Source organism: Fundulus heteroclitus, unplaced genomic scaffold (assembly GCF_011125445.2).
Source record: "Fundulus heteroclitus isolate FHET01 unplaced genomic scaffold, MU-UCD_Fhet_4.1 scaffold_58, whole genome shotgun sequence".
Classification (NCBI taxonomy): domain Eukaryota; kingdom Metazoa; phylum Chordata; class Actinopteri; order Cyprinodontiformes; family Fundulidae; genus Fundulus; species Fundulus heteroclitus.
In genome coordinates this window covers 909699-981787 of record NW_023397011.1, presented here as the reverse complement: position 1 = coordinate 981787, position 72089 = coordinate 909699, and the positions used below count along the sequence as shown (strand labels likewise).

The window sequence follows — 72089 nt, the reverse complement described above, 5'->3', positions numbered from 1 at the left end:
TACACTGTGTCACTACCTGATTGGCCCCCTGAGCTGTCTACAAGACTGCCTGACTGTCATGACTAAACTAGACATTACAAGGCAGCCCGCGCCCAGAGTACGTGCTAGCAACAATAAACCAAGTAAGTTAATTCAATATGAAGGTACCATTTATTTTTGGCCTTATGTTAGAAACAGGGCAGTGTAGTCCAACTACTCTGTCCTAGAGACGGATAGGTCTCCCTCTCAGCAAAGAGTGGTGTTAAAGAGGAAACACACTAGATGCATTGTGTAAGTTCAGCAAAGCAGCATACGTGCGTTCAATGTTTAGGTTAGCTTTTCATTTTAACCAGTCAAATATACACCAGAAGCATAGTATGAGTGTATTTATGCTATGTAATGCCTAAATAAGATTGAAGTTCTAATTTCAGATGTATATATGCTTCTATTTGGCAGGGAATAAATGGAAAACAACACCCTGTGTCGAAGTTTACTTCCCGAAGTATCCCAAAATAAGAGTAATCCAAAATAAAGCACCATGGATGATGTAGATTTGACAAGCTAACAAACTAAAATATGCAATTTCTAATCAGATATGGTCAGAACATGGATTTTCAGGTGACCAAAACATTGAATATATTGCTTTAATATCTTACCCATATATTTCTGGTAACTTGTCTTTTTTTAATTACTTCCCCATGACAAAAGTTCTTCTCTCATCAGAATCACGCAGCTGTGGAGCGTACTTTGCAGCGTCTGTTGTGAATTTACGCTTATAAAAATACACCCATAAGCTGCACCGCTTACAGTGTATTTCCTCCTTTAGGTAACCAGATTTGGTTTCTCTAATGAAAACTGGGGAGGTCTCTGATTTTGTTAAGCACAGAATCTCTGCCTGGGGGTTGGTTTGTTTTGTTTAAACTGCAACGCCAACAGGGTGGGGAAAGTGCATTCGGCAAAGCTCTTTATGTGTTGCTTTTCTAATATTCTTTTTTGAACTGATTCTATGTATTGGGGCTATTTTGGGTTTTATTGTTGCCTTCAGTGCTGTTTGTTTACAGGGATGGCATCTTCATGTACGCTGCCCCTCTCTTTGAGGAATGGGATTCTGATTAAGCCTGACCCGTCAATCCAAGTTGAGACAGTTCTCCTGGCTGTTGGAGACATTGTGGGTCACATCAATTTAGGTTACACAGTTGTGGTGTTTTTGAAAGAGGAGCATTTTGTTACCTAGATGATTGTCAGTGGAGTGACATTAGGTGGAGAGTATTAACAGGTGTTCCCAGGCCAGCAGAGAGACATAGTCCCTCCAGAGTGTCATGGGTCTCCCTCTGGGACGTGCCTGGAACACCTCACCAGGGAGGCATCCTGGAGGCATCCTAACCAGATGCCCGAGCTATCTCAACTGGCTCCTCTCCATATGGAGGAGCAGCGGCTGTGCTCTGAGTCCTCCCTGGATGACTGATCTCCTCACCCTATCTTTAAGGGAGAGCCCAGACACACTACGGAGAAAACTAATTTCAGCCACTTGTATCCGGGATCTCGTTCTTTCGGTCATATGTTATTGCTGAGGCAGTGTTGCTGCCCGCATGTTAGTGTGCAGCGGCCCAGCAGCTGTGAAGCTGCATAGGATATGGAGTATGATCCCCAAACATCCAGTGGTGACTGTAATGATCGGAGCAGGAGACCCAGAATACAACCAGACCAGCAGAGGTTCAGTTTAGAATCTTCTTTTATTAACAAAAAGTGAAACAGGGAAAAAACCAAAAGGGACCGTCAACCCAAAAGACTGCACAGAAACAGACGGACTCACGGGGCAGGCCAGGCAGGAACAGACAGAATGGAACGGCACAGGTTTCTGGAAACAAGGTGGTCGAAATTCAAAACGCAAAACATAACAGAACTTGCAGGAGGAGACTCACCTACACTCAACAAGACGACCTGGCACTGATGTCTGGTCTCGACTGTCTATATGGAAGAGGAAGCAGGTGAAACCGGTCCAAGATGATTGCAACAGGGGTGGAGTAAGGCAGGTGTGCAGAGTGGGTAATTAGACCAGACATCAGTGCAGAGGATCAAAACAAGAAATAAATCAGAAACCAAAGCTAAAAAGCTGACAGGACAAGTGGACAGAAACTACACCAAACTTACTAAGAAACAAAATCACTCTAAAGTACAAATCTAAAACAGAAGATAAAGCTAAGACTAAAACTGATGACAAAACAGGATAACCTAACAGTAAATAAAAACCCAGACAAAACAAAAACTCAAAGTAACCAGGGAACCTAAAGCAGGCAGCTCTAAAGCAGGCAGCTCTAAAGCAGAACCATGGCAGCTGAAAAAGCACACTGGCAGAACATCTTAGAAAGGCTGCCTCCAAACAAACCACTGGATGTCTGACATGGTGCACTTTTTTTTTTTTAGATTGAATATCAGAATGTATTTTAGGTAAAATATCTGCCCAGATCAAAGCCTCTATTGTACTTTTCAGTGGAACTGGACTGCACACCTGTAATTTCAAAGCAAGAGCAGGCCTCAGTCATCTTTCGATATATTGATACAGATGAGAAGAAAAAAGTCAGTATTGCAGAGTCTTTTGTGGGTTTCACTGCTTTCACTGCTGTGAAGGAAACAACTAGGAAAGGCCTCACACATACACTAACAGGGGTACAGGAGAATCTGGTGTTGGATTTGGCTAATTGTAGAGGGCAAAGGTACGCCAATGGCTCTAATATGAAGGGAATAAACAAGGGTGTTCAAGCTTTAATACAACAGAGATGTCCAGAGACTTTATTTGCTCAAGTATAGAGAAGAGGGCTTTCAGAAGTCACTTGACATTGCAGGCAAGATAGTCGTCGAAATGGATGCTTCTCCCGAATTCAAAGAGAAATGACATAGGAAGCAAAAGAAGTTCCCAGATGATAATTCATGCACTGGTCATCGTGAAAAGGAACCTACAAGGCACCTCAGGTGCATGGTTATCAATGTTATTGTTGACACACTCCTGCAACAGCTGTCTGAGAGGTCCAATTTTCAACTTGTGTCTGAGAAATTTAAATTCATCACTAAAATGGAGCACATGACAAAAGCTAATGTAACACTTTTGTGTGGTAATTACAGAATAATAACGAAAACAGCACTTAAATATATCCCATGGACCAGAATTATTCAACCAAGTTCGTCTACTGGAGCAAAAGATGCATTACAGTATGTTAGGAAAGTAAAAAGACCACAGACCAGGGAATAAGTTTAAACTGCCGGCCTATTATTGAAACAACTTACACAAAAGACACTGGAAAACACTTAACACAATTTCAAATTACCTTAACCCCCTTTTTTAAGTAATTAGGTTTTAACCTTTCGAATTAACCTCTGACTTTTGACCTCATATCAGATCTCAGTATCAGATTTTATTATCAGGCTCTAGTCATGTCTTGACTGCAGTCATGTCTTGATGACATCAAAAGCTGGATGACTTTAAATTTCCTGCATCTAAATTCTGACAAGACCGAAGTTGTAATCTTTGGGCCAGAGTCCTCAAAAAATAAACTTCTTAACCAATCACTTAATCTGGGTGGCATTAACCTGGCCTCTAGTAATAAAGTAAAAAATCTTGGTGTTATTTTTGACCAAGACATGTCATTTAAATCCCATATTAAACAGGTTTCCAGAGTTTCCTTTTTTCACCTCCGGAATATCGCCAAAATTAGAAACATTCTGTCCAGGAGTGATGCCGAAAAACTGGTCCATGCATTTGTTACTTCAAGGCTGGACTATTGTAATTCTTACTATTAGGAAGTCCACAAAATGCAGTTCAAAGTCTTCAGTTGATCCAAAATGCTGCAGCAAGAGTTCTGATGAAAATCAACAAGAGGGATCATATTTCTCCAATTTTAGCTTCCCTTCATTGGCTTCCTGTTAAATCAAGAATAGAATTTAAAATTCTTCTTCTAACGTATAAAGCCCTTAATAATCAAACTCCATCATATATCAGAGCTCTGATTACCCCGTATGTTCCTAACAGAGCACTTCGCTCTCAGACTGCAAGTCTGCTGGTGGTTCCTAGAGTCTCTAAAAGTAGAATGGGAGGCAGATCCTTTAGCTATCAGGCTCCTCTCCTGTGGAACCAACTCCCAGTTTTGGTCCGTGAGGCAGACACCCTGTCTACTTTTAAGACTAGGCTTAAAACTTTTCTTTTTGACAAAAATTATAACTAGTGGCTCATGTTACTCTCAGCTACCTTTATAGTTTTACTGCTATAAGCTTAGGCTACTGGAGTATATCAGGATCTAATTTTCTCACTCTATTGAGTTCTACTGTTCTTCAATTATGCATTATGTGTTGTCATTTCTGCTTTAACTTTCTGTTCTCTCTCTTTTCTCTTCATAGTAGGTACACCTGGTCTGGCGTTCTGTTAACTGTGACATCATCCAGAGAAGACGGCTCACCCGCTACTACCATCTAACGTAGAACAGATTACTAGATCAATGTGTGCTTCTGTGCTTTTTGTTTCTCTTGTTGTGTCTCTGTTCTGTCTTCTGTAACCCCAGTCGGTCGAGGCAGATGACCGTTCATACTGAGCCCGGTTCTGCCGGAGGTTTTTCCTTCCCGCTAATGGGTGGTTTTTCTTCCCACTGTCGCTTCATGCTTGCTCAGTATGAGGGATTGCAGCAAAGCCATGTACGATGCAGACAACTCTCCCTGTGGCTCTACGGTTCCCCAGGATTGAATGCTGCTTGTCGGGACTTTGATGCAATCAACTGGTTTCCTTATATAGGACATTTTTGACCAATCTGTATAATCTGACCCAATCTGTATAATATGATTGAACTTGATTTTGTAAAGTGCCTTGAGATGACATGTTTCATGATTTGGCGCTATATAAATAAAATTGAATTGAATTGAATTGAATAGTATCAGTTTGCAACCTTTCTAGTTTGGTTTAGTTCAAATTAGTTCTTAGTTCTGTTCAGTTAAGATTTTGATCTATTAATTAACTCAGGCTGATCTAATTCACATCAGTGAAGTTTATCTTTCGAGTTTGAGGATTCATGTAGTAAATGTACCCATTTACATTTGTGCAAAAAGTAATTAGCATAACAAACAAATACCATTTACAATTTGTTTCACAAAAAAAATACAAAGGTTATCAAACTAAATTGATTCAGCAAAAGACTGAATAAATTGGTACAAGACCAAAAGAAAAGAGAGTCCTCTTCTCTATCTGCTTTTCTTTTTGCAATAAGCAACTCAGGGTTCACCAAGAGTCCGCTGCAGCTTTGCAGAAAGTGGATGAATCCTACCAGTTCAGAAGCAATCTGCACCGTCCAATAGAGGCGCTATTACTCTGGTAGTTGCACAAGACAGTTCAGAAGATCACAGTGTGGCTCGCCATCTTGCTTCAACCTCGTGGTTTCCAAGTCGTATCAGTTGAATAATTCTCCAACCCACTCTAAATGGCCAAGTCCCGTTTTCCAACGTACGAATCATCTCCACACAGGTACAGATCGAGTACGGAAAATATCTTCTCCACAAAATCCACCAAAATTGGCTTCTAACCACTTAAGGTTCTTCACCTTCCTCTCTCAACGTTTTTTCTTCACCTTCCTCTCTCAAAGATTTTCTTTTAGCCTGCTCTGCAAAAACCACAAGCTTCCAGCCAAGAAAAAAAACCTTTGAACAATCCGATTGGTGGTTGTTGGTCACCTGGGTCACGCAGCAATGTGCCCTTCAAAATAAAGATCCAAATGCATTTTAAACACAAAATAACTCATGAAATAACATACTGAATAAAATAAAATATTACAGATGTTTTTAATGAATTGTTGACCACATTAACATATTTATTGATTGATTTTCTTTTAACTAATTTATTGATTTTGATAACTAAGTAAACCTGGGTTACACCCACCCCTCTTAACTCTATGCAAGTCCCTTTGCATAATGCATCATTTAGACTATTTTTACTTCATGAAGTTCAGAACCTGTGACTGCTTCACTTAGTCTTTGGAAGAGTGACTGAACAATACTAACAAGAGGGTTACCCAACTGGGGGTAGGTTAACTGTTTGGGGGCCATTCTTTTTTCTGAGAGATTTTCTGACACTTTGCTCTGTATCAGGATATTTTGTTTCTTCATCATTTTCCATAGCAACATCTTGGGTTACTGCGGGTTCCACTGTCTCATTTGTATTTGTTTCCTCATTTATCTCTTTTCCTCTTATCCCTTCCTTTTCAAGAGCAAGTAAGTGTTCCATTTGAGGTAAGCTTTCCATTTCTGATTCAACTCATTTCCCAGTCTCCTTTTCAGCTTCATTTTCATGTCCCATTCCATGGTCAGGTGTTTTGTCATTTTCGGGTTTAGTGTCATAATCAGGCAAATTTTCGGCATTTTCAACATCCTCTAGAGCATTTTCAGGAATTACCACAAAAACTTCTGAGTTTGGTTGCTTTACAGAAGGATTTTGGTAAATTTTTGAGGGATGTACTACACTGTATTCCTCAACTGTCCTCATGATTTCTTTGAGAGGACCTGGTGAGTAATACTGAAGGTAACTATGGTCCTCCTCTGACTCACTTTCAACCTCAGGTTCTGACTCAGTTGTGGGGTTTTGATGTGTGCTAGGCCTGGAGGGCATTTCTTTTGCTTTAGGGACAGGTTCAGACAAAACTGTCAGAAACCCGCATGCTAACAGCAGGTCTCTGTGAAGAGTTCGAGTGGGACCATTTTGGTGTTCTGGCTTAACTGTATAAACAGGTAAGTTATCTTTTTGACTTACAACAATGTAAACAGTGGATTCCCACTTGTCCGCTAACTTGTTTTTTCCTCTGAGCCTGACATTTTTAACAAGCACACGGTCACCAACATCAAGGACTGATTCAGTAACGTGTTTGTCATATCGGACTTTGTTTCTTTCAGCAAGTTTGGCAGCACTTTTTGTAGCCAACTGATAGCTTTCTTGAAGATGAGTTTTGAGTGCTTTGACATACTGTGAATGTGATTGTTGCTGACGCCGGTTCAAGGGAACATTAAAGGCGAGGTCTATAGGTAGTTTGGGCTGCCTACCAAACATTAACTCGTACGGGGTATAGCCTGTGCTTTCGTGTTTGGTGCAGATATACGCGTGCACAAGTGGTCTGACATAGTCATGCCAATGTCTCTTATCTTCATCCTTGAGCGTGCCAAGCATGTTCAGAAGTGTCCTATTAAGGACTTCCGGTGACGCCATGTTGTAATAGGTAGGAGAAAGGGCTGCTCTGAGAAACACGATCAAAACTAGCGTTAAAACAAGGTAAAAACAGTAGAACACAAAGAAAATCTGCTCTTAAAGTAATATAGAACGCCCATGGAAAATATGGTCAAAAAAGGAAAGAATACGGAAATGAAAGGCGCAAAAGAAGAGAGTACCGGAGCGGGGAAAGCACAGAGCCAAGAAGCGGAACACTCCGACCCCCTGAAGGAGGACCGTGATACGGCCATACTTCTCGAGCTACGGGGACTGCGAAAAGAACATGCGGAAGCGGTCTCAGACAACAAGAAAGCTCTGGCTAGACTTGAAACAAGCATTGGGGAGCTCATGGTCAGGACTACATCCCTGGAGCAAAAGGTAACCCACGCGGAGGAAAGACTGGGAAATAATGAAGATAAGATGACGCGAATGGAGCGGGCGGCGTCATTTCTGCTCCGGGAAACGACCAAACTTTCAGAGAAATGCAATGACTTGGAATCGAGGATGAGGCGCAACAATATAAGAATACATGGCATTCCTGAAGGTGCAGAAAAAAACGACACCGTTAGCTTTATTACACAATTTATTAAAGCCCAGATTCAAATCCCAGACGGGATGGACTTGTGTATTGAAAGAGCACACCGCTCACTGGTGAATAAACCAAAGGACAGCACGGTCCCCCCGAGAGCGATCATCGTACGCTTCTTGGATTATAAGATAAAGGAGCAAGTGATGAAACAGGCCTGGAAACAAAAGATCTGCTATGAAGGACAAACCGTTTATTTCAACCAAGATTACACAACGGAGGTCCAAAAGAAAAGAAAGCAGGTGAGGGAAGTCATCAAACAACTGAAGGAGAGGAAAGTGAAGGCGCAGTCCCCCTATCCAGCCCAACTCAAAGTGTTTCTGGACACGGGAACTAAGATATTCAGCACAGTGGAAGAAGCGGCGCCTATGCTGAAAGAGATGGGTATCAAGGTGAAGGAGGACAGACTAGAGAGAATTCACCACGTGATGGCGCAGACGGCAAAGGGGGGCAAGCAGAGGCAGACCGACATCACGGAGGCGGATCTGAGGGCATTCCTGGAGTGATGACGTCATCTACAGTGGCATCGGGACAATGGGTAACATATGGATGTTTACATACATGCATGTTTCTGCAGAGAGATTAACGGTCACGAACTGCATAAAAGGAATGTAACACATGTTCTACTGAAAAAAGGGAAGAAAAAAAAAAACGCTAGTTGTAAAATAAATTACTAAATTAAAAGATAAACGTGTTCACTAGAGAGTGGTATTGAGGAGTTTGAGTCTTTAGGGCTTTAGACAACTACTAGGAAGTTGTCAATGCACATAGTGCTTGTTCATCAGAGAGAAGGTCAGAGCTCTCTGATGTTGGGACTCTTGGAAGACTTTTGTTCATGTTCAAGTCATTGTTTTTGGGTTCTTGTTCCAATAAGTGTGTTTATATTTCGTTTTTATTTATTCTTTTCATTTGAGGTTATGTTACATGTAAGATATTTTTCTTTTCAAAGAGGTGTCAGGTACAGCACAGCTTCAGAAAAGGTAGTAATATGAGTGGACTAAATGTAGTTTCTTACAATGTTCATGGTCTGAACCACCCTATTAAAAGAAAGAAGATTTTGACTCAACTAAAACATCTACAATGCTCAATAGCTTTATTACAGGAGACACACCTAAGAGAGAATGAACACAAAAAACTGAAAAGGGAGTGGGTAAGTCAGGCATTTTATGCCTCATTTGGAAAAAGGAGGGGGGTAGCAATCTTAATCAAAAAAGGGATATTGTTTGAAGTTAAAAAAGAAGTTAAGGATAAAGAAGGAAGATATGTAATGATTATAGGAAGTATAGGAGATATGACCATTTCAATAATAAATGTATATTTCCCAAACGAGGATAAAGACGCTTTCTTGAACCAAATAGTCAAAATAATAACAGATGAGGCAAAAGGATTGATACTGATGGGGGGAGACTTTAATACAGTTCAAAATAATATATTAGATAGATACCCCTCTGACTATGGACCACAGACAACAAAATCTAGAAGGTTAAATAATATTACTAAAGAGCTTGGTCTCATTGATGCTTGGAGAAATACCAACCCCAAGAAAAAAGACTACACATTCTATTCGAATCCACACAAAAGCTATTCTCGAATTGACTATTTTTACATATCTCAGCAACATATACACAAGGTATTAAAATGTAACATAGAAAATATAACTATAAGTGACCATGCTCCTATTATGCTAACTTTAAACATAGGAGAGGAACCCTGCTTCAGATATTGGAGGATGAATGTATCAATCACATCAAATGGAAAAATTGTCAAAGAAATCAAAGAGACATTAAAGGAATACTTTGAAATAAATGATAATGGGGAAGTTTCGCCAACAATATTATGGGAGGGAGGAAAAGCAGTAATAAGAGGGAAAATAATAGAAATATCATCCAGATTGAAAAAAGCCAGAATGAAAGAACAAATGGAGTTGGAAAATAAGATCAAAGAATTAGAAAGGGAACACAAACAAGGGGACAAAAACATAATGGGGGAGCTCAAAAAGGCAAAAAATAAATTAGAGGAGATACTAACTGACAAAGCAGAAGGCTCTCTACGCTTTACAAATCAAAGATATTATGAAATGGGAAATAGAGCCAGTCGTCTTCTGGCATTTCAACTTAGGAAAGCTCAAGTAAATAGGCATGTCTCCAAAATAAAACACCCTTCAACTAGGCAGACTAAAATACTACCCAAAGAAATAGCTGAAGCATTCGCAGACTACTATATAAAACTTTATGACGATTCAGACAGAAATACTCAGGAAGATGAAACATCCTCCTTTCTCAAAAGAATTAATCTCCCAACTCTGTCAGAAGAAGAGTCGCTGGAAATGACACGGCCAATAACTTCACAGGAAATTCGGAATGTTATTAAAACCCTCAAAAACAACAAATCACCAGGGACAGACGGACTACCAGGGGAGTTCTACAAAACATTTAGAGAAGAACTAACACCAGTACTATGTAAGGTATTTAACTATGCACTAACGGTGGGGGACCCCCCTAAATCATGGTCTGAAGCCATTATATCTGTAATTTATAAAGAGGGCAAAGACCCAACTATGTGCGAAGGCTACAGACCTGTGAGCTTACTGTGCAACGACTTAAAAATACTAACAAATATAATGGCAGAAAGAATGCAAAAACATATAGCTAAACTGATCAACCCAGACCAAACAGGATTCATTCCGGGCAGGCAGGGAGCGAACAACATAAGAAGAACATTAAATGTAATATCATACTCAAAATTTAAATCACAACCCTCCCTTCTGATTAGTTTGGATGCCCAAAAGGCTTTTGACAGGGTAAAATGGAGTTTTCTATACCAGACACTACGAGGATTTGGTTTTTCACAACAATTTGTAGAGTGGGTGAAGATAATTTATAAAAACCCAAAGTCTCGAATTCGAATTAATGGACACTGCTCAGACTTTTTTGATCTCAAGAGGGGAGTTAGACAGGGGGACTGTTTAAGTCCTTTATTATTTGCGCTTAGTATTGAACCAATGGCAGAAACAATAAGACAGAATAAACAAATTCAGGGAATAAGAGACGAGGGAGGGGTGGAACATAAGGTATCATTGTTTGCCGATGATTTATTGGTGCTCTTAACAGAACCACTCCGGTCGGTACCAGCTCTACTAGAAACCCTTAAAGAATACGGGAATATTTCCGGATATATGAATAACGAAAGTAAATCGGTAGCAATGATGCTATCTGGCGAATGCCCAACACAGCTAAAAGAAAAAGTAAAGTTTAAATGGACCAACAAAGGATTTCGATATTTGGGTATATTCATCACACCTCAAATTTCACATTTGTTTAAAGCAAATTATGAGAAGCTGAGGAAGGAAATTATAAAAGACCTAGAAAGATGGGAGATCCTACCACTGACCTTCGGGGGGAGGGTGGAAACAGTTAGAATGAATATCCTGCCAAGACTACTGTTTGTGTTCCAATCACTTCCAGTTTCTATTCCCAACTCCTTTTTTAAGGAGATAGATAAAAGAATTTCAAGGTTTGTATGGCAAAACAAAAAGCCAAGAATTAAACTCAAAACACTTCAGTCCGCAAAAAGTAATGGAGGGCTAGGCTTACCTGAATTAAAGCACTATTATTGGGCTGCTCAATTGAGAGCCATAGCATTATGGTTAGCAAAAGATCAAGAGACAATATGGGTAGATATGGAGCAAAGGGCATGCCCAAATTTGCCCCTAGATACACTACCCTTCACAACAAAGACGGCTCAAAGAAATCTCAAAATCCAAAACCACTGGATTAAAGAAACAATTAATATCTGGTCAAGAATAAAAAAGAAATTTAATTTCCCTGGCACTATATCAAAAGTGGTAAAAATAGCTAAGATTCCAGATTTTATCCCAGTTACTATGGATAAAGGGTTTGAGAAATGGACAAAAGGAGGACTGATATTCATAGCACAGCTTTTTATGGGGTCAACATTGAAATCCTTTGAACAAATTCAACGGGAATTCAATCTACAAAAAACTGATTTCTATCGATATTTGCAGCTTAGACATTATCTTCAGAATCACAGCAATTGGTGGAAAATTTCAACAGATATGTCCAAAACTGAAGAAATTCTATTATCAATAGCAAAAGGTGAATCAAAAAAAGGCCTGATCTCAAAATTATACAAAAGCATGCAACATGAAACCAATGTAAATAATAAGGAAATTAAGGAGAAGTGGGAGTTGGAGGCCAATATAATAATAGCAGATGAGGATTGGGAGGAAACCTTTACCTCTGGACACAAACTAACTAATAGCCCGATGTGGAGGGAATTTGACTGGAAAGTTAAGATGCGTTACTTTAACCCTCCAGTTATTACATGTAAATATGGTAAAACATCTCGGCTTTGTTGGAGAAATTGTGGAGGGGTGGGGGATTTTACTCACATATTTTGGGATTGCCCGAAGGTAACTGAGTTTTGGAAAAACGTGCAAACAGAGATAAAGGGTACTTTGGGCATCCATTTAGATCTGGATATATCTGTATATATTTTAGGAACAATCCCACGGGACATGATTGATAAAGACAATAAGTATTTGATCAGAATTATGCTTTTGACTGCAAAGAAATGTATAACGCATAGCTGGTTAAAACCTCACCCTCCTAGCATTACACAGTGGAGAGATATAATCAGAAAAGTCTATATTATGGAAAGGGTAACATCAAGACTACAATTCAAGATGGAAACCTTTGAAACAAAGTGGAGACCTATAACTAAATTCATAGTGTAACCTTGACGCCTCTATTCATTCATTTATTTATTTATTTACTTTTTATTTTTATTTTATTTTTTGCTTTGGAACCTTTTGAATTCGTCTTGTATTAGTATTATGGTGTACTTTTTCTACTTTAATATGTATGTTCATAATGTCTACTGTTGTCCCCCTCACTTCAAGTACGGTGATTTATACGTCCATGGATAGGTCAGTGAATGTGGGTTTGTCTTGATGGGACCAATGTTTATTTGGGAGGAGATGTGTCTATGTTTGGCTGTATCTCTCATCGAGGGCGCCTGGACGACCTGTGGCGTAGTTGGGACTTAACAGACGGGATTCCTGATGTGGGTGAAATTTCTAGAATGATCCATGTAAAGATGTTAAGATGCAAAATATGAGATGTGACAAAAGTGGACATGTATATGTTGATATAAAACAGCGATTGAAAATAAAAAGTTAAAAAAAAAAAAGAAGTGTCCTATTAAATCTTTCCACAGGGTTTCCCCTGGGATGATAGGGAGTGGTTATGACTTTCTGTATCCCTGCAAGGTCACAGAGTTCTTTGATAGTTTTTGACTCAAAGTCTGTGCCTTGATCACTATGGATCTTTTCTGGGAACCCGCAGTGGATAATAAAGTTTTCCCACAACGCTTTGGCTACAGTTCTTGCCCGTTGATTTGGGGCAAGAACTTTACCAAATACGCAGTGTTTGGTAAAGAAATCTGTCATTACCAGGACATCTTTAGTATTACTACAGTCTGGTTCAATGGATAGAAAGTCAATGCAGAGTAACTCGAGGGGTCTGGTGACTTGAATATTCACAAGGGGCGCTGCCTTCTCTGGCAGAGATTTTCTGCAAACACATCTTTGGCAGGTTTCTATTTTTTGCTCAATATCAAGAGACATTTTTGGCCAGAAAAATCTGGTCCGCACAAGGTCAAGAGTCCGATCCACCCCAAGGTGACCCATGTCATCGTGGAGACTTTTTAAGACCATTTCTCTGAGGCTTTCGGGAAGAACGGGCTTATATTGTGCTTCCTCACCAATTAGCCTTTTCCTGTAAAAAATCCGATTTTGCAATTCAAGTTTTTTTAGCAGAAGGAGAGTAAGTTGTGGAATTTCCTTGCGGACTGTTGGCGGAGAAGTTTCACCTGTTTCAAGTGGGTGTATGATTTAATTTATTGCTGGATCTCTTCTTTGATTTTGTTTCAGCTCTTCTTCAGAAAATCTTGGGATAACTGGGAACCCATTGCACTGATGAAAATTATCTGGAATGGCTTGGGCAGACATTGACAAGGATGTTACAAGAGCACCGGTAAGAGCACTGCTGTTAGAGTCAAAAGGCTGGAGGACAAGATGTTTTTCACAGATAGCGTTGACAGTATTTTTAGAGACATGAACAAAAGGATCTTTGCCAGGTAGGTGATGTTTAACAAACTGACAAATTCGTTCTTGCTCTTTAAGAGAAACAAGGTCGTTTACTGGTTCTGGATGGGGACGACGAGACAACCCATCCGCATCCATGTTCTGTTTGCCTGCCCTATACTTGAGCTGGAAATCAAAGGACGATAGGGCTGACAGCCAACGATAACTTGTTGTGTCTAACTTAGCTGTTGTTAAAAGGTAAGTTAGAGGGTTACTGTCAGTTATAACTGTGAAAGGACTGCCATACAGATAATCAAAGAACTTTTCAGTTACAGCGCATTTAAGGGCTAAAAACTCAAGTTTGTGGGCAGGGTAACGTGCCTCACTTCTTGACAGACCTCTACTAGCGTACGCAATCACGCGCATCTCCCCCTCCTGCTCCTGATACAGGGCTGCCCCTAGCCCTGTCGTGCTCGCGTCCGTGTGTAACATGTAAGGAAGTTTGGGGTTAGCAAACCCTAACACCGGTGCTGAGGTGAGTTTGTTTATTATTTCCTCGAAGGCTTGTTGGCAACTTTCAGACCACCTATCACCAAAAGGGGCTTTAGGCTCAAAGTAATGGGCGTTTTCGGTCTTAGGGCTGTGGCTTCTTCTCAAAGGTGGGTACCCAGCAGTGAGGTTTGTCAGGGATTTCACAATTTTAGAGAAATCTTTAACAAACCGCCTATAATACCCAGCAAAACCTAAAAACTGGCGGAGCTCTTTTAGATTTGTGGGACTTGGCCATGTTTTTAGCGCTGCAACTTTTTCGGGGTCAGTCTCAACACCATGCTGTGAGACTATGTGCCCTAAGTACCTGACAGAAGTCTGAAAGAAGTGACACTTTTCGAGGGACAGTTTCAGACCATATTCCTTGAGGTGACTGAGCACATGGAGAAGCCGGGTTTCATGTTCTTCAAGGCTTTCAATAAAACACTATAAGGTCGTCTAGAAAGACTAAGACTTCCTTAAGGTTGATGTCACCCATGCACTTTTCCATCAGCCTTTGGAATGGGCTGGGAGCATTTGTTATGCCTTGGGGCATCCTGTTAAATTCAAAGAAACCCATGGGACATACAAAAGCGGTTTTGTGCTTGTCTTCCTCATCAACCTCAATCTGATAATAGCCACTCTTAAGGTCTAGTACAGAGAACCATTTTGATCCTGTGAGGGCTGAGAACGCCTCCTCTACATTAGGGAGTGCATAGGCGTCTTTGATCGTGTTGAGGTATAGCCTGCGATAATCAACGCAAAGTCGTACATCACCATTCTTCTTTCTCACCACTATTATGGGTGATGCAAAGGGGCTTTCGGACTCGCGGATTATTCCTGCCTCGCTCAGTTCCTGTAAGTGTCTCCTTACTGCATCAAGATCTTGTGGCCTGATTGGACGGGGCCTGTGTTTAAAGGGAGTCTCATCACTCAACTTTATTTGGTGCTTTACTTTGTTTGTACACCCAAAGTCTGTGTCATGTTGCGCAAAGATCTCGGGCATTGAACTGAGTTTTTGTGTGATTCTGTCCTTCCATTTACTTGGAACAGGTGAATAGGCAAAATTTAGATTTAATGGGGGAGGCTCACTGGACTGTGAGTTGGTTTCGACTTTGACCCGCAGGTATGACTTCTGGGTCTCTCCCTGACAATCTAACTAGCCCAAGGCTACTGTTTTCTTTCTGTCTTTGCCTCTGTTGTTAAACACTCAACACTACTCTGCAACCATAGGGTAGAGTTTGGGTATCGGTATTGGTCTGGGAATAGTTTTCATAAAGAATGTCTAGCGTGTTGGTGCCAATCAAAAGAGATGACTGAATGTTTGAGCGTGTGTCAGAGACAACTAACGCACTGATTTCAGAGCCAAAACAGCTTTTTGGGAAAGTAATACAGACACCAATAAAGCCAGAGTAAGGAACATTTTGACCGTTTGCAGCTTCAATTTCAAGCAGTTCGGTTATTGGATGGATTTCAAGGTTCGAAAGATATTTTTCGTAGAATGATTGGGACACTGTGGTCACTTGAGACCCAGTATCAAGGAGACAACTGCAGTTTTGACCATTGATTTGCACATGAGCAGTATACTTGGCTCCGATTAAACCTTTTGGTAGTTTTGCAGTGGCTAATTTGTTATTAATGCGCTTTTTAAAAGGCTTTTGGTTGGGACAAGTGTTATTGGAAGCACCCATTTGTCCCGCAATGGGAGCTGGTTCTAGTTTAAAGGTCGATATTGACTATTTTGTGTGTCCCACTGTAACTGCTTTTCTTTTAATTTTGCCCTTTTTTCAGCAACCAGAGACGGTTTTGATTCATTGGAGCAGGCAGACACAATGTGCCCATCCTCACCGCATTGGAAAAAATACCAGGGCCTTGGTCTGTTTTTCGGAACTGGAGGCGTCGACAGGTTTTGTTCAGGTGCTTTGAGTTTTGTTTTTGTCTTACTTGCTTTTGGGTTGTCAGCTTTCTTTTGGTTTGCATTTGGGGATTTGAGTCTGGCAAGGTGGGATTGCAGCTCTGTGATTTGTGCTTTCAGCTCTTTGACCAAGTTGCTTTGGGGAGCGACTGGTTGTTCGGCCTCTTTAGTTTTCATTTTTGAGAGCTGATTCTGAAGTTCAGTCATTTGGGCTCGCATTTCAGTGAGATCGGTTTGCAGTGTAGGGTCAAGATTAGTGTTTGCAGCCATTGCATGTGAAGTGACTTTCGGTCTGGTAGAAGCAAAATTCTTCTTCATCCTGCTTTCTTTGGCTGTATGCTTGTCTTCTTCTATTCGTAGCTGTAAGAGTAACTCTGCGAATGGAGGTGGGTTACTTTTTTTTCTTTCTAGCTGAAGGTCAGCTAGAAGGACATTATCCCAGCACCCACGACAAAACTGACGTAACAGGTGTTGGTCTGTCTCACTAGCTGAGACACCACCTCGTTTCTGGGCCTTAGCAAGAGCTGTCTGTAGTCTGTGAAGATATTGGGAGGGCTTTTCACCAGCATTTTGCAGTGTGTTAAGGAACTTAGCAAAAAGCTCATCACCATCCTCTACTGTGCCAAAAGCTGAATTGAGAAGCTCAATGTATATGCAGAGGGCATAGCTTTGGGGCCTAAAGGTTTGACTTCATTTGCTGCAGGTGGTACAAGACTGTCCAAGACCTTACGAGAGCGCTGCAAATCAGACAAATCAGGGTCTTGAAGGAGAAGTTCAACACTGGTGCGCCATGTTTCAAAGTCTACCTCATTACTGGGGCAAGGTAGTTTGCCAGAGAATTGCCTCAAGCGAAAAGAGTGTGATTCTTTGAATACAGGGGCTTCACTTCGGACTATGTGCTCAACAACAACTTTTTGCACATCCGGATGAGTTATGACGTTTTGAGGAATGTTAGAGGCTTGAAAGCATGGTTTTGGTTTGACAGGCTCAGTTCCCATAGGAGCTTCATTTGTGTTTGAGGAAGCATTGTATGTGTCTGGTTCAGTTTGATCAGTTTCGATAAGTTCAGTATCATTTTGTCTGGAATCACCTGCTATTGATTGATTGCATTTGGTGATATATTCATGCAAAACAGCTTCAAATGGCTTCCCCGTTAATTTAGCTACTTCTTGCAGTTCAGTGAACAAGCTGTTGGTGGCACTACTGGTGACGGTTTTGACGTACTCAGTTGAAAGGGCTCTGATTTCACAAGATGCAGTTTGACTTTTTAGCGTATAGGGCTGCCAGAGCAGCTCCACCCTCATATTCCGCAATATCGCAAAATCTGTGGTACATAGAGTGTGGATCATCAATCTTAAGGGTTCTTAGTATGCGCCCATACCTGTTCAGAAAGTCAGCTAGCTCTTCTTCAATATTAGGGTCAGAAAGCCCAGTAACGATGACTGAGTTTGGAATTTTGACACTTTGTTCCTTCACAATGTCCATGTCTTGGCCGGATTTTTTTTATTTTTATTTTTTTTAGTTTCTATTTTGAGGGTCTGGGTCAAAATACAAATTTGAACATGTAATGTGATGCCTTACTTTGCTCCTGGCTGGCTCGCCATGTTTGTAACACTTTTGTGTGGTAATTACAGAATAATAACGAAAACAGCACTTAAATATATCCCATGGACCAGAATTATTCAACCAAGTTCGTCTACTGGAGCAAAAGATGCATTACAGTATGTTAGGAAAGTAAAAAGACCACAGACCAGGGAATAAGTTTAAACTGCCGGCTTATTATTGAAACAACTTACACAAAAGACACTGGACAACACTTAACACAATTTCAAATTACCTTAACCCCCTTTTTTAAGTAATTAGGTTTTAACCTTTCGAATTAACCTCTGACTTTTGACCTCATATCAGATCTCAGTATCAGATTTTATTATCAGGCTCTAGTATCAGTTTGCAACCTTTCTAGTTTGGTTTAGTTAAAATTAGTTCTTAGTTCTGTTCAGTTAAGATTTTGATCTATTAATTAACTCAGGATGATCTAATTCACATCAGTGAAGTTTACCTTTCGAGTTTGAGGATTCATGTAGTAAATGTACCCATTTACATTTGTGCAAAAAGTAAATAGCATAACAAACAAATACCATTTACAATTTGTTTAACAAAAAAATACAAAGGTTATCAAACTAAATTGATTCAGCAAAAGACTGAATAAATTGGTACAAGACCAAAAGAAAAGAGAGTCCTCTTCTCTATCTGCTTTTCTTTTGGCAATAAGCAACTCAGGGTTCACCAAGAGTCCGCTGCAGCTTTGCAGAAAGTGGATGAATCCTACCAGTTCAGAAGCAATCTGCACCGTCCAATAGAGGCGCTATTACTCTGGTAGTTGCACAAGACAGTTCAGAAGATCACAGGGTGGCTCGCCATCTTGCTTCAACCTCGTGGTTTCCAAGTCGTGTCAGTTGAATATTTCTCCAACCCACTCTAAATGGCCAAGTCCCGTTTTCCAACGTACGAATCGTCTCCACACAGGTACAGATCGAGTACGGAAAATATCTTCTCCACAAAATCCACCAAAATTGGCTTCTAACCACTTAAGGTTCTTCACCTTCCTCTCTCAACGTTTTTTCTTCACCTTTCTCTCTCAAAGATTTTCTTTTAGCCCGCTCCGCAAAAACCACAAACTTCCAGCCAAGAAAAAAAACCTTTGAACAATCTGATTGGTGGTTGTTGGTCACCTGGGTCACGCAGCAACGTGCCCTTCAAAATAAAGATCCAAATGCATTTTAAACACAAAATAACTCATGAAATAACATACTGAATAAAATAAAATATTACAGATGTTTTTAATGAATTGTTAACCACATTAACATATTTATTGATTGATTTTCTTTTAACTAATTTATTGATTTTGATAACTAAGTAAACCTGGGTTACACTAAGCTGGAAGAATCAGTGACCACATATGCCCTGACCCCCTGTGATGTTTCAATAGATATTATTCAAGACATATACCTAACAAGCCATCTAATGAAGGGTTACAATGATCTAAAGAAAGTTAAATTTCCTCATTTAAGAGAATCTTGATTTGGTATTTCCAAATTTGACTGTAGCCTTTAGAGTATTTTAACCATGCCTCTGACAGTCGCATCTGCAGAGAGATCATTTAGCAAGCTGAAGTTCATCAAAACATACCTTCGTTCAAATATGAGCAATGATCACTTGTCCCAGTTAGCAGTGATCTCTATTGAAAACAGTGTGGCACGGTCTATTTCATTTGATGCTATACTTGATAAATGGCCAAGTGCAAAGTCATGGAATGTAACAGTTAAAATGTCATAAATGTTAAAACTCTGACATGGAGTCCAGGCTGTTAAGATGTCATATTTATGCTACAGAAAATGTTGAGCACTGTTATGCCAGAAAACTGTTTGAATATGATGATTATTATTAATTATAATTTGCTATTATAATTTTAATAATAGGTCACTCAATCTCAGATAGTAGCTATAACACATATAGTCCAAATGGTGGTGATCCCAGGGCTATAAGCTTGTAATGATTAATGCCAATAATGCATTCATTAATTAGCTGTTATGAACTTATTTATGCTGGAACAAGGGGGTCTGAGCGGTTTCTGACTGATGAGATTTATCCAACATACGTTGATAACTCAAATTATAACTGCAATTAATCCTTACTCCTTTATCACCAATCCAATGAAAATGTCTTGGTACTGATCTTAGTTGTTAACTCAAAAAGAGGTAATTCTGTATTCTGTAAAACCATGCAACTCTGGATCACAATAAACACAAACAATTACTATTCCACACGTTATAATTTATTGAACCAAACAACTTCCTGTCACAGTAATTATTCTAATTCAATAACCTAGGAAACTCTACTCACTACTAAAATAAACATGCAAAAGTAAATAAAGGAAAATAAACAAGTCAAAAATGGTTTAAAATGAGAGGTGGCAATTCTTAATTCAACTCACAGTTGTTTATACATCACATTCAAGACGTCGGCACTTTACATAGCAGCATTGAAAGACAAAAATAGCTTTGAGAACCTAGATGGACGCTTCAGTGTTGACAACAAGCTAGCTAACAGCTTAGCTACGCTGCACTTTCCCAAGATGGCAACTATGACGACACCTAACCTACAACCCTGTGTGATGCGTAAGTGGGAGGTCTTAATGACGTATTCAGCGCCTACGCTAGTGTGGGCTGTACCTTGACCAGAGAGGTGGTCTACAACTGAATGAGGAATTCAAAGAAAGGGTGCAAACTAGAAAGTTACGGACAAAAACATTGAACTGGGATGAGGAAAGAAAAAAGGGGGAAAAGAGTGGAAATCGGCTCTCGGCAGAGTCAACTTATAAAACCACAAACCAAACACAGCCAAAGTCACTTACAAAATGCATGCATATACATCAGAAATATTCAGCAGTTAAAACAAACTCTGTCTTGGAGACATTAAGCATTAAACTAAATAGGTTCTGCCCAGGCACAAAATATATCACCTTATGGGGAAAATAGCAATAAAGGTGGAATCTTTTCTTTACTCTGACATTGACTCAGCGGGTGTCCTGGTTTCGGGTCCGCAAATCTGTGGTCTCAGCAGTTTCGCCCGTGCCGGTCCGTCGGTCTGCTAGGAACGGGAGGAAAATCCCTTCCGTCTCTGGGGGTTTCAGATGCTTTGTTTGGCCAAAACGAAAGTGAGTCCGACGATCACTGGGAGATAAGCGGCTCTCAGTCTCTGATCGAAGTAAATTCAATGTACCCTTTAAAGTCGACCTCCTGCACAAAACAGGGATGAGTTGCTTCGGAAATTCTCGGTCCAGCGAGAAATCGAGCACGTGGGGGAGGGGGGGGGATCCCAACGGAAAGAAAAGCTGTGTGTGTCTTCCCAGTTGGCGTGATGCCGGTGAAGAAGAATGCAACGTTATCTCGTTATGGCCGGTGGCCATTTTGACTGTTTTGCACGATGGGAATCGGTGGCCATATGGTCAACCATATTGCATCATGGGAAATGTGTCAAGATCTCATCACTGAGGTCTGGTTTGATCACCTATGCCACACACCTGTTTAACTCCGCCCTGTTTTTCATTACAGCTCTCCTGTTCCACCTGCTTAGAACAGTATATATTCACTTTCCAAACCAGACAGCATTGCCAGATTATTTTCAAGCCTTAGGTGCGATATTTTCCAGCGTTTATACTTTGTCTGATTTCCTGATCCCGACCAGTTCCGTCTATCGACCACTGAGCCTGCCTGTCCTCTTACATTCTGTCTGCTTGATTGTGTACCGTACCTTGGACCTGTGACCCAACAACGTCTTGGATTATCCTCTGGCACCTCTTCGGATTTCTGACAAACCGGCTCTGACCTTGGACCGCATCCCCGACACCGATTCCGGATTATCCTTTTTTGATCATCCTGCTACTGTTTCCCTCCACGTCTCCGACCATCCGACGACTGCCGACGCACCAGCGTCCGGGACACCCAGGGCGGCCACCGCCGCGCAGCGTAAACAGCCAGCCGGCTGGGATTTTACATAGGACTCCGGAGCAAGTCTGGACATTGAGCTGAGGTTAGTGACCGTCACGTTTCTGAACAATCATCTCCTGATAGACGTGGTCACTAACCTACTGTCTCTGTCCTTAGTTTTCCTGCCGCTGACGTTGGCGTTGACTGCCCCGTTTCAGTTAAATAAACTGTTTATCGGAACTTACTGTTTGTCTGGTTTGAACACTGATTCCATCTAGTTCCGATCCTAACAAAATGTGGTCTGTCATGTCCCAAAAATGGCACAACAGCACTGAGTGCCACTACTGTTATATATTTGTACGCTATTAAACTTCTTATTTGCTTATGATTGAAATGATCACCTGATATAATATGCAACATAAAACAAATTCTATAATATGACTACTGTATTGATGTGTATCGATGATGTGTTTTTTAAAATGTTATTTCATCAAATAATGTTTTGATTAACTCAGGATTTGCATTGTGAATGGGTTGAAACACGTACCAAATGTTGTTCTGAATTAGTTAAGCTAATTTAACCTCAATTCACATTCTTTAAGATGAACTTTGGTTCTTTAACTCAGATCTGCAATGAATCAGGATTCACTGAATTGTTCTCATGATGATAATTATCAACCACTTTACTTTGTCTTTTGTTTATTTTGTGTGTACATAGTTCCTGAGCTTATTTTTATCTTAATTTTCCTTATTAGTTTTAGTTAAGTTACACTAGCCTTGTAGAGAGGATTTGTTGATTGAAATATAGCGTTAATTTAGATAAACTGCATTATATAGTGATGTTCACTGGATGTTCATTTTATTTCAGTAATCAAATTCTTGAACTTGAGAAGTTGTCAATCATTTATTCTATATGTGTGCAGAGTTTGCTGTTAAAAGAATGCCAGTGCTCGAATTCATCCCTTTCCACATTGTCCTGATATCAACAGACAATACCCAACAGACAGTTATTTATTAAATATTAAACAACTTTAAAACTGTGTGTAATTGCACAACATAGATACATAAAGGAAAAAGGTTCAAAGGTTAAAAATTCAGAAATAAGATTATGATTATATAACACTGGGTGGTCGTTTTTACTGTCTGTATCTGTCTTTCCTTTTCACCTGTATTCATAATATCAGGGTGGAGTCCTTATATCAATGGTGGGAGGGATCCACAGAAAAAGATGGTTAGTTTAGAGATGATCACTCAAAAGAAGTTGGATATTGTATTTTTACATGAGACACACACAGATCATGCAAACGAGATAGAGCGGCATATCAGTTGGAAAGGGAAATATTTTTGCTCTCATGGGACCAGGTCATCTGCTGGTGTAGCAATTTTATTCTGATCAGGATTGGATGCGAGTTAATCCCAGGCAGGGTACTGGTGGTTGGAGTAGAAATAGTTCGTTTTTCTTTTTGTTTTATTAATCTTTATGCACCAAACCAAGGAAATAGCAGGATTAAGACATTTAAGAAAATACAGTTTCTTGCAGCAGTTTAATAAAAATGAGTGTGTAGTGATGGTTGGTGATTGGAACAGCACTACTGATTTGATACAGATACTGATACAGAAAGAACTGGGGAAGAACCTCATCTTCTCCATCATCGTTTAAAATGGCTCAGGTTATATCAGAGCTTAATTTGGTTAATGTTTGTAGGATTAAACACCCTCAAGCTAAACAGTACACATGGGTAAAAGCGGAGGATGAGACAAACTGCCTCGTTTGTCCAGTTGTTTTTTCTGACCATCATTTAGTCTATACGGATTTCTTTCTTTCACCCGCTACTAGATGTAGATCTTATTGGCATTTAAACTACTTCAAGACCTGGTTTTTGCCAAAGTTTTAGTCATTTTTGTCAGTTATGGAGGGAAAGAAAGTCAGATTCTACATCCTTAACTGACTGGTGGGAGGTTGGAAAGGCTCAGATAAGAGTATTTTGTCAACAATACACAAGCCATTCTACAATTAAAATAAAAGGGCTAAAGGGGTTTTAGTTTGGTCAAGGTGTGCCACTGTTAAGAATATGGATGACTCTAGATTTTTCTTTTTTAATCTAGAGAGAAATGTCAGTTTAGTTTAGCGGTTGTGGGTTGTAGCAGGGTCAAATCTGCTGCTCGGATGAACAGCACAATAGTTGTTTTTTTTGACAGTGTGGAGAAGGCAAACAAAGTGACTGGAAAAGGTATTGTTTTGGTTGTGGAGAAGTTGGCCATTTAGGTTCGAGCATGTCCAGGAAAAAAAATCCTATTAATAATACAGAGTAATGGCGAGATGACAACGAAACAAACTAATGGCAAAGATGAAGGGAACACAGAGACAGATGAATCAGAAGGGATAATGTCTGAGAACCCCACTCAGTAAGAAAACAAGTAAATTAAACTATGGATGAAAAAGAGAATGAATGAAGAACAAATTGCACAGACTCAAAGTCAAGCGCTGTTAGACTCATAGGGAAGTCAGGTGGATAACACTGTGGAAGAGCATAGTCAGAGTTTACTAATGCCCAAAACTGACACTCTGACCATTAAAATACAGGCAGAAGTAGTTTTTCAGAAAATATTTGTGTGAAACATTTATTTTAGAGTAACTATATATATATATCCATCCATCCATCCATTTTCCGAACCGCTTTATCCCTCATGGGGTCACGGGGGGTGCTGGTGCCTAACTCCAGCGTTCAATGGGCGAGAGGCAGGGTACACCCTGGACAGGTCGCCAGTCTGTCGCAGGGCAACACAGAGACAAACAGGACAAACAACCATTCACGCACACACTCACACCTAAGGACAATTTGGAGAAACCAATTAACCTAACAGTCATGTTTTTGGTCTGTGGGAGGAAGCCGGAGTACCCGGAGAGAACCCACGCATGCACAGGGAGAACATGCAAACTCCATGCAGAAAGACCCAGGGGTGTACTCGAACCCAGGGTTCGAGTACACCCAAGGCAACAGCGCTACCCACTGCGCAGCATATATATATATATATATATATATATATATATGCTACCCACTGCGCCACTGTGCAGTATATATATATATATATATATATATATATATATATATATATATATATATATATATATATATATATATATGGGATAAAACATTCCTGTTTTATCCCTGGAGGGATACATTCCTCCCCCCCTCTGGTCTGAATAAGTAATATTATTTTAAACAAGTATATAAATTAGGGCTGTCAGTTTTAACGCGTTATTAACTTTGTTAGACCACAACGGCGACATTTTTTGTCGCCCTTAATTGCACGTCAAAACACACACACCGTTCCCTAATGTTTTTTCCCTGCCGTGCTCTCCGGACTGTGTTTCTTTTACCCTCGGCACTTTCCGTAGTTTCAAGAGCGCTAGAGACTGTAGCAAAACAGATCTGCGCTCACTGTTGCACAGATGTCACGAATCGGAGCAGAGGACCCAGAATTCAGCCAGACCAGCAGAGGTTCAGATCAGGTTCACCAGGGCCCCCTCTGGAGACTTGGGGAGGGGCAGACCCTCCAGGGCCCCCTCTGAAGACTTGGGGAGGGGCAGACCCTCCAGGGCCCCCTCTGGAGACTTGGGGAGGGGCAGACCCTCCAGGGCCCCCTCTGGAGACTTGGGGACCGGTCGTTGCTGAGCTGACTCGACCGATCGCCGGCCAGAAGAGCTTGAGACCAAGCTCACAGAGGGAGGACCAGGAACGGAAGCAATAACCGGACCAGCTGCTCGCCTGCGTTTCTGGCGGCGGGCTGTACTGCTGCAGAGGTGGTTGCGTCTGGGACCGACACCGGGAGGGCAAAATGCCAGCCGTGATCCCTTAAACGAGGCACCCAAGACGACCTCAGGTAAGCGCCTGACATCCTCCTCTGTCCCAAACAAAGCCCAAGTGTCCATCATAATCTTGAGTCCTGATAACAAACTCGGTGTCAGGTCCATGGTGGGGAAAAACAACAAAAAAGTGAACGTGTTGGTCTGGCGATGGGTCCTATGAGGGGCCAGGTCGTTCTGTCACGAATCGGAGCAGAGGACCCAGAATTCAGCCAGACCAGCAGAGGTTCAGATCAGGTTCTTTATTAACAAAAAGCAAAACAGGGAAAAAAGCCAAAAAGACCGTCAAACCAAAAGACGGCACAAAAAATAAACAGAGTAACGGGGCAGGCACGGCAGGAACAGGCAAAACAGGATGGCTCAGGTTTCTGGAGACAAGGGGGTCAAAAATCCAAAAGCAAACCATAACAGAAAGTTGCAAGAGGAAAACTCACCCATACTCAACAAGACGACCTGGCACTGATGTCTGGTCTCAACTGTTTATATGGAGGTGGAAGCAGGTGAAACCGGTCAGAGATGATTGCAACAGGGGTGGAGTAAGGCAGGTGTGTAAAGTGGGTAATTAGACCAGACATCAGTGCTGAGGCTCAAAACAAGAACAGACAAATCTAAAAAGCTGACAAGACAAGAGGACAGAAACAAACTACACACACAACTTACAAAGAAACAAAATCACTCTAAAGAAAAAACCTAAAACAGAAAATAAAGCTTAGACTAAAACAGATGACAAAACCAGATAACCTAACAGTAAATAAAAACCCAGACAGGACAAAAACTCAAAGCAGGCAGAGAACCTAAAGCAGGAGAGTAAAATGACTCAAAAATAAAACCCGAACAGAAACCAGAATATTACAACAGACTGTTTGTTTATTTCATGCGACTTTGGGCTTGTTTTTTTCTAAAGGCGCTTGTAAATTTTATAAGTCACGGGTTTTTTTGGGCACGTTTCTGGAAGTGAAATCGCTTATTTGGGCTCTAAAATAAGTGATGAAACAGCGGGTATTAAGAGACCTGCCTGCACTAGACACTTTGTATCCAGCTGAAATATCCCTCTGCCATAGAAGCTGGCGGTAGTAAAGGCAGACAGAGCAACTCTGCACGTATTACCTGCAGTTTACGGTGCTATAACTGCTGAAAGTAGATTACTTGGTGCAGATCACCATTTTGAGCAGACATTGGTTCTGAAGATGAATTTTTAACATGCTGATAACATTGCAGAAACCCAACCCATAAACTGTACTTTATTGCTTATTAATTTGTTTTCTCTGTATTTGACAAATTAAGGCTGAATTACGTTGCCAAAGGAAGGACCTGGAGTTACTAAACAGTTGCTAAACAGTCTCTTTCTGGGTATTAAGCTCCTGCCCAGTTGCAAGCAAAGTGTAAGACTGGAATGACCTGGAAATTTAAAACCTTTTTCCAGGCTTAAACTGTTTGAATATGGATATAAACAGCAAGCAAAAGTATTGTTGTTGGTGTGAAAGCTCAGAATTAAATGTGTGTGAGAGAGAGAGAGAGAGAGAGAGAGAGAGAGAGTGAAAAAATTAACAATAAAACTTATGACTTTATTGAAATGCAAATTTTTTATTAATTTATATGTATATGCCTAATACCATGTCTATCTTTGTTTAAGAGGCAAAAAAATATATCGGCATGGTATTTATTTACAAATTTATTTCCACATTGTGTAAACATCAGGGCGTCATGATTAGTCATTTAGCCATCATAGTCCAGAGTTTAACATTTGGCACTAGGATGTCTTCATTCCAATTCTCAAAAGTGCTTGAAAAATAACAAAATAAAAATATTTTTTGTACAAGCATGTATTTTATTTGTGTCATTTATTGCAAAATTGCATATTAAAATGCCCAAACAGGCTATTACACTCTAAGAAATAAAAGGATAAAACGTGTGATTAATTTGCAATTAATCTCGACATTATGTGATTAATCCATTCAAATTAAAATTTTTAATCGTTTGACAGCACTAATATAAATACATGTTTTGTGTCCTTCACATTTGTTAATTGAATTTTTTGTTGTCTGTTTTTAAAGAGTATTAATATGTTTTCTGCTCGAAGCGATTGAAGTAAACTAATACCCACTCCCAGAGTATTTTGTCATATTTCGGCCCGAAAAATCAACAGAAAAGGTCAAGAGTAGATGACGAGCCTAACAGCCATGGTAATGTTACAGGACAAACTTTGGTGGATGATGAAGATTTGCAGGCAGCGTCACAAGACAAGAAGCAGCAGCGGCCGATTTCTCCACCCTCCCGCCCAGGACAGGTTACATGCTGTCTCGAGCCAGACAGCATGCAGGCCATATAACCTTGTTGTTATGTTCATTTATAAAACACTGGAAATTATCCCCCCCTCTGGGTTTTTTTGCAAATCGCACACTGTATATATATATATATATATATATATATATATATATATATATATATATATATATATACTGTGTACAATTTCAAAAGTTGTATTAATGAATCAAAGTTTTATTAATAATGGTTAGCTAGCAGGTGCTCTTTCAGGTAGCTAGCTAGGTCCAGTAAGTTAGACTTTTGTTTTTAAACTTGCGCCATCTACTGTTGGGACTCAGGAGTGGTATTAATTTACTTTAACCGCTTTGAGCAGAAAATTTAATAATACAAACAACAAAATTAATTTACAAATGTGAAGGCCACAAGACATGTATTATTATCAATTTTGAAAAATCCATCATATTCAGGGGTTAAAGCAAAAACAATCAATTTGACAGAAAACATTTTCTAGTCAGCCCATATATTCCCGGGCCGTGGACGTCATGCCACCTTAGTAACCTCATTTGCTTATTGTAACAAGTCCACTTTAACCAAATCTGGTAGTTCCATTGACAATTCCTGTATCTCTCCCACCTTCCAGCTTCAGAGCCCTGGCGCCATCCTGGACAGCCCTCTGCATAATCTCCTTCACTTTCCACATCCATAACATCACCTGGTTAACTTTCATATTTACAGCATCAAGCAAGTTCTTCCTTCACACTTTTGCCAAACTGGTCCACAGTCCACTCACCTTTCCACTTTACAATTTCAAAACCCTCCATAAACTGCAGCTAATTCAAAAGACAGCAGCTTGCATCATTACATCATCTTCTTTACACCTGTACATTAACTCTACTGTAACATTCAATATAAATCAATCTTATATACTCTGTGTCCCCACCTCTCGCTCATTGACTGCTGGAGATGGTCAACAGCCCCTCCACGACCTTCTTTGTTACAGAAAAGCGCAGGTGGAATAATATTTATGAATTTTTTTTTTACTTTTTCCGAATCAGACCCAGTCAAACCGGGACATCGTTTCATATTCCGACCCTCCTTTTTCTTCTTAAAAAAAAAAGCGTATCATGCTAAATTAGCCGAGCTACAGCGTTACTCTTTCAGTTTTAAATAAAACATAACAGCGACAGACACACTTACCGAGGGAAGTTGTTGTCAGCTGTTTTATGCACTGAACTTTCTGACCTGCTGGTTTACATAAATCCAAAGAAAACCTTTGACTACCGCTACTTTCATTCATGCATCTGTGGTCAGTTTGAGATTCTCTTTTAAAAGTTAAAATGATTGAACACCGATAAACCTCAGACTGGTAGATTTCCGCTTTGCAAAGACCCGCCCTACTCTTCTTCTGATTGGCTAATATCCTGGCTCTGCCAGATTTCATTGGTTAAGTGCAGCTTCTGTTTAAAATCTTGAATAAAAAGTCTACACGGAACATTTTGCGCTCATGTTCCAATGACGAAAGTCCCTCACAGCGACGGAGAACATTAAACCCCTGATAATATTACTTATTCAGATCAGAAGGGGGAGGAATTTATCCCCCCCAGGGATAAAACACGAATGACCAGAGGGGGGGACGTCACAACCAGAGGGCGGGAAAATCCCCCCCATCCCCCCCAGCAAATCGCACCCTGTATATATATATACACTGCATGAAAAGTGAGATTTTCGTCACTATGCGGCACTGTAGATTGTCGTGGAAGTTCAGGTTAACGGCTGTTCACGGCAATTTGCAGGCAACACCGAAAACTGCCGTGAATTGTCAGAAATTGACGTGGGCCTACCTTGGGAGTTGTCCCCCCATCACCCCCCTCCTCCTAATTCTAGGGGAGGCTTTAACATGTAAATGAAAATGCTGTGAGCTAAACAAATGTAAATCAGGGTTGCAGGGGGAGTTTTACCCCAAGTGACATTTCTCTAAAAGGTAAGAAAATCTCTGGTACAAATAGATCAGGCTCTATATAACCTAAATATAGACTCTTACATTTTACCTTGAATTGATTTATTTAATTAAAGTATGCTAGATTACTGTGTATGCCATTAGCAATGGCAAATGTTATGTAAAAAAAAATACACAAAATAATTTATTTCAAAAATTTGTTTTAATCAGAATCAGTTGGTAAAATGTGAATCAGAATCAGCAAGGTAAAATGTGCATTCCATGCAAACATTAGAATCAGAATGAGAGGTCTGCAGAGATCACAGTCTCCTAGAGCTCAACTACTGTGCATAGTGGCATGACTACAGTGACCTTTTTTTGGTCTTACTTAAATGCACAGAGGATGTATTAACTACACATCTCCCAGCAATGCGCTCAACTGGCAGAAATTATGCTGGGTATGACGTGTCTGTTCCCTGCAAGCCCCAAACTTCTATTGGCTTTCGTTCTGCTGACACCAAAACACTGTGCTTCACATAAAGCATATCAGCTGTGTCATTGCATGACAAAGTCCCAACCATTTGTCTTCCTAAAATACTGGCAAATTCTGCACCATATTCACATGTCCATGGCATGTGAAGCTGTTGGCTCTGCTGAAATTGCCTCATAATGTGGACTTCAATTGTCCTATTGTTGTGATTAAACTTTCCCAGTATTCCATTAAAATGCTCAAATGAAAGCAGGGTTAACATGGGGTGCAAGTTTTGAATCGCATAAAAATGTGTATGTGTCACTAATTAGGTCAAGAATAGATTATGGGAGTGTGGTATATGGTTCAGCGGCTAAGTAGGTTAAAAAAATTTTACGTTATTCAAGCTAGAGCATTGAGAATTTGTTTAGGGGCAGTTAAATCAACTCCAGTATGTGCTTTACAAATAGAATCAGGAGAAATGCCATTATGTATCAGAAGGCAACAGATAATGGTTAATTACTGGATAAATTTAAAAGGACATAATGAAGATCATCCAGTTATGAAAGTATTAGAAAGTTGTTGGGAAAGACGAAAGGGTCAATTTAATAGTTTTGGATGGATTGGGGATGATAGAGCAAAAACATTTAATGTATATAACAAAGAATTCAGTCCAACAGTATTGTGGGCTTTGAGACCTACATGGATATGGAAATATATTAATATAGATAGATCATTATTAAATATTAAGACAAGAAATATAATAGATATCTGCCAAGAATTTTACAATCAAATACAGATTAAATATAATGATAATTTGCAAATTTATACTGATGGTTCGAAAAATCCAAAAAATGAAGCAACTAGTGTAGCTGTAGTGATTCCTGAATTAAAAATTAATATTTCAAAAAGAACATCTAATTATTTTAGTATATATGCGGTAGAATTATGTGCTATATTATTAGCTTTAGAATGGGTGGAGGATACAAATATAAATAAAAGAATAATTTGTAGTGATTCATTATCTGCATTATTAAGTATAGAAAAGGGATGTACAGAGATTTTTCGTTTTTTTTTTTTTATTCTGGGATCATAAGGATTTGAAGGATATTAGGATCCAATAGATGGCAGTAATGCAACAACTATGGATGCAAGCTGTCGTTAAATCCTAAAGAAGAAGAAAAAGAAGAAAAAGAAGAAGAAGAAGACGAAGACTTTACTGTGTTTGGATTTTACTGGTATGCCGGACAACGTCTCGCGTTCAACTCCTCTAGGACGCGATCCACAACTTTCAGCCAGTCCGCAGACTGACGAGAAGAAACTGCTGATTGCTATCAGTGGACTGTCTCGTCAGCTTACTCAACATACTGCCGACATGAATGAGAGGTTCACTCAACTGCAGAATTCGGTAAACTCCAGGTTGCTGTCCATAGAGGACAAGATGGCGGCTCTGCAGTCGAAGAACTGTGCGGGAGAGACTAACTCCAAGAAGAGAAGACGGATGCACAAAAGCTTGCGGTAAGAATATATTTGACTGCTAGCTAAGCTAAAAGTAGCCTAGCCATAACCCAAAGCTAAGGGTGTATTTTTTGTGATTTACAGTACGCCGTCTTCACAACTCGGAGACAAATTGCAGGCGCTATGAACCGGCGCAAGGGTAAGATTTAAAGAATATGCTTACATTCTGCGATAAAAGGAAATAGATACGGATAGATACCGATCATAACTGTACATTTTGTTTTCACAGACTAAGCACGCCTCATAATGAGGCAGTTACCTCCTATCTGCTCGGAGCAATAACTGCAAGCCTCGATTTACACTATATTGATAAAGACGACATTGTGTGTAAGGGACTTGTTTTACTGTTTCTCCCTTGTTTTTAATGTTACTGTGACTTGCGTTTGGTTTTTATTCATACCACTCTCATTTGTTTTCCAGCCGCCTGTAAGACGTATTATGAGACGGTACGCAGGAGCTTCAGATATACGCAGCCAGAGAACTCAATGCGGGCGGAAGCTGCCAAGAATGCAGCTCGGAGTCGAGCGAGAAGAAAGAGGGTAAGACTTTATTTGGTGACTATTTTTCAGGTGCATTGATAGATGTGTTGTGTCCATACGCAGTGCATCCCATCGCATAATACTGATTCATTGTTTTGTTTTTTACAGCTGCAGGAATCGAGGCAGAGCGTGCTAGCTGATGAGGAAGTGGAACTCTGGATGTCCGCCACCGTCGACCTCATGTCTGACGAGGAAGATGGCGTCGTTGGCGGGGTCTCTGGATGGATTGTACCGCCGTCATTTCGTAGGCCGGATCTCTCTGAACCCTGTGTGAAGCTGCAGTCCCGGTTAGAGGCGACGCCGAAGTACAAAGCCATGCACAGCAGGCGTCTGCACATCGGACCTGCCTCAGAAAGAACGCCGCCAGCAGTTGCCTACAACCCCGAGGAGGCGCACGGACAGTTCACGGAGTTGTAGTTTTTTGGATACGCATGTGTGGGAAGATCCTCGCGTTGTATATAGTTGTGTGTGTGTGTGTGTGTGTGTGTGTTTTTTTTAATAAAGCTCTTTCTTTGCATAAACATCTTCCTGGCAAATGTTAATTTCCTGTATAAATTCATTCATGTCCTTGAAGGTAGCCTAATGATAGTGTAGTAGCCTACATAAGATAACATGAATATACAGCATAATAAATATATATATATATATATATATATATATATATATATAATCAACCAACCAATCAATCACGAGTGATTTTACTAGTTTGAAAATAATGGTTTCAGCCAATACTGAGTAAGAACATTCTGGCCTGCCCTGGCCACGTGTGGTTTTGCTGCCAATCACGAGCGATTTTACTTGTTTGAAAATAGTGGTTTCAGCCAATACTGAGTAGGTTATTCAAGCCAGACCTGGCCAGCCGCGCGGGTTCGCTGCATTCATATGCTAATTAGGGCCATTAGTGCAGCTGATCGCTCTCCACATACGTCAGAGTCCGGTTCCGACAATTTGTGGCACTGAAAACGGCGTCAAGCACGGGTTGCAAATTGTCGTTAACTGCCGAAAATGAGGGAGATCTGCAGTAGTTTACGGGGACGAAAATCTCACTTTTCATGCAGTGATATATATATATATATATATATATATATATATATATATATATATATATGCATAAGGTATATGTAATATGTTTTCTTTAAATAAGGGGCCATTAAAACTCACTGTCACTGTCCCTGTCTCTCTCCGAGGTCGGTCATGTCTTTTCTCTCTCTGCAGCTTTTACCCCCCCCCCCCCTCCTGCTTTGCTATGTCTTGTCTTCTGAGAACTTTCTTCATATCAACCGAACTCTGAAAAACATGGATCTGGTAAGCTGGTCTCTCAATACTATTGATACATTTTTTTCGACGGGTAGGCAACGGAAGGGGACCCGTCCGGTCCTGATTTGACTTATTTTGTGAGATACACCCTAAATTCCTGGAGGAAAACGGTGTGTCTTTCGACCTTGTCATTCCTGGACGTTTGAAATTTTTACATTTGATTAAGGATACTGGGATCTCTACTTATTGGTCTTTGTGGATTCTTGAAGTATCGGCAAATACAGCGGATGTTGGAGCCATTTGGCCTTGATCAGGCTGCCAACTGCATGAAGCGCTCACTGTGGCTGTGAACGTACAAACCTGGCAGGTGAATGGAGCGAAGCCGAAAAGCTGCCTGTGTTGGAACGCAGACTGACTTTGGTGGTTGAACTCAAGGGGAGATAGGATGAAATCTGGAAGTGAAGCGCAAAAAAGCCCAATAATTTGGAAAATTGGATTTATGTGGAGCCAGCAAAGGACTTAAAAGCTGACAGGAAAGGCAGTGCAGCTTGTCTCATAACAAATAACATATTTGGATTCCCTCCCTATCAACTCCTGGATTGTTATGACGGAGAGTGCTCAGAAAAGCCCCCGGCTACTCCCCTCCCCCGCTGACACCTGAGGATGCTTCTCTGATAACATCAAGGACAATGGCCTCTGGAGAGTGTTCACGGAGATAAAACACTTTCGCCCATACACACACGCATAACTGATACTCATAACACTGATGAATTACGCATACGCGACAGATCTCAAATGTTGACCTTCTGCATACATGTTGTATTGTGTTATTTGTCCTTTTCGTGCTATGAGGGGTTTTTTGTGTCGGTTGTTTGTCTCTTTATTGGTGAGAGCATAAATAGGCAAACATATGTCTCTTTTTTTCTCCCCCCCCCCTCTTTCCCCCATGTTGTTGCACTTCCTTCGACAGTTCAAGGGCAGCGCCTCGTGAACTCCGTGCAGGCGGGGTTCGGGGCTGTTTGGAGGAATGCGGCCTTGATGGCTGCGCTATTTAGCAGCGGCTGGCTGGCTGTGTTCCTTGGCAACGCAAGGCCTCAGTCAATCGTTCCCCCCAAAATGTTTGTTTGTTTATGTGATGGACGGTTGTACTGGAACTGACTTTTTGATTGCAATGCAAATTGTAATTGACAATAAAATTTGATTGATTGATTGATTGAACATAAAATGGTTTGACCATTAGGACAACGGCTGGCTGCAACTTTGAAAGTCCGTTCCGCTGCAAACTAAAAATCACCAGTACACAGAAAAGAAAAGAGAAGAGAAAAAGAGAAGATGACACCAAAGGCTTGAGAGATTTTATGAGTAAATATAAATAGTTTTTTAAAACTGAGGATGAGTCAGAAACAGGTCTAGGAAGGGAATTGCAGAGGAATGATGCCCATCCAGAGCATGGTAAGAAGCAATCGTTTATCAATGTGATTTTAAAGTATAGCATCCGCTAGCTAGTGTAAGGGAGGGGGGGGGGGGGTTGGAAGAGACAGGGTGTGTTTGAGGAGGAGGCAGAGAGAACCATCCCTACCGATAACAGAGAAGTGCAGGTGGAGGGGCTTTCTGCCCGATAGGATAGTCTGAGCATAGTGGCTTAGAGACGGACCACCCCGTTAATTTAAATGATCCCGCGTTATGGCCAACAAAAATGACTGATTCTGATTAAGTGAATGTTGTGCGTTTAACGGTAAAAAGGAAGCCTTTCTCAGAGATGGCAAATGAACTGCCAGCAGATTCAGAGGGTCTAACCTCATTTATGAAGTAAAGTCATCTAAGACTTCACTTCACAAAACAAATATTCTGTAAACAGCAGATTATTAAATAAAATAAAAGGAATATGAGAATGAAGTGTACAGTTAAGTTGAAATTTTTTTGGTGTGTGTGTGTGTGTGTGTGTGTGTGTGTGTGTGTGTGTGTGTGTGTGTGTTGTGGCGGCAGGTGTAGTGGGGGGGGGGGGCAAAAAAGACTTTGTTGTCCCGGGCCCTAGCAAAGCTGTCAGCTGGCCTGGTCTCAGTATAGAAAAGCAAACAGATGAAATGGAGGTTATGGGAAGCAGTCAAATATTGGAGGGAGCTGGTTCTGAAGCTTCTGCAAAATGGAAACAAATTGAGTGTGTTATTAGTTCGCAAACTGAAAATGAAGTCGGAGATGAAACAGAAATGGAATGTTTAGGGAACTGTCTGGAATTAGAAAGCAATATGGATGAAGAGGAGGAAGGAGAAGATGATGTTTTTGGACTGAAGATGGTTTGGCCAGTTCATCCTGTAAATCTGTTGTTCACAATCAGCAGAGGAAAGGTTATGACGTAAGCAATGTTAAACAATTTCTGAAGATTACGTAGAACATGACAAAATATTAAAGTAGAGGATCTTTCCCCTGACAGGAAACTGTTTCTCCTGTATGCGAGGTCACAGTGTTGATACTGAAGATTGTTAGTTCTTTACTTTTTCTGTCAGTGCTAGTCCTTACACCTTTGGGAATAAGCCTCTTCAGAGTCTATTTTAAATAGAACAGCTATTTAAAACAGCTAACTTCAAGCTTGATGACATCAAACGATGGATACCAGGAAGGAAGGCAGGAGCAGGCAGAGGGGAAGGAGGTTGAAGGACCGCAGGAGAGCCATGGGACGGGACCCAGGGCTGGCCGAAGAGCTTTGGAACGGGATCCGAGTCAGAACCTTGGGACGGAACCCAAGGCCAGCAGGTGAGCTTTGGGACGGGACCCGAGCTGGGCTTGGAGCTGGATCCAAGCGGGGCAGCGTCTTGGAATGTGATCCAAGTGGAGCTGCGAAGAAGGGGTGCGGTCAGCAGCAGGAAGTGAAGAATCAGAATCCTTCTGATGAAGGGGGTTGAGAGACGCTTGTGTGGAGAAGACGAGACGAACCGGCGGAGAAGAGGAGACCGAGGTGAGCTTATATAGTGAGGCTTCCAGGTGGATTGAGTCCGAGATGATTAGAGCTTGACAGGTGTAGATGATTAGGAGAGTGGAATCAAGGCTGGCTGGAGGAAGGAAGATGCTGGAAAATGTTTAGGGTGCAGCAGGCAAAGACTGCACCATTAGACTTTGGACCTGAGTCTTTAAAAAAGAAACTTCTTAATAAATCACTTAATCTGGTTGTCATTAAAATGGCCTCTTGTAATAAGGTAAAAAAAATAATTTTGACCAGGACATGTAATTTAAATCCCAGATTAAACAGGTTTCTAGGGTTTCCTTTTTTCACCTCCAGAATGCCAAAATTAGAAATATTTTGTGCAGGAGTGACACTAAAAAACTATTCCATGCATTTCTAATGTCAACGCTGTACTCTTTTAATTCTTTACCATCATGATGTCTACCAAATACAGTTCTAAGCCTTCAGCTGATCCAAAATGCGGCAGCAATAGTTCTGATTAAAAGACAGATCAGATTTCTCCTATTTTAGCTTCCCTTAATTGGCTGCTGTTAATTTTAGAATATAAGTAAAATTCTCTTTCTCACATATAAAGTTCTTAATAATCAAGCTGCATCACACATCAGAGACATGATTGCTCTATATGTTCCTAAAAGAGAGCTTTGCTCTCAGATTACAGGTCTACTGGTGGTTTCTAGAGTACCTCTAGTACTCTAGAAACTCAGAGTAGGCTCCTCTTCTGTGGAACCAACTCCCAGTTTTAGTCCAAGAGGCAGACACCCTGTCTACCTTTAATACTAGACTTAAAAACATCCTTTTAAACAAAGCTTCTAGTTAGAGTGGCTTAGGTTATCCTGAGCTATCTCTGTAGTTATGCTGCTATTGTCACGATTTGGGTTTTGTTTTGGTTTTGTGTTTTACTTCTCTTAATTTAATCAGTTCTCCCGCCAGTAATCTGCCAGCTCACTTCACCCCTCAGCCACCACCCTGTTACGACAGTCAGGACGTGACAGATCACATTTCCCATGATGCAACATGGTCAAAATGGCCACCAACTCCCATCATGCAATACGGTCAAAATGGCCGGCGGCCATAACAACGTTGCTACGAGAATGGTTTATAAGCACAGGACGCGCTGCATTCTTTCTTCTTTTGGCACCCCGCCAGACTGAGAAGGCACATACATCTGTTCACTCTGTGGGACTCCCCCACGTGGCACGTGGCCGATTTTCTCACTAAACCGAAGATTTTCAAAGCAAACTTCATCCCTGCTTCAAGGTGCAGGAGGTGAACTTTAAAAAGTACTTTGAATCCACTTTGATCAAAGACTGAAAGCCACTTATCTTCCAGTGATCATCAAGTGACCACACTTTCGTTTTTGCCGAACAAAGCGTCTGAAAAGCCCAGAGAGACGAAGGGATTTTCTCCTCCCGTTCCCCGCTGTCCGACAGACCGGCCCCGCCGAAGCTGAGACCAGATTCGCGGACCCGAGACCAGGACACCTGCTGTGGCAACGTCATAGTAAAGAAGAGATTCCCCTTTTTATTTCTCTTTTCACCCATGAGGTGATATATTTTGTCCCTGGAAGCTATTAGGATTTAGTTTAATGCTTAAGTACTCCAAGACAGCGTTTGTTTTAACTGCTGGATATTGCTGATGTGTGTGAATATAGATACATAAGTGCATAAATAAGTGATTTTGGCTGTGTTTTGGTTTGTAGTTTTTATAGGCTGGCTCCGCCGAGAGCCGATCTCCACTCTTTTTCCTTTTTCTTCTTTATTTATCTCAGTTCAATCTCTTTGTGCCCATAACCTCCCAATTTGCGGCCTTTCTTTTAATTCCTCGTTCAGGTTTAGACCGCCTCCCTGGTCTAGGCACCAACTGAGTTTGAATGACCTATTATTAGAATTATATTATCAAATTATAATTAATAATAATAATCATATTCAAACAGTTTTCTGGCATAACATAAATTGGTGTCCATGGGTGGGCATCTAAGTTATTTGCGTTCCCTTTAGACTAGAATCTGAATGACCAGCAATTTCTGAATTGAATAAACACAATCTACATTCCAGCGGATTTTGATTGCAGCACCTTGCCAAAAGTGCTACTCAATCATAATTGATTAAGGAAACGTTCCTACTAAATATATACGTGTTTGTGGTGGTTGGAGTTGTTAATCTTGATTTCCAACCTTGAAGTTAGTTATATTGACTAGGGCACACAGCACCAACTAGCGTGTGCCACTGATAGCGCAACTGTAACGCTTCTTGACCTACAGACTACGGCTTCCTTTATGTTACTCAAGATAACCATTTAGCAGCATCAGAAAAAGGTTCTTTGAGGAGCCTGATGTGTAAATGAAAACCAGGACGAAAGTATAAGATTTCAATTGAAATTATATTAAATATTAACAATAAACATAAGGGAAAAACATACAAAATAACCACAAATTTACAGGGTCATTGTAGACTTGTATTCCATTCTTAATGAAATTAATTCAATTAAACTTTCTAAATTTCCTTTCCCCAAAGAAAAAAACAGAAAAGGGAAAAACAATGCAGTCTTTTTAAACAGGAGAAAGGAAAAAGGGAACTGTCCAGGATCCACGTGATGGAAAGGAAAAATAACACAGTCCAAAAAAATGCAAAGTCCCCTCCAAGATTTCAGAGGAAAATACAGGCAGGGGTCGTAACTACCACACAGGTAGTTCAGGGTAGCTCGCCATCTTGAATTTATTCAGTCCATAAAAAACCTGACCTAAAACAAATGAAAATGGAGGGGGAAAACGACAAATGAGCATTTCATTTGTCCTTTATTTTTTTTACCACTATTATGAACGTTTACCAACTAAACAGACATGTTAAATAACAAATTAAAGCAATTCAAATGAATGCACAATTATTGATGCAACATACAAACATGATAATTGAATAATCCAATCAATTTCACTTAATTAGGTTCAGTAACCTCAAATATATATATATATATATATATATATATATATATATATATATATATATATATATATATCTTACAAAACAAAATCATTAAGTGCACTTAGGTTCAAGCCAGTACTTAACATATTAAAGTACCTTTCCAAACTAAAAGTTGAAAAATGTTGTGCAACAATCATATGTATCTGTTTCAAATTAGTTCCCATGCATAAAATAAACCGTTGTTTTTAACACCTAAGAAAGGTTTCAAAAATAAAGCATCAAAAATAGCTCAATAGCTTTATTCTTTCGATTAATAACTACTTTTTGGCTCATGAAATGAGCCAAATGAGTCAAGTGCAAAACCAAAAAATGAATTGTTTGGTCAGAATCCTAACACAAGCAACCAGCTGAAATTAGCAATTAGAGGTATGGAGTGCAATTGAAAACCACTAAAAAAAATAAACGGTCGCTTGCAACCCACAAATAAACAAATGTATAAAGCCAAAGACTCACCGCTGAAATATTTTTTAAACTGCAGAGATTATCCAAATGGTTGAATTGTTTGGTCTCCAACAGATCCTTGCCACCACAGACATGAATACGTAGACGCCGCGTCCTCGGGTGAGAGGCGTGCCGACAGAGCGGCCATCTTAGGTCAGACCTAGCTGCGCTCAGAGAGAATCCAAATCAATTCAGAAAAATGTACTTTATGTTTTCAGACACTCTGAATCCGGTGAATTCTCACCCGATTTCCAGATAAATCAACTGACTGAAAACGTCACCCCTTTAGGGGCTACATGGGACCAATTGATTGAATTAAATTATTGTCTAACTTAATATATAATTTCGATTTTGTATTGAAAGTAAGCAAACTTCCAGAGCTACGTCCCAGGAAGCCCGACTTTTACTCCGCTGATGGGTGCGCAAATAAAAGGACACTAGGAACCAGATCCTGTGGAATTACCTTTCATAAGTAAGATTTTATGATAGATAATCCTCATGCTTTACAGTCACAGTTTTTCCGGCATAAACGCAATATGTGCTAATGGGTAGCAGGGATGGAAGTGGAGAAAAGTAACACCCGCTACGGATGTTATCATCCCATAGAATGGCGATTATCAGTGGTTATCAGCCCCATTGAATAGCCTCAGTTGGTCCCTGCTCTGCCTGCTATCAGGCTGCTATTAACCATTCTATCGGTGATAACAGCCGCTTGTCGCGAATAGAACCTTTTTTTTTTTTACCTTTTTTTAAAAACCTTTATTTATAATTTATCTGCGAATTTGAACAGGATATTAAGAATTTACTAAAAATTCAAAAGCCAAACGTATCCGTCATAAGATTTTAATTAGGTATTGTAATAATCGTTACAGTATTTAAAAACAACTCACTAAAATCTAAAACCGGAGTTTTTTTTTCCTGTTTTGTTTATTTTTGTTCGCTTTTTTAAAGACCTATATTTGCAATATGCCTTTTATTTCTTTGGATTTTTTCCAATAATTCACTCAAAATAAATGCCAAAATTTAACATACTTGGTTAATTTTATTGGATCGTGTTCTCTCAATACATGCCGTGTTTTTATCTTCCGGTCGTGCAATTTCATATATATATATATATATATATATATATATATATATATATATATATATATATATATATATATATGAAATTGCAATGAAATTAAAAGGCATATTCTAGAGTTATGTAGTGTTATGAGTTGTCCAACCTCATAGCCTTCCACTAGGTGGCTGTATGTACATCCGAAGTTGCTTGCAATCCATTAATAATGATAAGAAGAAGTTAGGGTTGGCCCTAATCTTATTTTTAATAAAAAAAAATAAAAATACGGATGGATTTGCTCATATGATTATATGAAAATCTGTGTTTGTACCATATGAAAATGTTTAATATTTGTATTAGTAGTAATAATAATAAATTACGGATTGCACCCGACAAAAGATTAGAGAAGAAGAAGAAGCTTACGTCATTCGACGCGACACTTTCCACGGTCGGAGCTGGTGAGTAGACCCTGAATCTGTCAGATAAAAATGTAGTAAAAAACCTCAAAAGACCGAAAGTCTACATTTATAAATCTGCTGATGGTAGTTCTATGAGTTAATGTTAGCGAGTATGTGGCACAGCATGTGTTTGTACAGATTTAGACACGTTTTTACCCCTATTTGGTAGAAAAAAGGCTACTAAAAGCCAGTCAGGTTCAAATGTAGCTGTCCTTCATACCTTTAATAACAATGTGCTAAAATTTTGTTTTTTTATTATTATTTTATGCTTCTTGGTGTTACAGTATTTCTGTCTTCTTTCTGTTTTCTCCCACTTTAGAACCATGCCTAAATATAAGAGCAGTGTCCGTTGTAAGACCAAAAAAATAAAACTAACTCGGAAAACCAACGGTGCTCGGGCGAAATCTTCCTACATTCCCTCACATGCAGGCTCATCTGACACCAACACTGTTTTTCCCTCATCACATGACATTTGTACTGAAAACTCAGAGGAAGAAGGGACCGCGTATACCAGGGCAAAAAGGAAGGAGCTGAGCCTATGGGATACACTAAAAGATCAGGTCTTGGAAGAGTCCTATAAGTCCTCCGCTCCTTTCTCTGACATGTGCTCTGTGTGCAAGAAACCTGGAGTATACCGCTGTCTGGAATGCAGCAGAAGCAGTGTTTTTTGCAAGGATTGTGTCTACACAGTACACATAAATTCTTTGCACCTCCCTGAAAAGTGGAATGTAAGTTCATTTTTGTTGAATGTACTAATAAATATTGTAATTGATATGTATAGAATGAGAATGAGTTCTTAATTGCATAAAATTCGATTTTTCTCTGTCCTTTTTTGTGTCTCTTTAGAAAACCTGCTATGAGGCTGCTTTCCAGCAGTTGGTGTTGCATTTAAGTGGGGATCACAGTACCCATGTTGTTTACTCCAGAGATGTAAAGACTTTTGTCAACACAGGTATGTTTTTACACTGTAATTTTTTAATTAATTAATTTTGTGTGTATATATATATATATATATATATATATATATATATATATATATATATATATATATATATATATATACTGCTCAAAAAAATAAAGGGAACACTCAAATAAGACATCCTAGATCTGAATGAATGAAATATTCTCATTGAATACTTTGTTCTGTACAAAGTTGAATGTGCACAACAGCAGGTGAAATTGATTTGTCAATCAGTGTTGCTTCCTAAGTGGACAGTTTGATTTCACAGAAGTTTGATTTACTTGGAGTTATATTGTGTTGTTTAAGTGTTCCTTTTATTTTTTTGAGCACAAAATATATATATATATATATATATATATATATATATATATATATATATATATATATATATATATATATATATACATATACTTCATATATATATATATATATATATATATATATATATATATATATATATATATATATTCTACAAAATTCTAAATCTTATTTAGTAAAATTTATGTTTTCACTTTATGAGTATTAATCTTGTCCCATGTGAATATATGTTTATGTGACTTTTTATTGTGGAATAACTTTTTATTCTTCTTTGTTGTTATTTATACTTGGATACACAAATATAGAAAACTACATAAATACATAGATTGGAGGGGAAGCTCAGTTAAAGACAGCACATGTTAAGTTAAACACAGTTAAAGTGGCAAGTCTGCGTTGGTTTGTACATGTTTAAAGAAGGGATATATCATCCATCCATTGCCTTCTGCTTATCTGGGGTCAGGTCACCCAAGTAACAGCATAATTAAGGATTCCCAGACTTCCCTCTACCCAGCCAATTGGGCCAGCTCCTAGGGTGTAATCCCAATACATCCTACACCAGTGGTGCCCAAAGTCGGTCCTCGAAGGCCAGCATTTTGCAGATTTTAGTTCTGTCCCTGGTTTAATGCACTTGGATCCAGTGATGGCTCAGTAGAAGAACATTGACCTGCTGGAAAGGTTGTTACCACCACCACAGAGAGAACTAAAACATGCAGAATGAAGGTGCTCGAGGACGGATTTTGGTCACCCCTGTCCTATTCCATCTTAGAAGCATAGATGTGGCTCGGTGGTCCCTAAAAGGAGCAGTAATAAAAAGATCAACTCCTCATATAGATATCATGTATTTGTTGTACAACTTATAAAATCGAAGTATAAGTATAACACATATTGTGGACTGATTTAATTCTGAGTTCTATAAAACAGTGTATTTATTCACTCTGTGAGATAAAAAATGGAATGAGTCTTCAGTAATCTTTTTTCTTTCTTTGTCTTTTTAGGTCATCTCATTAATTGCACAGTTTCTTTTTGTAAATGCGAACCTGAGGTCTGCACTCTTCTGAAGTATGGCCTTTGGCCTGCTTCATCGGAGAAGCCACAGACTGCTTTTTCAATGGCTTTTCTTGAGCTATTTGTCCATCTTTCTTTGGAGTGCCAGATCTCTGTAGAGGGATTCATCAACACCTTACGGTGGAAAAACAATCTTACTGTTATGGAGGTTGTGAGAAAAAGATGTCCTAGTAAATATGTCAACAACATTGCAACTTTTTTATTCTGTTTAATATATTAAATATTTCTTTAAATTAATGTCACTGATGGCATTTCCAGTAGACTAGATGTATTATTTACTGCTTTCTCATTTAGATTTTTTTTTTTACAGTATTTATTTATTTATTTTACTTATGTACCTTTGGAATTAATAGATTAAACATAAGTACTGTGACTCTTTTTACTACAGGTTAATATGCTGTACAGAGCCCTAGTAGGAGAGTCTATTTCCCAGTTTCGCCATTATCACTTCCGACGAAGGTCACTAGTTGGCCTTTGTGACCAATTTGATGATGGCACAGTGTGCCCGGCATGCATAAAGGTTGGACACACTGAGATAAATTTGTAATATACTTTTAGAAGACATTAGTACAATGGACAAATGTCATTTTGAGAGCTTTGAGACTTATCCTTTTTCTTGCTGTTTATTTTTCAGACTGATGGCACTGTAATTGTGGCTTTGGATGCCAACTTTGGTCTTGTACGAAAAAAGAGCTCTGGAAGTAGTATCACTGAGCCATTGCAGGGTAACAGAATGTTTGTCAGGGATGAAGATGTTGAAGAGTATGTCAGGTCAAATCCTGACAACTGTCAACCAACAGAGGTGAGTAAATATCATATCTCATTTTCTATTCTGGTAACTTTCTTATTTATTTTTAGTCAATGCTTTTTAAAAAATACCCTTAAAAGGAATTTTATGACAGATATATATCTATTTTTCTAATTTTAAAATATTTTCACGTTCATTTATTTTGACACAATTTGTATATTCCTCAAGTTTTATGTGTTTCACTGAGAACCTCTTTCCTTTATTTTTTAGAACTGTAGCAAGTTTAAAGCTGGCAATGCACTTCGTTCCCAAAACCAGCAAAACAAATTAGACATATCTGGTGTATTTGGAGCATCATGTCGCCACGAGGTTCCACTGATATTTCTTAACATGACACATGGAGAAAGGTGAGTTTTTAAAGTGTATTTGGATGACTTTAACATAACATCATCCAATTATTTGAAAGACTCTTGGATTATTTTTTATACATTATCTTATGCTGTTATCAAACTATTTTTTAACAGACTTGCATATCCTAAATATGTCATCACAGAGCTGATGAAAAAATATAAAGAAAAAAACATTAATCTGCATGTCCTTTATGACATTGCATGTGTCCTGTCCAGACATTTTCGTGTGAGTATAATTCTTAATGTCCAAGTTCTTTATAATATAACAACAATAGTGACACACTGTCTGTCATTGAACAGAAAACTGGAGAAGGAATCCCAAAAGGACTTTCCCTGGCGGTACCAGCATTTCATGTGTATGGGCATAAACTGCAGTGTCAGGTATTTTTTGGGTTGTTCTAAAGTTAGTCTACCAAATTCAACATCTTGTTACATCATATAACCATATTGTTCACCCTGTTGCTATAAAGCAGCATGACAATTGAAAATGAGCTTAATTGTTTCAAATACCATGATATATTCCTTTTCTCTTTTCTTGTTCTGTTTCCAACACAAACTGGATAACATCAGTGTTATGTATGGTTTTTTGGCCTCAGCAGTATTTTCATGACACTTATGTGTTTTTGCTTATGTACTTTGTATATTTTAATTGTATTACAGCTCCAGGGTTAAGTGTTATTTATAATTAAAAATTTAATATTGAGAATATTTACTTATATTTTCATTATTAATTATATTTTAAAATTTCATATGGCCTCCAAAAAACAACATTGCCATTGATAATAACTTTTGTGTCCATTTGTAATTGTTACAGGTCTACATGATGTGCAATATATTAGGCTCCATATTGGGTGTTGCATACTTTACAGTAATGACTAATTATGTTAATCAGATCATGTACAGCACGCGACGAGTTCCTGGATTTGGACTAACAGATGGTGAATGCATGGAGAGGTTATGGTCGTTTTTGAGAAGATTTTCTCGAGTGACTAAAGAGATGACTCCCTCCCATCGCCTTGACCTTCTCACAGACGCACTCCTGTACTATGGTAGAAGAAAATCTGCAGATCTAGGTGTAGTATATGTCCATAGTTTATTTAATAATTTACTGAAACTTTTTTAATTGAACTTCAAACACTGTCCGTTATTTACAGATGTGCAGCTTCTTCAGAGGTGGGACAAAGCCGAGAAGATTGCGAGTTTTGCTGAGGAAGAGATTTCTGCAGTTTTGAAAGAGTCACCGAGTAAGCTTGTCTTAATTGAAACCTTTTGATTGCAAAAAAAGTTTTGTATTCATTTATTTATTTTTCCTTTGTCCAAAGTAAGCATTTCTGAACATGACCTACAAAAATGGATGGAAACACAGAGACATGTAGCCCAAGCTGCACATTTAAAAACTAGAGACAAAGGTATGTTTTTTTTCTGTTTTATTTCATTTGGGTTTTTTTTTTTTTTTTTTGTTTTTTTGTTTGTTTTTTTCATTTGTGTCAAGGGGCAATGTTGTGAATGTCTTTCAAAGCTGCTTTGACTACATCTAAACAGAGTTTGAATATCTTTTTTGACTTTGACACTTGTAATGAACTGGATTGTTTATGGTTCTTAAATTAATTGAACTATATTACATTGAAATTAAAAAATGCTTTGTGTAGCACCCCTCCATGGGCTGCCACATTAACGTGGTGGAGGGGTTTGAGTGTCCCAATGATCCTAGGAGCTATGCTGTTGGAGCCTTTATGCCCCTGGTAGGGTCACCCAAGGCAGACAGATCCTAGGAGAGGAACCAGACAAAGCGCAGCCATAACACCCCTTATGCATTACCACTGGAGACAGTCTTCCCTTGCATGGACGCCGTTCACCTGGTTCCCGTTTTGTTGCCAGAGCTGGAGGTGTGGCACATTTCAGTTAGTCTGTTGGACGTGCTTTCAACCATGCACGAAAGCGGCCGAAAACAGTTTCCTATGCAGGGTGCCTTAGTCATATAGGCCGACTGCTGCTAAGCGGAAAAAGATGTACGGATGTTTATCCTAAAGGGAAATTAAATTTTGATGTAATTCGTATTATTTCCAATTATTCACAGAGATATTGGATTGTTCAATAATATACATTGTTGACTTATCTACAGAGATTGTTCCAAGATGGAAGAAGAACTATGTGATGAAGCTGACCGAAATCAACCAGCTCAGGTATGATCCTTTTTTGAATACCAAATCAGTAGGCAGATTGGTGGTGTGTCTGTAATGATGAGGGCGCTGCAAAGGTCTGCAGTTTTCAAGACATGTAGTAAATACAAAAAAAAATAGTCAAATGTCTCGATTTGGTGGTTGTTCCATGTTCCTAACCTCACCTATGGGAAGCAGCCTCACTACTAGGCACTAACCTCAGACATGCATAAGATAATGTATAAACATTGTGCAATACTTACACAAGAGTTACAATGTTGCCACATTAATGACAAAGTATTAAGTTCAGCTAATTATACAAGCTATGCCAATATAAAGTCTTTGTTTTCATTTTTAGATCCGGATCACATCAACAGGACTCACTCATTGAAGATGAATCACAGTAAGTGACAGAAATTTGTGCTCTTCTATATTTGAACAACAGTTCTCGTCTCAAGTAAAGAAACTGTGTGTTTTTTTTTTTTTGTTTTTTTTTGTTTTGTGGTTAGACTGGACAGGGATCTTCAAATAATTGAGAGACACCATGCTGTAAAACGAAGATGGGTCCCTTCGGATGACATTTTCCAGAGAACACTGAGAGATGTTGACCAGGAACTTAGAGGTCAGCTGATACAACGAGCACAAAATGAAGCAAGGGAGAGGGCCACTCTTCTGAACCTGAAAAGAAGATATAATGGTAACGCTACTTATTTTCTAGACTGTATGGTCATTAGCAAAATTGAAGCTAAAAGGTCTTGTGGTTGAATCCCAGCATGTGGTAAACCTAAATTTAATCTTTATGTTATCCCTGCATCATGCATATGTTCACTCTGGGTACTAAAGCTTCTTTATGCAGTGTAAGAAGTGACTGGTTTATTCCAACTTGTCCTTTGTCATGGGTATGTGCTTTTGATGTGTATGGTTATTTATCTTTGGTGTATGAATATGTTTCTTGGGTGTATCCTGTTTTTCACCTAATGCCCGTTGTAAATAGGCACAGATAAGTGAGTATTGTAATACATCCATTTTCTAATGGACATTCAATGATCTTATGCATTACTGCAGATATTAAGTCACTGTAAGAACAGTCTTTATATTCTGAGGATAACTTTTTTAAGAGTACAATTAAAATATAATTCAATTATTGGCAGTAATAGATTTTGACCTACAAACTAAGATTTCCTTATGCGAACTTTAGTGTCATGAAGAATATATTGTGTAGAATTGGCTGCCACTACTTGTGTTCACAAAATCCAAATTGAGATAAACACTATTTCAGATGTTGACTTTTTATTATGTTTAACATACTTCAATAAATCACTATTGTATCATGTTTTCATATTGTGTTGATTGTATTATTTTTACTAGTATTTATATTTCTTCTTTCTTTACAGATGGACAGGTAGTTGCTATAAGGCTGTCCAAGCAAGTGAATGCCTGTAACAGGAAACTGAAGAAGATTGTTACAGAGTACAATAATCTGCAGTGGCCTCCACAAACTGGCATCTTTCCATCACATTTAGAATTTCTAGAATTGTGTGATGCCTCCTCCCAGCTGTACACATTGTTTGATGAACAAGTGAGTAGAATTGATCTAAAGGTTTTATTCAACTTTCTACATGCTGTTATTCTCTTTAAGTTGCTACTATGCTTTAACAAGGTTCCACTTGCAATTGTTCTCTTATTTTAAAGATTGAAGATTATGGTGTTGTTCCAAAGAACCTAAAAAGTCGAGCAATAGAAGCCCTGCATTTGAAGACTAGAGCAACTGAAGAAAAGCTTCTACTTAAGAGAGAGATGAACACTGTCATTCTTCACCTTCATCAACAACATGGACATTTAAGTTCAGCTATAAATGATACTGCAGATCCTGGTTCAAAAGCTGTACTTCATCAAAACATTATCATGTTAGAAAAGAAAATGTACAGTGCAATGAACATGTTCAAGAGGTTTATCGAAGTTGGTGCCCCTCCTCCAAATCATCACCTACCAGAGTTTAACTCTTATTCTCAAGCACTTATGTCTCCAGATCTACATTACATAGACTATGATGAAAGCATTGACGATGGAGAGGATGAAGGGGATGATGACGACAATGTTGACGAAGGAGAGAACAGCATAGATTGTGAATCATCTTCATGATTTATGGCCACTTACTGTCCTATGTGAAGAGCACATATTCCAGTATAAAAAGTAAAAAGTTCATTGTTTGTTGATTTTCATATAAGCTTTTTTTTTTCTAACATCTCAGTTTATTGCTTTTGATATTGTTGAGACATATCTGTTTTTCAAGTCAAGCTATATATAATCAAGGGCATTTTAGTTTTACTCATTACAGCTTTGTACTCTTTTTTTCACATTTATTAATGTTCTTGTTCAGGATGACATTGTTAATGACTAAAATTAATTTACAGTTTGATTTTAACTCTTAATTTTGAGATGCTGCATAATCTGCTTTACATAATATCTTTAAATTTGAGCACAACAACAAAATAACTAAAACGTAGTGGACAAAAATTTTGTGATGTTCATATTTGAGAAATATTTGACTGTTATCCAAGAATAACATTATTTTGAAGGGCACTACTCTGTATTAAAAATTAATTAAGAGCTATGTCAGTGTTTCTGTGATATTTCAGACAGATTTCAAAACTTACAATATGGACTATTTGTAGCCTGTGTAGGGGCTTACAAACTGGTTGATTTGATTTACCTTCCTGATTTTAGTAAGAATGCCAGCAGCACCATAATGTATCATCTGCAGTTGGATGATTACTACTTTTTTAGGAGACCCCGGGCCCTCACACCAGCATCCAGGTTGAGTGTTTGCTGTCTAAGCACTCCTTCCACTGCTCCACCACTCATATGGCTGCACAGACTAGTGAGAATTATCTTACTGTTAGATTTGCATTTAGTTTTGCAACTGTAAGGACATGTACATTCCTGGTTGTTTAAAAGTAGAGCAGTTAGTATTAGTGTTGATGTTTGCGTTTTTCAGGAGGGCAACACGGATATTGACGTCCTTCACACCAGATATTACATTAAAATTAAGCACACAGCTGGACGGATCAGGCAGGAATATAAAGACAGAGTCTGAATAACATCAACTGTATGTCAGAAAATTCTGACATGTAGTCTTATGTGATTTGTCTCTGCTTACATAAAAAAATATATGGGCCACTATGGAAAATGGTGACAAACCATTTTGGGACCTATACTGTCTGCCCTCTTTTTTCCCTTATGGGGCCCACCTAGGTATGACATAACTGTTTGTAACCTACCTGAGAAAGCGGCAACATATAGTCATATGAAAAAGTTTGGGCACCCCTATTAATTTTAATCATTTTTATATATAAATATTTGGGTGTTTGCAAAAGCTACTTCAGTTTGATATATCTAATGGACACAGTAATATTTCAGTATTGAAATGAGGTTTATTGGACTAACAGAAAATGTGCAGTATGCATTGACAGAAAATTTGACAGGTGCAAAAATATGGGCACCTCAACAGAAAAGTGACATTAATATTTATTAGATCTGCCTTTTGCAAAAATAACAGCCTGTAGTTGCTTCCTGTAGCTTTTAATGAGTTCTTTGATCCTGTATGAAGGTATTTTTGACCATTCCTCTTTACAAAACAATTCCAGTTGAGTTAAGTGTGATGGTTGCCAAGCATGGACAGCCCGCTTCAAATCATCCCAGATGTTCAATGATATTCAGGTCTGGACTGGGATGGCCATCCAGAACATTGCAATTGTTCCTCTGCATGAATGCCTGAGTAGATTTGGAGCGGTGTTTTGGATCATTGTCTTGCTGAAATATCCATCCCCAGCATAACTTCAACTTCGTATCAGCTTCTTGAACATTATTCTCAAGAATCTGTTGATATTGAGTTTAATCCATGTGACCCTCAACTTTAACAAGATTCCCAGTACCAGCATTGGCCACACAGCCCCAAAGCATGATGGAACCTCCACCAAATTTTACAGTGGGTAGCAAGTGTTTTTCTTGGAATGCTGTTTTTTTTCCCACGCCATGCATAATGCCTTTTTTATGACCAAACAACTCAATCTTTGTTTCTTCAGTCCACAGGACCTTATTCCAAAATGAAGCTGGCTCGTCCAAATGTGCTTTTGCAGACCTCAAGCGGCTCTGTTTGAGGCATTGCTGAAAAGGGTTCTTTTGCATCACTCTCCTATACAGCTTCTCCTTGTTAACACATACTATCTGTAATAGTGCAGCTAAACTAAATATGAGGAAAAAAGTGAAGCCCTGATCATAGTTTAATACACTACACACTACAATTACACTCTCAATGACCATATACATTACTTTATAACAGCCTCGCACTTACAACTCACGGTCTTATTGTTGCGGCAAACGTTCAATGTTTGAAATGGAATGCGCCCCATCATTGACAAACGGAGCCTTATTGTTGCGGCAAACGTTCAATGTTTGAAATGGAATGCGCCCCATCATTGACACACGGAGCCTTATTGTTGCGGCAAACGTTCAATGTTTGAAATGGAATGCGCCCCATCATTGACACACGGGGCCTTATTGTTGCGGCAAACGTTCAATGTTTGAAATGGAATGCGCCCCATCATTGACACACGGGGCGATGTCATGATTAACCTCACCAGTCTGAGTGGGTAGCAAATTCTGTTAAAGTAAGTAAATCAGATTTTCCAGTCATAAATTGAAATTATCAGACAGAATGAAATCCTAATGTCAAATCATATTAATAGTTTTCATTAAGCGGCAAAAAGTTTGTAACTGGTCACGTGGCGTGTCACCCATTGATAACCAATAGTAACATGTGATGTTGTGGAACTACTGCATCCCACACTGGGATCTTCTCCAGCTGTGTCCTATCAACATGCCTGTCCTAACGATTTCGCGAAGGGAGAAAGTGCCTTTACCTGAACGTGTTGTCTTCTAACCTGGTCAATTTGTTTATTTAAAAGGAAAGATCTTACTCATTCTCTGTGCTACCATGTGAACATTTTTGAATTGCAATAGTAATGAGTTCAGCTAACATGCTCACTGATGTGTTTGTTTGATACCCAAATGTTTGTTACTATTTAAAGCACTCACATTTGACAGAATATCTTTTCAATACAAAAGCTTTTATTGAACATTGCACATTTATCAATTGTTTAAGACAAACTACAGGAAATGCTAACATTGAAAGACATAACAAGGCTCAACTTCTAGGGGGTCTGACAATGACGACACAAGTTTTTCTTGAATCCACATGCCAGGTGTGACCACTGCTCACATGTGTTGCAATGTCGCCACTCACGCCACTTCTTCTTGGCATTTTTTTTATCATCAATGAACAGACTGCGGCAGATGTTGCAAACATCGGTAGTATCTAAATAAAGAAAAATAAGTCATTTATTGACAAATGTAGTTTAAACAACATAAAAGAAGCATAATGCCTTAATTTATTTAAATGCATACCATGTGTAGTCGGTTCTCTTGACAGCACTTCTGTCAAACCCATAGGCTCTGTTACGCTCCGCTCATCTAAAGAAGAATTAACAGTTTAGTTGCAATGTGATCTCAAGGTAGGTCATACCTTCAAGTAATGTTTAACATATTATAGTTTATACGGGAATATGTTGAACTCAAGCGTTACTATCAGTTCTGTGTAAACAGCATATTTAAACATATTGAAACAGTTTTGTTATTAATACTTTTTATTTTTATTCATTGTCGTCAAAATTAGGGCCCTGAGGATGGGCATCCTGCATGTTTTAGTTCTCTCACCGGTGGAAGTTACAAACTTTTCATCATGTCAACCTATTCATAGGCCTTGCATTAAACCAGGAACAGAACTAAGAAATGCAAGGTGCTGGCCATTGAGGAACAATTTTGGGAACCCCTAGTTTAAGCTATTGGTTAATGTGATTTGTATGTAATTATTTCTGCAATTTTTTTATGTTGAAAACAAATTATTGCCTGCTCATTCATTAGTTCCGTAATTTGAGATGTCTTTTACTTCCTTAAAGTTAAACAAGTGATGCAAGATAAGCATATATGCTTTAGTTCTGTACTACTGTATTTTGTGGTACATCTAATTTAATAATTTCTTTAATGTTTGCATGTGTAATTAAAGCTGGAAATGTGGTTCATGTACATAGGGAATGAGAGTTTTCTGTGTTTTGTTGTGTGACTGATGGTCTCCACCTCAAGTGGTTTGAATAAGCAATAAAACATAACCAAACATAGTGTTGCAAAGTATTCGGAAATATGTCAGCTGTGACACCAGCGGCAACTATTACTTTTAAAAGCTCACAATATTTCTGTATTCCGCATTTGTGAATGTGACTATTGTTCAGAGGGAACATCAGCTGTTGTGAGACTTGCCAACTTGCTAATTGTCACAACTACATTTGTTTAACAGTCTTAGCATGAGAAACGCATCACATGCACTATATTACACATAAATTTTTGTACAACCACAATATCAATGCCGAGATGAATCTTGCAGACATTGACAGTACAGCTATAATCCGACTATACATAATAGCCATATAGAACATTTTGAAAGGTGTTACATCCTCACTAATAAGATCACCCAATACACGTACCCCAAAGCGTATGTGATTTATCTAAGTATGGAATATTTATAATTTCTTAAACATATCTGGTTGTACGTCAGAGTGACCTAAAGACAAAGCTGGACTCCCCACACTTTTTGTATCTAAAAACCTATAAATCATCCGGAATACATATTTTCCTAAGGAAGACCAGACATATTTTGTTACCGAGGGTGTAGTGCACTTTGTAATATACCCACGTAACATACATAACAACATTGTAATGGAGAACATTCAGGATAGACATGCAACAAACTTACCATTTGCACACATTCCATTCAAAATGTCTTCCACAGTTGGTGTCCTAATTGTCCTCCCAGGGTCTGATGCAAAGAATAAAATATAATTATTTAAATTGTTTTTCCAACATATCTTCAATATGAGTATAATAAAATGCAATATCAAAACTTGAAGTACAAGTATCCAGGACATGGCTTAAACAGTATTTCTCAAGTACACATTTTGAAGTGTAAACGATTAAAGGTTTTCTTAAGGCTAATATTAATCAACACAACATTGTACTTTATTAATTTTAATGAACGAAAGGACAATTTCCCATACTCCAGGGTATATTTGTTTCGTTTCACGTTGTAAGATGGCATCTGCAAAGTTTTTACAGTAACTAATCCATCACAGACCATAATTGCAAATAACTAAGCAGGTATCTGTTGGGATACACTGAATAGAATTGTCACAGGGAAAGAGATTTATTTCTAATATAAATCTGATATAAAAACCATATATACAATTTCAAATGGAATTGTATGATTAAAACAAGTCCCAAAAAAACCTATTACATGAAAAGGGATACTGAATGCAGTCCTTCCAATAAGTGTATTTGAAAGTCATAGGTATAATCTTCTACTTAACACCAGTAGAATGTAATAAGGAATACAAACCACCTTCACTATGAGAAAAAAAACACTGTGTTTATAAAGTTCAATCTGAAGACATACCATTTGCAGTTATCACCACTCCAGTGTCAGATGTTACAACTGATTCTTCAACAGTCTTTTCATCTGAAGAGAAAATTGAAATTATTAGTGTGAATGCTGCATGCATTTTGTTTGTATAAAAATAATTATTGCACTGTCAATACATTAATTATAATACATGTTCTTTGTTGTCAGAGGAACACAATAATGCCTTTGTCAGCTCAGAAGTTCGAAAGCAAAAACAAAAAACAAAAAAAAACGAGGATGGATGATCTTTCTGCTAAAGCAGGGGTTCTCAACCTTTTGCAAGCTGGGCCCCCCCAAAGCTGGTTCGTTGCAGTTGGGGCCCCAGTGCCCCCCGCCCAGATCCCCCATCCCCCCGCCCCGCCCCGCTCTACCTTGCATAGATAGATAGATAGATAGATAGATAGATAAATAGATAGATAGATAGATAGATAGATAGATAGATAGATAGATAGATAGATAGATAGATAGATAGATAGATAGATAGATAGATAGATAGATAGATAGATAGATAGATAGCCCTAGGCTATTATTTTTAGGCCCACATTATTATTATTACCATCATCAGTAGCGGTAGGTAGGCCTATTATCATTTCTAGGCTATTGTTATAATTGGCAGTAGCACCAGACTTCTAATGTGAGCTTGCAGGCATTATTATTATTATTATTATTATTATTATTATTATTATTATTATTATTATTATTATTATTATTATTATTATGAGTAGTATAGGCCTATCACCATTACTAGGCTATTGCTATATAATTGTGAGGTTACATGCTTTTTTTTGTTATTATTATTATTATTATTATTATTATTATTATTATTATTATTATTATTAGTAGGCCTATCACCATTACTAGGCTATTGCTATATAATTGTGAGGTTACATGCTTTTTTTTTTGTTATTATTATTATTATTATTAGTAGTAGTAGGCCTATCACCATTACTAGGCTATTGCTATATAATTGTGAGGTTACATGCTTTTTTTGTTATTATTATTATTATTATTATTATTATTATTATTATTATTATTATTATTATTATTATTATCATCATCAGTAGGCCTATCATCATTACTAGGCTATTGCTATAATTGGCAGTAGCACCAGACTTCTAATGTGAGCTTGCAGGCATTATTATTATTATTACTATTATTATTATTATTATTATTATTATGAGTAGTATATGCCTATCATTATTACAAGGCTATTGCTATATAATTATGAGGTTACATGCTTTATTGTTGTTGTTATTATTATCATTATTATTATCATCAGTTGGCCTATTATCATTACTAGTCTAACTCTTGGACTGAACGTATTTTTTGCCAGATGCATTCAAATAGTCACCAGAGTAAAGAAATGTATATTATATGTGAATTATGTGCGCCGTTTGGAAGTAATTTTGATAAAACTTGCTGTATAAGCGAAAGAGCACGAGCGTTCTGCATTCGGGTTGTTCCGGAATGCGACGTCACAAACAGAACTAGTACCGTGCATCAGCCTGCAAATACAACGTCTTTTGCTACCGATTTGTTCAATTTTATTAATAACTCTTACTCTACGTACAAAAAATAAATTAAAAAAATGTCTGATACATCTTCAAACTCCCCCTCAAGCATCGGCGACTCAGATAAGGAATATATATACAAAGAAACGGAGTTTGAACAAGGTGAACCTGAGGAGACTATATCCAACGCTGGCCAACACATAGAGCCCATGCTCCATTCTAAGTACCCCTCACAATCCTCGCTTGTGAAGTGTGAATTGCATAAAACACTTTTGTCACGGCTGGCAATCCAGTCCTTTTGCGTTTCTTTTACGAATGTATCCCATTTCTTTCGGACCTTTTAATCATTCGGCCAAGTATGTAGCGCTACTTTCTGGCCTACACTAGACCGCGGTGAAGTTGGTTTGACATGGACATTCAAGCTCCGCGGAGTCAGCGGAGCACTCTTGACAAACAAAAATCAAATCAGATTTGTTGACGGTCCCACCGCGTATGGGAGAAGGGAGCAGCTGAGACACGCTAGCCGAAATCGGAGTCCTTCAACCGGATCAACCGTGAGCTAGATCCCGCTGACTCCGCGGAGGTTGAATGTCCAATGTCAAGCTAACTTCACCGCGGTCTGCACTACAGCTGCTAACTACGGCGATTTTTTTTTTATATACATACATGTACAATGTATGCAAACCCTCTGGCATGAGTCTGTGAAAAGGATTAATAGGACAAAAACACGGAAATAATCCTTTGTGAACAATGTTTGTTTAAACCTACCGGGCGGCTCGTCCTCTTTGCTGAAGCGCTGTGTGTCCGCTGTGTGTCCGCTTTCTGATGTTAAACAAACATGTCTGAACGTCCATCCATCCATTTTCTGACCCGCTTAATCCCTCATGGGGTCGCGGGGGTTGCTGGTGTCTATGTCCTGATATAAAATAATTCTTAGCCGTCCAGTGGGTTCATGGTTCCATGCTCTCTCATGTGTATTGCCTGCCGTGTTTATAAGGCAGCTAAGCTACTAGCTATGTCGCCGTACAAGCCTTGGCCAGCATTTCACAGACTCCCTCCGTCCCTTCAGGCTTTTGCTGTATAAATCTGGCAATATGATACCATCAACCATCAACTTACTCTTAAAACGATCTTGTGATACGTTATCTAAAGAAGAAAAATATGCCGAGAACTCGTCAGCTTCCTTCCAGTCCGGAGCGCATGCGCGAAAAACCCGGATGAAAACCGCTTATCACCTGCATTTGCGCTCACTATCGACAAAACAATCAAATTTGTTCAAAACTATTTTTTTTAAATCAGTCCAAACACATTTTAATTTTTATTCAGGAGTTATGTATATACAAAACTTTAACGTTTTATGAAAGTAGTTTAGTGATAAAAAAAAGTGCAAATTTTTTTTTTTTCCAGTTTTTTTCCACTCCCATCCTGTAGCCTACTCGCGCCCCCCCGGGAGAGTGTCGGCGCCCCCCCGGGGGGGCGCGCCCCACCGGTTGAGAACCACTGTGCTAAAGTATTACTTTCCATCATCCGTGTTCTTTCAGCAAACATTTGAGACAGAAATGTTTTTTGTTTGTTTTCCACTTTACCTGCCATAGAAAGTATTCGTAAACGTTTGTCTGTTATCCTTCAACTCATGTGACCATACTAGCCGAGGAGATGAAATGTTAAAAACAATAAACATTGTCTTGTACAAAACAATGGAGCAACTACAAATAAAGAAAGACTTTTTTGTCCGTTTATTTCTAAAAGGACAACAAGTGTGTCTGTCAGAAGCTATTGCAGACACGCCATTATAGTACGCAAGTATAGTTATTTAGAAGTTTGACTACATTATACTAGATGAGTATGACAAAATGTTAAGGTGATTATGACAGTAGTGCTAAACAATAAACTTAAGTGAATAGCACAATTCATGGGGCGCAGCAGTTTGAGCGAGTGTATAAAGACAAACTACAGAACTCATGCGGCCTTCCAGACTTTGACTCTGATCCTTGGATCCTTTACCAAATGCTTTTCCCAAAACATATGCTACTTTTGGATTCTGCTCTTTAAATACTTCAAATTAAAGTCTAGCAGTGCAAAAGGAATGACTAAATATAAGAACATAAAATTACGAAAATGACCTCTCAACAACAGACCACCCCATTGCATGATTACAAAGTACGTTTTTACCGGATCACTTCCATTTAAATATAATCTATCAACATTTATGCTCAAACACTTACTAATTTTAAAGGAAATGTTCGCCGCATTATTTAAAATGACTTCTAACTGTTTACGTCCATAGTGGCATGGTTTTTTGAGAGTGATGCCATCAGGTAGACCAAAAGCGTTGATAATTATGCTTTCATTTTGAATGGAGATGTACGGGAGCCTTCCTCTGCCTCCCGCTTCATCTAAAAAAAATTAAAAAAAATTTTTAAAAGTTGTACATATTTGCAGTCAAGCTGAAGATAAAAACGTGGATTAGTAATACAGAGCTCCAAAATTCTAATTTATACAGCCTGTAATGTTCTGGGTTCTGTTCTGGTTATGTTAGTTATTTTACTCCCCTGTCTTAGGTTTTCTGGCTGCTTTGAGTTTTGTCTTGTCCTGTTAGCTTCTTAGTTTAGGTTTGGTTTCTGATTTATTTCTTGTTTTGAGCCTCTGCACTGATGTCTGGTCTAATTACTTACTCTGCACACCTGCCTTATTCCACCCCTGCTGCAATCATCTCTGACCGGTTTCACCTGCTTCATCCTCCATATAAACTGTTGAGACCAGACATCAGTGCCAGGTCGTCTGTTTGAGTATGGGTGAGTCTCCTCCTGCAAGTTTCTGTTTATTGGTTTACTTTTGGATTTTTGACCCCTTGTCCCCAGAGATCTGAGCCACCCTGTTTCTGTCTGTTCCTGCCTTGTCTGCCCAACTGGACTGTTTGTTTCTCTGCCCTTTTTGGTTTTTGGATTTTGTTATTAAATATTATTTTACCGAACCTCTGCTGGTCTAGTTGAATTCTGGGTCCTCTGCTCTGATTCATGACACAGCCGTGCACATGCAAAGACCTGTGCAGCTTGCCTTTATAAATCCCAATTACTGGAAAAGATAATGCAGCTGCTGATCCGTTCTGTTGCCACCCATTAATACATATTGAAATTAGTGTGAAGCTTACAAAAACTGTCACACAAAGCTCATTTTTATACATATCAGCTTGTGCATCAAATATGGCATATAACTTTTTTGGTGAGTACGCACAATCATACATGTGGCCCGTGGTTAATTGACAAGGTGTTGCAGACCATTATGTCGACATATACGCAGATACCAACTTTATTACTGCAATGTAGTGATGGCGAGATGAAGCCTCATGAGGCATTGAACCACTCAGCCAACTGGTTCGAGAAAAGGTTCATTTCTTGACGGTTCATGTGCACACAGCACCACCTACTGGCAAGTTGTATAATCACAGCCAGCTGTATCTTAACATGTGATGCATATCATTTTTGTCTATTATGGCTCTTGGGAATGACTTCACAGAAGGTGTAGGACGAAATCATTTGTCTACATAAATTTTGTAAACACATGTGTACAATAAAATATTGTTTGAATGTATTCTCTGCGTGTAATTATTCCCAAAATAGTAGTGACATGATATGGCATGTTGTGTAATAATGTTTTTCTGTGACTCTAGAAAAATGGCATGGGCTTAATCAGGCAGAGGACAATGAAAGTGCTTGTGGAACTAGGCAGGGGGTAGTGAATAGGCTAATGCTTGTGTAACTTGGATGATTTCATGCATTTTTATTAAGAAACAACAATTTCTCCACAGTTTTTGGTTTCAAATGATTTCTCTTTTTTGATACTACTTCTCCAACCTTTGAAAAGACACGCTCACATGGCACAGATGATGCCGGGGTGCATAAATAAATAAGTGCAAGTATGTACAGATTGGGGTACAGTGACCAATGATTAGCCCAGTACTATACGGTCCCACAGTTTCCCATCAGCAGCAACACTGAAGCACACAGAGGTTCCCGCTGCGTCTTTACGCACGATCCAGCTGCTGATGTCTCCTCTCTTTTCAGCTCAATGCAATTCTAGACAGTAACAGTTTATAACCTATATCACCTTTCACAGCAACAGGTTTCTCATCTCAGTCGACCAGACAAATCTCTATTGCTCTCCTCAGTGCGCTCTGGGCGGTGAGGTGGGAGGATTTTACCCGATGGTGCACTGCGTGCGAGGGATAAACAGGGTGGAAATGCATAAATAAAAACTGTAAAGGGCTCCTATACAGTGATCATAGGAGCTGACCGGTCTGAGATCAGCCTCCTGATGTTACAAGTTCTTTAAAATGAAAGCGCGCACCCAAATTACAAGTAACGTAATTTTGCGCACCTGAAAAAAGCGCACGGCAGCAGCGCACCGAAGCGCTGAGGCACAGAAATACAGTGCATGTAGTTAAAAAATGCAGAATTAATAAAAACAACTTATAACCAGACGTAGCGTTTTAAACTGCATCTGGTGAGCAGAACTGTTTTATGATCCAGAGTGCAGCCATCACTGGTTCTGAATGAAGGCAATATCTGGCAGCAGCTCTCTTCCCCCGCCCCCTCCCCTCCTGCGTACGTAGTACAGGACCTTACCGGCACACTTTCAACCGCTGGTTAAGACTAAAATTATTCATAACTCTGATCGCTCTTCCTGCTGCTCTGTTAACATGAACTGCAGCAGGAATTACTGATGGCCACAAGCTGTGAAAGAAGCTGAAACATCTCAGCAGAAGGCAGAGTTTTTATCGTCCGCTGCCCAGATGGGCGTTGGGATTTTTATGCGTGAGAAATGCCATGTTTGCGTGTGACCGTGTGAAGTCAGTGACGGTCAATGCGTGATAGTTGAGAGCACTGATCTCCTATCTATCTATCTCTCTCCTAAACTCTCCAAACACCAAACTAACTGTCTCAAACTAAATAACCACTATCCAAACTCTGCTATCCAAACTATCAAAACTCTATCCACTCTCTCAACTGACCGCAACTCGCCTACAACAACCCACATTTTGAATGGAGCCTGTGGGGTTTCTAAAAGCTGTCGAAGCCGCGCCAACATCTGAACCACTTCCCGAAGCAGTCACGTGGTACAGCCGGCCAGCGAGGCTTCGGCCGTCATCGTTTTCGGCTCCTCCCCTAAATGAAGCAAGCCTCGATACGCGCTTCACGGAAACGCCCCCTCCATTACTCGACACACGCCTCAAAGCCTCGGCACATAACGTAACATCACTACTGCAATGAAGTTAAATCATGAATCCATTACATTGACCATGACTAGAAAATTACTAGAGTATGATAATGTATTCTTACTGTATTTCCTGTTGAAGAGCTCCTGCACTTTCTTAACCATTTGATCAACCGGTTCTTTTGCAGCAGAAGTAGATGATGATTTTCCTTAAAACACAGTGCAAACAAGAGAGAAAATATCATGTAAATATTAAGTCCACTAAGCTGTTATTTAAGTTTGAGGTATCCCTGTCAGTTTGTGAAAACCTTTGAAATGCAGTGCAAAGTTGTCCAGTACGTCGGTACTGTCGAAGAACGAAGAAGCACCTTTGCTGCTCACTTCTAGGTCTTCTAAGAAAGGCTTTTGATGGTCATACATCATTACACCAGTCTCTACATCAAGCTTCTCAAGACTGGCAACCTTCAACAAAGATCAAAAGAAGAGTCATTCAAAACAGCAGATATACATAACTTTACAAAGGATAGGAATAAAGTTATTGAGCTAGAAAATTTTCATTAGTTTAAGTCAGTAAGAAATAAAACATAAAACAGTAAAAAATAAAACATAGAAATATGGCATGTAATATAAACATTCAATATTTCTATAACACATGTTAACAAAAGGTAGATGACATTAATACATCCAAGGTAGTCTTTTAATTTTTATTTTCAATTAGAACACTATGGTTTCCCTAAAAATTATGTGGCCCTTATAAATTTATAAGCAAAATAATACAAAAACTTAGCAATACTAATTCCATTTTTAACAGTGAAAATTATTGTGTTACCTTTTTTTTTGGTTATCAAATTAAATCTTTATATGAAAATGTATTTTCTTTTTATTACCATTACCTTATATGATTAAACACTTTTTTATGATGTGAAACAGTTAAGTGGGGTAAACTGCAAGCACAGACTAAATATGTCATGCGCAAGTATCTTATCACAGATAAATAATAAATGGCATGTGGAGCAATGTATAGTGCTTCACTCAGTCTAGAGGAACTGAAAGGACTTTACACTACATTAAGTAATTTACACACTGATGGTGGTGGGCATTAGCTCACCACCCAATAGGGTTATAGCCACAGCTGGTTTCAGGCAGTCTGACAGAAGTGAGGCTGTCATGCACTGGCACCACTAGCAGCCAAAGCATGTCAACTAAGACAGACGTAGTAGGCATTCAAACTGGAAACCCAATGATTACAGGGTTAACTCCTAACACTATTTCCAATATACAGTTAAATGGCTTGAAAACATTCTTAAGGTCTTAGCATATATGGAAAACCTCTATTTTCATCTGCTTTAGGTGCTTCTTCAATTTCAGGCATCGCATATCTGGGCTCATGTCATCTGAAGTGCGCTGAACTTTTAGAGCTGCTGCCTCCTCCGCATATTGCCTCTTCTGCTCTTCTGCCAAAGTGGACCATTTCTGCGTAATATCTTTCAGGCTTCCTAGCAGGAAAAACAAAACAAAGAAAAACAGCAAGCAATCCATTGACATTGTACAGATCTCGAATGGCTCACCCCGACTCAATGGGTGTAGATTTTGATAAAGTTAAGGAAACTCTCTAACATTACATGGCAAATAGGAAAAGTTTCATCAAGTACTCAAGATCTCACAAAAGTAATTTGACAAGATAAACTAGACAATACAAGTCAGATTTGTTTCATAAGGATGGCTTATAAAAAATAACAGTCAAGGGCTCCTGTGAGCAGAGCAGAGCCGGGAAGCTGGCCAGTGACGTCACTGAAAACCCCCTAATACAGGGGTGCCCAAACTGGTTCCTTGAGGACCGCTTGTTTTACTTCTCTGTCTGGTGGTTGTAACCTCCTCAACTTGTCAATTTTCTTCTTTGGCCTTCTAATGAGCCATGATTGAATCCAGGTGTGTTAACCTAGATTCAATCATGGCTCAAGGGCATGAAGGTTCCAGCCCTTGAGAATCAACTTTGGAAACCACTGTTCTAGAAAGTAAATCAAACAGAACAATGCAAGTATTACACAACTACAAAATAACTAAGGCAAGATACTTTTTCCAAAAATTAAGAATAGCCTGGTAAAAAAATTACCCATTGTACTACACATTGAAGCATCCAGAGGGTCTGGGCTATGGCTATTGAGACACTCATTTAACACCTCTGTAGAGGTGTTAAATTTTACCCAATCGCTAATGTTTGTCTGTGACGTATGTCATGTGCCAGTTCAATGCCAAAAATTCTACTTGAAATTGCATTCGCTGCAAAATAAATAAATAAATAAATAAATACATAAAATCTGTCACTACAAAGACAGAAGACCTGAGCTCATCGAGGCAGCTGTCCATGTTAATTCCATATTTGGAAGGCCAACAAAGACTGAATGGTTTCCTTGACTTTGCTACAACTACAGGCGGACTGCAATTCTAAAACAGCACAGAAAATTGGCAGTTTTATCAACTTCTCCTTCTGTTTACTGATCGGCACAATGAAACGTCTGCGGGAGATAATCCGAGTCAAGGGGAGAAAACAAAGGCTGTGCTGTAAGTGAGAATTGCAATGATCAGGCTAGCTATACACACAACAATGCTTGTCAACATAACAGCTACAGTAAATCCTCTCTCACCCTTGTTCTTTAACTGATCCCTGCAGAACAGGTTGTAAGCAGACAGGTCCTTGGTGTATAACTTCTTGTTTTTAGGTTGAGAAGAAGATGGTTTTTTTCTTCTATAGTTTCCAATCCAGTTCTAAAAAACATAAAAGTCTTGTTACAAAACAGGAAGCTTGAATTTATTTTTATGTAAAATTGCATCTTGCCTTCTGAATTCTGAAATTGAACGGCTAGAAAGAACTTTGGTAAACATACATCAATGACAAACGGTGGCAAGCCAGTGGCCTGGGATGCCGCTCCAACCAGTGGAGATCCCACCCTGGTTATCCCTTCTTTATAGGCTTTCTGGAGGAAGACCTTCGCTTCCTCCGAGATATGTGTTCTCTCTTATCATGAAATGAAAAAAAAGCAGAGCATATAAAAAAAATAATATTCAGGACAAACACATATTTTCTTAGATCTTGCTGTATAGCTCAATGTTTAAGAGATGCTACACATACCTCTTCTTGACATTGAACCTAAAACAAAGACAGAAAATACAACCATGACTATGAATAAACAGAAGGTAGCTGTTTTTTCTGGTATGTGATAAATAAATATTAGCATGCATTGTGCTTGCAGGGTATCCCCAGAAAACATGGTAAGCCCGGTGGTTGAGTTTTATGACAGTCATCCTGTAGCTGGTCATGTTTTTGAGATAAAAAATTTTAAAAGTTGACGGGAGATTTGAAATTATATTTTGAGAATTATGTGTTATTGAAAGATTGGAAGATTAATACATGAACAATAACTATAAAGTCATAGAAAATGCAAACGTTTTACAAAGACTTAAATAAATAAACAATGCTTAGCCTGGTGGGGCAACAAATAAAGAATGATGGCCTCAGGGCTTATAATACACTGTGGGAAACGATGAAATGTAATGAACTGTATGATAGAATCCTAACATTAAATCAATATACTGATATAAACTAGTATACTGAAAAGTATACGTTTTTTTAAGATATATGAAACAAAATTTTAGCACATTGTTATTAAAGGTATGAAGGACAGCTACATTTGAACCTGACTGGCTTTTAGTAGCCTTTTTTCTACCAAACAGGGGTAAAAACGTGTCTAAATCTGTACAAACACATGCGGTGCCACATACTCGCTAACATTAACTCATAGAACTACCATCAGCAGATTTATAAATGTAGACTTTCGATCTTTTGAGGTTTTTTACTACATTTTTATTTGACAGATTCAGGGTCTACTCACCAGCTCCGACCGTGGAAAGTGTTGCGTCGAATGACGTAAGCTTCTTCTTCTTCTCTAATCTTTTGTCGGGTGCAATCCGTAATTTATTATTATTACTACTAATACAAATATTAAACATTTTCATATGGTACAAACACAGATTTTCATATAATCATATGAGCAAATCCATCCGTATTTTTATTTTTTTTTATTAAAAATAAGATTAGGGCCAACCCTAACTTCTTCTTATCATTATTAATGGATTGCAAGCAACTCATAACACTATATAACTCTAGAATATACCTTTTAATTTCATTGCAATTTCATATATATATATATATATATATATATATATATATATATATATATATATATATATGAAATTGCACGACCGGAAGATAAAAACACGGCATGTATTGAGTGAAAACGATCCAATAAAATTAACCAAGTATGTTAAATTTTGGCATTTATTTTGAGTGAATTATTGGAAAAAATCCAAAGAAATAAAAGGCATATTGGAAATATAGGTCTTTAAAAAAGCGAACAAAAATAAACAAAACAGGAAAAAAAACCTCCGGTTTTAGATTTTAGTGAGTTGTTTTTAAATACTGTAACGATTATTACAATACCTAATTAAAATCTTATGACGGATACGTTTGGCTTTTGAATTTTTAGTAAATTATTAATATCCTGTTCAAATTCGCAGATAAATTATAAATAAAGGTTTTTAAAAAAGGTAAAAAAAAAAAAGGTTCTATTCGCGACAAGCGGCTGTTATCACCGATAGAATGGTTAATAACAGCCTGATAGCAGGCAGAGCAGGGACCAACTGAGGCTATTCAATGGGGCTGATAACCACTGATAATCGCCATTCTATGGGATGATAACATCCGAAGCGGGTGAAACAAACAAAATGGTCCTAAAGTACTGGATAGACATGATTTGTGGTGGGGGGGATATTATACAGTTTTTGCTATGATTTTGTAATGTATTTGATTCTTAGATGCGTTAGGTTTTTTGTTGATTTTTTCCCCCCAGATTGCGGTTTGTAATATATAATTTTTAAATGCTGTTATGAGCACCTCTGCTCTCACTTGTCTGTATATAGTTTTGCTCCTATGTACAGTGGCGTGCACAGACATTTTGGGGGGCAGGTGCTCAGGAGGGGGGGGGCACTTTTTAGCGCACGTGGAACACTTAATTATAAAAAAAATAATAATAAAATACACACGCATGTTGAATGAAATTTGACTTTTATTTGTAACATTCTTTAAATGTGAGTTTTCAATGGAAAAAAGTCACACCACCAACAGAACAGACTAAAGCGTACTACTTTAAAGCAGCATCCTCCTTGGTGCCATGTCTTTAAAGATGTTGATGACCTCGCTGTGGTTTACCTCAATGTCTTTCTCAATGGCAAGCAGAAGATCAGAGAGCCTTTCTTCTCCACACAGGCTTCTTAGTTTAGTTTTGATGATTTTCAGCTTGGAAAATGATCTTTCAACTGAAGCTGTTGTCACTGGTAATGTTGCATATATTTGGATCATTTTGACAAAGGCAGGAAAGATCAGTTGGTCATTGTTTTCCCTCAGTATTGAACATATTTCTTGTAGGTTCTTTGAAGTAAAGCTGGAGTGGAAGACCTTTAGTTCTGTCTTAAACTGCTCCTCATCTTCTCCATAGAAGATGCAGGCGACCGCGCGAGTTCACGTGACAAAGGAAGAGAGATAGGCTGGTCGGGTGTGCACAAGGAGGTGGCTCATTTCGGGGCATTGTTTCAGTCGTTTTTAATGGCTCAGGTTTTCAAAAGATAATTTCAAAACCGACCTCAGTAAGATCTTAATAATATTCAGGGCAGTCAAACTTTTTTTACAGTAGCAGGCTACACACTACCAGGTAGGAGGGTGCACTTTTATTTATATATATACATATATATATATATATATATATATCCATCCATCCATCCATCCATTTTCCGAACCGCTTTATCCCTCATGAGGTCGCGGGGGGTGCTGGTGCCTATCTCCAGCATTCACTGGGCGAGAGGCGGGGTACACCCTGGACAGGGCAACACAGAGACAAACAGGACAAACAACCATTCACGCACACACTCACACCTAAGGACAATTTGGAGAAGCCAATTAACCTAACAGTCATGTTTTTGGTCTGTGGGAGGAAGCCGGAGTACCCGGAGAGAACCCACGCATGCACAGGGAGAACATGCAAACTCCATGCAGAAAGACCCAGGGGTGTACTCGAACCCAGGACCTTCTTGCTGCAAGGCAACAGCGCTACCCACTGTGCCATTGTGCAGCCAATATATATATATATATATATATATATGAGATAATAGCTATATATATATATATATAGTATATATATATATTAGTCGATATAATAATCTATATATATATAGATATATAATATATAATATAATATAATACTAATAATAATAATAGATAATCTATATATATATATCTATATATAGTATATATATATATATATAATATAATATTAATACGTAATAATAATAAATCTATATATATATATATATATATATCTATATAGTATATATATATATATATATACTTCAGACTGAACAGTGGCTCTGTGACTACTGTAACAAACAAATAGCAATAGTGTAGTCGGTGTTGCCAAATTAGGCAGGTTTCCAACCAATAAGGCTTTTGAACACATTGAGCTGGAAAAAAAATAGCTTATGGGCAGATTGTAAAAAATTTCGGTAGCTTTTCATAACATTTGTTGGGCTTTTAGAAAGAATTACTAACAAAATATATCAAAATAGTCATTTATTTTTTAAATATGTTGAATCTGTCGATCTGACATAGTCAATGAAAATTAGTTATAATGAATAATATTGATTGTTATAATAAAACAAGAAAAGAATAATGGTTAATCAAGTGTTTGGTCAATGTAAACGCCCAAGAGGGGTTGAGTCCTACTTATCAACTTAAAAATATTTCATGACTGCGTGTAAGAGAAATGTTTAATTGAGCTATACTGAGAGAAATTAAGTTCATATTAAAGGTAGATTTACAACTCATGTTGGGAAGCTATTTATAATTTATTTTTTCTGGGTGAAATATCCTGATTGTTAGAGATCTTGTGTGTTATTTGGTTGTCTGATTGTACATTTTGTTTGGAGCCCATATGCGCAGTTTTTTTTCCTTTGCTTCAGCTCAGTTGTGTGCTAATGGCATGTTATGTGTTTAATAGTTCTTTGCTTTTAACATGAGAGAGTTTGAGATTTGGCCTTGTTTTTTCTTTTAAGTTGCGCAGGTTTTATGCTGGTTTGGGTTACTGGAAACTAACAGTGACTTAGTGTAACCTGTAGCACTGTGTCTTAACTTAAAAGTCCAGCATAAGCTACACGCTAATAAACATGAGCGCTGGTGTAAGGCTGAACACTGACTGAAGTAACAATTCTGACTAGAACAGGTTCTGTAATTACAGCACCTATGAGAACAAGGATCAGAACAAAGCAGAGTTCCCTTCTACCTGCAAGGAACTCAAATCTCTTCAGTTTGGCAGTTTTAGTGCTTGGTTCTGCTCCTTGTGCTGCTAGCTGTCCCCTAGCTAACCCTGCTAGCTGTCCTAGCTCACCTGCTAGCTGTCCCCTAGCTAACCCTCCTAGCGTGAATGTTTACTCCAGTTTAGACTTCAGCGCTGACATTTCAAACAGAAATTAATGGCGCTCCTTCCAGCTCGCTCTCTGCTTTGTTGTCACTTCTTTCAATTGTTTGGTAATCAGACCAAATTTCCATCCCGCTCTACCGACACCAACGGTGACCACAGCCGAACTGCAGCGGCGACGGAAGAAGGCTATGACTCAGTGTCCCGCCCCTCTCCAGCTGTGATTGGCTAGCATGTTGCCTTCAGTCGTTGATTTGATTGGTTAAATTGTATAATTGACACATCAAAGATAGTACTAAAAGGAGGATGGCCACTCCGAGGTAAAAAAAAAGAAAAAAAGAAAAAGACGGCTTCCAGTCCAGGGTCTGCTCCGCGCTCACCCGGAAGGCACAAATATCGCTCCATTATATAATCAGGGAAACGTTGACCGGCTACTTTTGACTCCTCTGAATATTAATAAAAATTAAAAAAAACGAGTTTCAAAAGGGCATTTTCGTTGATAAAGGGCAAACTTCCTAGTGCTTTAGCACCACCTAGTGTCTATGTATGCACGCCCCTGCCTATGTAGATCAGTGCTGTTGTCTGTAGATCGGTGTCTGTGTATATAGCCTATACATACAGTATCTATCTATCTATCTATCTATCTATCTATCTATATATATATATATATATAGTAAGAAAGAGAGAGAGATTTATGTATGTATAAATTGTGTGTATATTAGATTAATATATAACTGCAAAATATGTAAGTGCATGTACATTTTTCATCCAGTTTGACTTCAATTTAAATAGTTTTGGTTCTGAATAAATATGTGTAATCTGTCTGAAAGGTCACGAGCATTGTGAACATATGATTAAAATGAGATCTGAGCTGCCTCCTATTCATTTTGACAGCAGATGTCTGATCTGTGGTCTGACCCAAGATGGCCGCCCTGTAGGCACGTCGGCCCAGCGGCCGGCAGCGTACAATGGGGCGTCTACGTATATGATGTCTATGCTTGCCACAGCCACAGTGGAGGAAGAGGAAGTGACACGTTGTAGCCCCATGACATATAGGAAGCAAACTCAGAAGGAAGTTGGCCCAAAAAATAAAATACCCTCAGGAAACAGGGGTTACACAACCATTTTTTGTGTCATGTTCTGCTTGTAAAAGAGAGACCTTGCCTCCATCTGGGGGACGTTGTGTGTAATGGCAGCATAATTGTTTTGAATGAGGGGCATGATCCCCATCGGCTGGATATTGTGTGTAATTACAGCTCAGTCTCCCCAGAGTGAAGGGCACCTTGCCTCCATCTGATAGCCAGGGTGGGTAATTGCAGTTACAGTTTAAAAAAAACTCTCAGACGAAGACACTTTGTCTGCCTTAATGGTTGTTTGAAAGTCAGTTTCTTAAAACTTTCTTTATGGTTACTTCTTTAATTTTTATTAGGGACATTAAATGTAGTGATTCACGTTTTGAATGGGGAATGGTGATAAAAGCACCTGCTCCGAGGGAAAGTAGGGGGGGGAGAGGAGCAAGCGCTGAGGCACAGAAATACTGTGCATGTAGTTAAAAAATGCAGAATTAATAAAAACAAAACTTATAAACAGACTAAGTGGCGTTTTAAACTGCATCTGGTTAGCAGAACTGTTTTATGATCCTGCGTGCAGCCATGCAGCAGCTCCACCCACGCTGAGCTAAACTACAGTGTTGTGTTTGTTGTTGTGTAGTGCTAAGCTACAGTTGTGTTGCTATCCATAGCTGTGACAACAAATGGATAGCAATGGTTCTTCAGTCAAAGGAGCTGAAGGCCAAGAATCCTCCGTTGGAACGAAGGCCCGAGGTGTCATTAGCTCATTACTTAAAATAAACCTGGAGGAGCAAGACCGTCTGGACAGTCTTGACATTGAGACTTGTGAACAAAGGATTCAGGAATTGGTTGATGAGGTTCAAAGAAAGCTAAAGGACAGGCTGATAGCAGATGTCCTAGGTGAATTCACTGTGTTACACCACCGATGGTTAAAGCTAGACACCGATCTGCATAACAGAGAGGTTGAGGTGTGGATCATAGCTGAGGAAAGAGTTAGGGAGCTAGAATGGCAAAATTAACAGGGCAGCTGTCATATCAAGGAGCGAGAGGAGGATAACACTAGCTTACAGACAGAAGGATCTGAATGTGGGAACCTACAAGAAAAGCGTAGGGGTCACACCTGGAAGCATTGGATGAAATGGGCCCTCAGGCATCTTCTGAACAAAGGGTAAGCGAAGGAGGTCAGGACAGATATAGCAGTGTGATATGGAAGGAAGTGCCTAAACAACTTAGGGTAGCAGACATGACTGATTCGTATGATGTAATTCATGGAACAACATCTGCTCCCCACCTGACATGTAGCACTGTCTGCTATGATTTTTCCTCCCCACCAGGGTGACAGGAGCACCGTTGCTGGGACACAGGTGAACCCCACTTCTCTGAACTGCTTCCACAGATAAGAGTTCATGAAAGGGAGGGTCCACCGGCATCCCACAAATGGCTACCGATGCCTGGTAGGTGGTCAGAGCTGGAGCCCCCCTCCTGCCGTGGTTACCGTATACAGGACTGGTCGGAGGAGGACTCAGATGGACCGGCCACGATCCCTAAACAGGGATTGCGGATGTGCCACCTCGAGTCCCTGGCCTGAGACATAGAGCGTTTTGATCCTAGCAATACAGAATCCACTATTGATGATTATCTCAGAGAGGTAGAGCGCTAGACTTATACAATCCCTCTGCTCGGGAAAAGTTGAGGCTTATCTGGAAAACCACATCCAGAAGTGTCCATGTTTTCATAGAAAGCCTTCCCCCAGCTACGTGTGACCGTTATTCAGCCCTTTGTCAGGCCATAAGGGAAGAATATTCTGTGTTCACAGACCCAGCCTCTGCGACTATTGGAGCTTTTGCTATTCAGCAAAAGAGAACTCAAGCACCGAAGGAGTATTACCTTCGCTTGAGAGCTGCTTATTTTCAGGGACGAAATATTCCCAGCTTGGAGAAAGACCACACTTTCAAATCTTT

The 72089-nt window shown here is 39.0% G+C and overlaps 1 protein-coding gene and 4 long non-coding RNA genes across 7 annotated transcripts; 4 read left to right on the top strand and 1 right to left on the bottom strand.

Annotated features, from left to right (window-relative positions):
* The first annotated feature begins 31556 nt into the window (after positions 1–31556).
* Positions 31557–32641, top strand: LOC118561190. Of its 2 annotated transcripts, XR_004929852.1 has the most exons (5): positions 31557–31887; positions 31972–32026; positions 32117–32214; positions 32308–32426; positions 32535–32641. It is a non-coding gene; the product is annotated as an uncharacterized LOC118561190 (long non-coding RNA). The 2 variants fall into 2 exon arrangements; XR_004929851.1 differs by having other exon boundaries at positions 31557–32026.
* A 9314-nt stretch (positions 32642–41955) lies between these two features.
* Positions 41956–45005, top strand: LOC118561203. 2 transcript variants are annotated; one of them, XR_004929866.1, is made up of 5 exons: positions 41956–42307; positions 42426–42531; positions 44312–44443; positions 44558–44725; positions 44942–45005. It is a non-coding gene; the product is annotated as an uncharacterized LOC118561203 (long non-coding RNA). The 2 variants fall into 2 exon arrangements; XR_004929867.1 differs by lacking the exons at positions 41956–42307; positions 42426–42531 and adding an exon at positions 43981–44071.
* A 3-nt stretch (positions 45006–45008) lies between these two features.
* On the top strand, positions 45009–46417 carry LOC118561201. Its single transcript, XR_004929864.1, has 4 exons — positions 45009–45078; positions 45382–45462; positions 45974–46154; positions 46236–46417. It is a non-coding gene; the product is annotated as an uncharacterized LOC118561201 (long non-coding RNA).
* A 791-nt stretch (positions 46418–47208) lies between these two features.
* On the top strand, positions 47209–47766 carry LOC118561202. The gene is made up of 3 exons (XR_004929865.1): positions 47209–47264; positions 47599–47643; positions 47750–47766. It is a non-coding gene; the product is annotated as an uncharacterized LOC118561202 (long non-coding RNA).
* A 4586-nt stretch (positions 47767–52352) lies between these two features.
* On the bottom strand, positions 52353–64788 carry LOC118561198. Its single transcript, XM_036133133.1, has 11 exons — positions 64666–64788; positions 64421–64551; positions 64181–64301; positions 62865–63031; positions 61844–61997; positions 61661–61744; positions 58547–58717; positions 54805–54867; positions 54109–54171; positions 52707–52772; positions 52353–52617 (listed from the first exon to the last, which is right to left on the bottom strand). The coding sequence occupies exons 1-11, from the start codon at positions 64769–64771 to the stop codon at positions 52454–52456; spliced, it is 1290 nt and encodes a 429-aa protein (XP_035989026.1). The 5' UTR covers positions 64772–64788; the 3' UTR covers positions 52353–52453.
* Positions 64789–72089: the final 7301 nt, after the last annotated feature.

Coding starts and splice junctions, on each gene's coding strand:
- LOC118561198 (XM_036133133.1), bottom strand. CDS start 64,771: ATGCTAATATTTATTTATCACATACCAGAAAAAACAGCTACCTTCTGT. Junction 63,032..64,180: donor GGATCAGTTAAAGAACAAGG/GTGAGAGAGGAT, acceptor TTTTCCTGCTAG/GAAGCCTGAAAGATATTACG. Junction 54,172..54,804: donor AGTGGTGATAACTGCAAATG/GTATGTCTTCAG, acceptor TCTTTGCATCAG/ACCCTGGGAGGACAATTAGG.